The following is a 55,337-nucleotide window of genomic DNA, read 5'->3' as shown; positions in this document are numbered from 1 at the left end:
TGTTTTGGATGAACTCCCTTCCTTTCCAGCTTGTTCTGGTGGGGTTCATCTTAATCGGCTGTGCACCTTGGACGTCGATGGTGTGTGTTACACCTTTGACATCTCCGTATGGTTTCTTTGAGGTTGGGAAGACGGTCCGGTACTCCCATGCAACTGCCTTGAGTTGGGCAAGTTGCTCGTCGGTTAAGTTTTTACCGAAGTTCATGGAGTCGATGATTCTTCGTCGCTCTTCCTGGGATTCCGCGTCTTCTTCCTCTACCTGGGCTGACCGTATTCTTGCTTCTTCAACTCTCTGGTCGTCCGTCATCATTTGGAACGGTTCGACTCGACCCGTAAGGGCACCTTTCGTAAGGTGACCTCACGGTGAGTGTGGTTGGCTACCATGATGGTAAATCGTCTCCCATCATGTTTAGTTGCCATCCATCATTTCGACTCCGTCTCGTTGGGGGTCGGATCCACCAAGGTACATGAGTTTCTGTCCGGTGGCTACTGCAACGTCCATTATAACGTGTACTTGGGTTATCGCCCGAGGTGGGAGTTTCACTTTCCGTTGAGCTCTAACTCCTGTCGCCTCGAAAATCTCAAACTTCGGAGATGGCCGTATTTCCGGTTTGGGTGGCCATGTCTTGGCGATTCCATGTGGGAGGTCCCACTCGACGTGTTCGTTGTCGATGTCCGGTTCGTACATGTCGCCGTACTGCATGTGGCCAAGTTTTATGCCTTTCTTCAATATCTTCGGTTGATGTGTTAAGTTCTGGATGTTTATCCAGGCCGTGTCTATCTGAGGTCGGATCTCGATCTTAGCTTCTATCGGTCGGATAGGTCGGTGCTTCCGCCGTAAAGTGTAGAAGTAGATGGGTCTCATCGGGTCCATTGGTTTGGCTGTCCGTACCTTGATAGAACACGTTGACCTTGATAGAGCACGTTGAGTAAGGTGGGAGAGAGACTCGCTCGCTGTTAAAGACCACCTGTCGGTCTAGCGGCTTCGAGTCGATGAACGGGTCCAGTGCTAGATGATGGACTTGTGGGTGCTTGTTGCCCAAGTTCAACTCCGTAATCGAGTTAACTTTTGCAATCCGGACCTTCTGTGGGCGCGGTTGGTTCGACTTCGTTGGTCAGTTGCTAACCGAGGTCGGTTGTTCGGTTGACAGCTGCTGGGTTACTATGGTTGGAGGTCGGAGGTCGTTCCTCCGGTTGGCCTCCAAATTCCCGTAAAATTTGAAGTTGTTCGAGTTCCGCTTGTTGTTCGACATCGACTGGCTTTTCCTGTCCGGTTTGTTCCGGGAGGGTCGACTATGAATTCAGTGTGGATGATGGACCGCAAGGCTTTTGTCAGCCGGACGTCATAGGTCGGTTCTTCGTCCTCCTCGGATGAGTCGTCCGAGTCGTCATTCCGCGGTTTATCCGACCTGCAGTTTCGTACTGACGGGTCGAATTTCATCATCATCCTCTTCCTCGGATTCTTCCGAAGGTTGGTTATCGGAGTCTGTGTCCGGTGAATCGCTCGAACTTTGTACGTCCGAGACGTCCGAATCGTAGTCTTCGAACTCTATGGCTGATCCACTTTCAAGGTCGGATGTTTACCATATCCGACTTCTGTGGTCGGTGGCACCTGCCTTTTGCAAGTTCTGAGGTCGGTAGGTCGGCCGTATCCGTCGGTTGGGTCGGTCGACTTTCTCCTTCCTGTTTCTCCAGGTCGGATGGCTGTGAGCTTATGTTGCTCAGCCAATGGTTAACTACTGATTTAGTTTTCCGGCTTAGGTTCACCTTCCGATCTGGTTGCGGAGGGGCCGGTGACGACGGTCTGCCGTCAACCCAAGTCAGGTCATGATGGGTCTTCAGCGTCCGGATGACTCCATCAATATTGTCGTTGCAGATTATGCAACGTTCTGGTCGGTCAGTTTCGCCAATTTGCGTGTGCTCAGTTGGCTTCTTCAGGTCATTGACGAATTTGACTTCCTTCGGAAAGTGTTCCGTGATTGGCGGTAACGGGTCGGGGATCGTCCTTGTTATTGAGGTGTCCTCGCCGTACCGTTTCCAAAACGCAGTTGTAGTCGATTCTCCGTACAACTGTACTTGTCGCATGTAACTGAAGAGTGCTCCGCCTAGTTCTTGGCAGGGTATCTCCAGAGGGCGTGGTACTGGAAGTCCGTATTCCATGTACTGCCGATGGATTGGGACTCGTTCGTCTTCCCATTCCCAAGCTTCATCGTCGATGTCTTCGGCGAGAGCTACAGGTTCGCATGTCCGTTGTGCTTCCTGTATCTGGTCCGTGGTCACCGCTCCGTTCTGTTGGAGAGTGGCCATCATCTCCAACGTCCGTCGGTCGAGAAAGTGTTGTATTCCCGTAAACCAAGTCCGGTACTTTTGTTGGACTTCTAAGATGGCATCCGCTTCCGTTGCGGATGCCTCTGGTATCGGGATAGACTTTACTGCCGTCTTCAGTATGCGTTTCTTCGGACGTAGTTTTCCAGTTCGTATCCTTTCTTCGTACGCTTCGATGGCGTTGTGCAGTTGCATCTCCTCGATCAGAGTCCGGTTGGTATCCCGGCAGTCACGGCAAATGTTGGGCGGGGGGTTTGACGGGTGATCGAGCCGACTTATCCTCGCTTCAGTTATTACCGTGCCCGATGCCTCTGGTATCGGGATAGACTGCACTACCGTCATTCCTCCAGGTCGTTCCGGGTTAGGAATGGGCGTTAGCACGAAGGTGAACTTGGAATGAAGGTAATCACATCCAAGTAACACTGGGATATCCGCGTTGTTCGGTTGAACGTGGAAGTGATGGCTCGTAAATCCCTGCAGCGTTACCGGTACGGTGCAACAGTGAGTTACGGTGAAGGCAACTTGTCCGCCTACGCCAAGTATCCGAGTGTAATGGCCAAGAGGTTGCATTGGCAGGTCGTTTTGTTCGCAGAATCGTTGTTCGATCAGCGAAGTCTCTGCTCCTGTGTCGAGCATCGCCATGGTGGGCGTCGGTCCGATCTGGATTGCGTGTGTCCAGGCTCTGACCGTCTTCGGTTTCTTGTGAGTCCCTTTTTCGAAGGTCACTTCCCGTACAGTCGGTGTGACGGGAATTAAGGAGACTGATCCGCCTTCTGTTGGCGTCAGCGTACCTTGGATTGGTTCCACTTCGGTTACGACCACTTCATGTGCCTGAGGTCGGTTAGCTACTCCGTCCTCCAGCACGTCGGTGGGAGTTTCGAACCGTCGTGTTTGTTCTCGTATCCGTTCTTCTATCGAGGTTTCTGTTGGCCTCACTTGCGACCATATGTAGTCAAGGTTGACGAACGTCCGAGATCCGGCTACTGTTCTAGCCGGTTGAGGTTGTTGCTGGGAGAGGTCCGACTCCTGCTGCAGCCAGTGAGCGGGTGCCTGTGCTTCCAGAGGACTGTTTCCCATATTTCGACTTCTCCTTCCGATTCTTCGGTGAGGTCGATAGCTGCCATTGTTGCAGCGTATCTATCCGTTGCGCGTCCGGATGATACATTGGGAAGTTTCTGCCCCTTTGCGTGAATCGGCGTCCCGGTCCTCCGCGTCTTGGCCCTTGTCTGGGCTGCTCGGTTGGGTTTCTTCTCACCGGCAGTCCGGTCCAACTTCCGTGGCCGGTCCGTCCTGCGTCACTTTCTGTGGCGGGCGGCGCAGTCACATTGTTCGTGCTGCGTAGGTCGGGCATTTCTTGCGTTCCGACCTCCGACGTACCAAAGCCAAGTTGAGGCGTTGGGTCGGCCGTTCCGGGCAATCCCTGCGTTCCGGCCTCTGACGTTCCAGCGCCAAGTTGATGCGTTGGGTCGGGTAGGTCGGGCATTCGTTGCGTTCCGGTCCGGACTTCGATTTTGCCGTCGTTGACAAAAATTCCGAGTCGTTCTGCCATTGTTCTGGCCCTTGTGGCTCATCTGTTGAAGCCATCAATGCGTGCATGAATTCTTCTGCCGTACTGTTATGGTCCAGACCTAGTTGTCTGACCAAGGCATCCAACCGTTGGATGACTTCACCCTCTGTTGTGGGTATGGGCGATTCTCTCCGGTTAAAGTGAAGTTGGTTAGTAGGGTTATCCTTGTCCGGTGGTTCGGTGGGATGTCGCAGGTCGAATGAGTCACCGGGGCTCATCGACCTTAGGCGTTTCCCGAGGAGTTTCCCGAGCCGGCCCATTGTTGGGTGACGGCGAGCCAAAGGGCTGATGTGGCGGTAGCATTTGCCGCTGTTCCGGAGATCCCTGTTGACCTCCACCGCTATTCCCGCGGTTTCCGCCCGACCCATTTCCTGAGCCGGCCTGCTGGTTTCCGTTACCAGCACCGCCCGAGCCTCCTCCTTGTTGGCGTTGGCGCGGGGGTGGCACGATCTGTGCCGAATTCGGGTTGGCCGAACCCAACGGTCCTCCCGTCAGGTATCGCGTATGCCAATCCTCATACCAGCGGCGATTCGGGTTGTCCTGCACCCGAGTGCCGATGAACGCGCAGCGTGCCTGGGGGTGGTTCCCGAACTTGCAGAAGTGGCAAGTAAAGCTGTCCGCCAGCGTCCACTGAAGGAACAGTTGTTCCATCTTATCCGCATAAGTCGTAAACTGCCGAGCACCTTGTTGTGCTTGGGAAGGTCGGTTACCCTGTTGGTTTCCGCCTCCGCCGCGGTTAAAGTTACCGCGGCCGCGATTTCCGCCGCCACGTCCTTTTCCGCGACCGTAGCCTCCGCCGCCGAATCCTTGTGTTGGACTCTGACCGTATGCGGAGTATCCCTGGTTTGGGTTTTGGTTGTATCCAGAACTTCCGTTGTTCTGGTTACTTCCAGAGCCAGGACTTTGGCCTCCGTAGTTGTTTACTGGGGCTCCGGCTGCTGGTTGGGGTGCTGCCAAGTTGACAGCTGCCACTCCTGCCCAGGTCGGTTGCTGGACCGGCATCATTTGCGCTGGTGGCGTTATCGGTGTGGTCGGTTGCACGTATGTTGCCGAGGGACTTTGATATCCCGGCATCATGTATGGCTGGTACACTGTTTGTACTGGTGCCTGCGGTAAAGGAGCTGGTGTCGGCGTTGTTGCTCGGACCCGGGCATAGTCGGTATCCCGTGATCCCTTCGCCACGTCGTACATCTCCTTTCCGTTTACGAACTGGCGTATGTAGTCACGCAGTTCTACCGGAGTCGCCGGCATACGAATTTCCAAGGCTTCTCGTAGCTTGGGTTCGTGAATGTTATCTTTCAGATGGAAGAGTGCCATCTGGTCCGTGATGGTGTCACATCGGGACTTTATGTTCATCATGGCGTCATAGTACTGCTCCGGCGTCTCTTGTCCAAAGCGGTACTTTCGTTTGGCCATGGCGGTTACGGCATTGATTTCCTTGTTCTTGTCTCCGAACCGCTCTTCGAACTTAGTCAACCAAGTGTTGACTGGCCATCCTCCGGCTGGTTCGCTACCGGCGGTGTCCCTGTGCCATTGTGCGGCCTGGCCTTCAAGTCTTGAAATGAGGTCGGTCATGAATGTTAAGTCTGATTCATGCCACTCTTGTGCTTCCGCGTAGAATCGACGGATTTGTTTTAACCATCCTTCAAGTTTGTTATGGTCACCGTCGAATTCTGGCAGTTTCTGCTTGCGTCCGCGGGCACATACACGGATCATAGTTTCCTGAAATGCCCGGTTAGCCGCTTGTTGGGTGTCCGCGCCATAAGGTGGTGGGGGAGGGTTTGCTTCCCAACCTTGTTCCGCATGGTATCCCCGACCTTGTTGGTCTGGGTAATACTGGTTCTGTTGCTCCGGATATCCATAATTCTGTTGTTGTGGATATCCTCGACCTTGTTGGTCTGGGTATGCCCGACCTTGTTGGTCTGGGTATCCAGCCGGGTACGGTTCCGGCTGAGGAGCTGGTGCTCGTGGTGGCCGTTGTGGCTGTTGGTAGAATCCCGGTGGAAGGTCGTTCACCCTTCCATGCTGACTTCTGAACGGCCTTCTCGGTGGTGCCCGACCTTCTGTTGGTCGGAACCGAGGCACGTTCTGCGAGTCTTGTGGGTAGTCGGCGGGAGGGCGTTCCGGATTCGGTTGTCCGCTTCGTCCTCCTTGAGGAAGGTCATTATTGTATGACCTAGCTCGTGTCCGCTGATAATCGGAGTCGCTTATCGTTAAGCGTCCGAAGTCGTCCATGTTGGGATGTGAGCTTGTTCGCTCTCCCAGTCGCCGTCCTGCGCCCCATTGACTAGGCGCTGGTCCATTCGGGTGGGACGTGGTGGGCGCTGGCGCATGCATCGATGTGTGTGTTGCATACGTGGTACTAGTGTAGGTACCTGACGTGGCCGTCGTCGTTGTCGGCACGTTTGACGTTGGCACATGTGGTGCCGCAGTCGACGTATTCCGTTCCGGTTCTGGACGGTGGGGCAGAGGCTGTTGCTGCGGAGGAGTTCCGATGAGCGGGTTAGTTGTCACCACGCCCACGAAGAAGTTCTGTTCCTTCTTCTCCTCTTTAGGTTTAATGTCCCACAGGATATCTCGGACTGTTTGCGACGGTTCAAAGTGGAAGTCCGTTGCCATCGAAGTCCTGTAGGATGGAGGCTCCGTCCTGGATTGTTCCAGGTGTTTCGTTTCCTCCTGGAGACAGCGTACCTCCGTATCCAAGTCGTCGGTATACGTGGTCATCTCGTCGATATATCGATTTAAGTCATCGATATATTTATCCGCGTCCAGACCATAGTTATACAGGTCGTTCTCGCGGGTTTCCAAGTGTGTGATGCGATTCTGTTGCGCTTCATACACTTTCTGGGCTTCCGCCAGGCTGTGTTCCAGCTGTGCTCGGAGTCTCTGTTCCTCTTTCAGCACATCGTTAAGTCCGTAGACCTGGTCGACCAGTTGGGCGTTTGCTTGTTCCAGGTCGGTGATGGCTCTACTTCGGTCAGGTAAGGCAGTTTGCTGGCTATAGTGAGCCATTAACTGTCGTCCTGCCCTGGCCAAGAGAATTTCCATCTCTGTGTCGAGTTGTTCGATACGGTGTCTTTGCCGGTCGACCTCGTCGTCGGCCTGCTTGAGTTCGACAATGTATCTGTCGACCTCGTTCCGGTACACTTCAGCCTCTTCGTTGGCTTGATTAAGCTGTTGGTGGAATGTCCCTGCTGCCAGTTCCGATTCGACCAAGGCTGTTTGTGTGTCAGCCAGGTCTTTTTCCGCGGTGGCAAGCCGTCTTTTCAGTTCGAAGACTGATTCCACCGACGTCGCAAGTGTACTTCTGAGTCGCTCGACCTCTTCAGGGTCGTACCGACATGGGTTGTCGGACCTCTTGAGGTGACTTTCCAGATGTTCTATCCGGCGCTGTTGAGCGGCTATGCCATTGTTGGCTTCAGCGAGTTCTTTTTCCCATCGCCTTCGTTCAAGCTTATGGGTATTCTCCGATCGTGACATCTGACTTTCCGTGGAGTTAACGATTTGGTCGGCCAGGACGATTTGAGTTATCAAATCCTGGCATCGTTTCCTGAGTCGATCGACGTCTTCGATCTTTTCTGGAGGTGTGGATGCAATCCACTTCCGTGCCGTGTACTCAAGCGTGCTTGCTTGGTACCTATGGTTACCCAAGTGGGGTGCCACCGGCGTTCGGAAGAATCCATCCCTGCTGCTGGGACGTGACACTTGTGTCGTGTCAAATACGTCGTCCATGGGTGGTGGTGTTCCACTACCCGAGTCGCCAAGTTCGAACATGAGTGGCGACCTCTTCTTTAGGTCGACAGGTCGACTTGTTGGCGACTTCACCTTCGGTTGAGTTTCTGTTGCTCGGGTCGACCTGCCTTCTGTTGGCGAAGGTCGACTTAGCGGTGAGATAGCCTTCTCGTTAGGCATCGGTATATTGGTCGGTGATCCAGCCGGGTGAGGTCCACTTCGTGGCGGGGCCTCGGTTTCTCCCGTTTTGGCCGGTAGTTTAGGCCACTGGATATCCATATCCGACCTTGTATCGACTGGCTTCTTTTCCAGGGAGGTCGGTTGTACTTGACCGACTTGCTGTTGTCCGACCTTTGAGGTCGGTGGAAGTTGCCCGACCTCAGTTCCGACTTGTGTTGTCGGGTGAGGTCCGACCTCAGTAGGCGGCTTCTGTTGACCAACCTCCTTGGTCGGTGGACTTCCATCCTTCTTGGTCGGCGAAATCCTCCCGACTTCTGTTGTCAGTTGGACTTGGCCAACTTCCTTGGTTGGTGATTGCTGTATTCTTCCGACCTCAATTGCGACTTGTGTTGTCAGATGAGGTCCGACCTCCGGTTGAGGATAACCGACCTCCGAGGTCGGTTTCCGTTGACCGTCCTTAGAGGTTGGTGAAGCCCTACCGACTTCTGTGGTCGGTTGGACTTGACCGATTTCCGTTATCGGTTGCTTCTCTCCGACCTTCGAGGTCGGTGAAGTCGCTCTACCCAGGTTGGGCGATGTCGACCTCTTCACGTCATCCGTCTGGTTGGGTGATGTGTGTCCGGCGTCGGTGACTTTCGTAGTCGTTACCGACTCCTGAGCTTTCTGTGAGCTCAGTTGAAGTCCTTCTGTTGAGTCCGTAGAGGTCGGTACACCATGTGGGTGTTCCGCCTCGGCATGAGACAATGTGGTCTCAGCCTGCAGATTCTCCATTTCCCCCCCGGTCGGGTGGGACGGGGCTGCTAAGCCAGCTCGGGGCTCGAGGAACGTCTTGTCGTGGGCGTCCTCGAAGCTGTCATCGGACGTTGGGTTGGAATCGGCGAGGAGGATCCGCTCGTTGCGCTTCTCCCTTGCCTCGGCCGACTTCGTTGAGTCCGTTGATGACGGCTGACTTTTATCCTGACCGGAGTGCCGTAGTGCATACGGCGCGTTGGAGGTCAGACGCCGCGAATAGTCCGTGTTGAACTTTCGGGCGTATTCATTTTCCTTCGGGTTCGACATTGTTGTCGGGTCAGGTCGGTTCAAGTGGAACCAACGAGAGACTTGTACTGTTGTACAGTAAATTGAACTATCCCTTATGTGGGGATGTTCAATTGAATCAGGAACGTCTTTCGGTTCAGGAACTTCCGTGGGTCAGGATGGTCCGACTTGATGTTGTTGTTGTTGTGTTGATGTGTCTGTGTGTGACTCAGTACACAACGTTACAATACAGTACTATGGTACAGTACAGTATGATAAGGTACTACAGTAGAGTACGTCCTATACTACTGTGCTGACCAGTATGACGTCACAGGGCTAAGTGGTCTTGCACTTCACTGCCTACGTCACAGAATGCGAGCCGCGTGCAAAATTTAAAAAACGATGATTCACGCCTATGTTAAGCTTATGGGAAGTTTCCCCTGCACGCTGATTGGCTAGCCTCAAAGTACTGAAAATCGAGCGTTCTGACGTCACGAGGAAATTCGGGAATTTTCACGCTTATTTTCGCGGGAAAACAAAATTATTTTTAGGTCGATCGGAGATGTTTTCTGGTCGAAATTTTAATTTAAGCCGTTAGAAGTAATTTCTAGATTCTCAGAAATTTTTCTGACGGTGGAAAATCCGTCAAAATGAAAAGCAAAGTGAATGACCGACCTCTGGTCAGTTACACAGAGTGGTCCGTTAGGTCGGTAAAGTAACTTTTTAGGTCGGTTTCTCCGACGAAAAATAAGTTTTTACCATCGAAAAATTATTTCTAGTTCTCAGAAATAAATTTCAGCCGTTAAGAATTAAGAATTATAGCTAGATTCGACCTGTGTCGACCTGTAACCGGGACTTTACCGTATGTTACTGTAGAGTCCGTGGAGGTCGGTGATCCGCCGTTGGGAGGTCGAATTCCGCCGTTAAAGTTGCGGGTCTCCGTTCAAGGAGAAGGTCCCCGATTGTTGAGAGGATCCTTGCGCTGCAGGCTTCCTTCTGAGCCTGGTCCGTCAGTTGCGGTGGGGGAGTTCCCGTTTGTCCGTCTGGGGCAGTCAGCCGAAGTGCTCTCCTTGTGTGGAAGAGCCAAAAGATAGGGCAAGCGAAGGTGGCAGGGATCGCTTTTGCGATCAACCTGTTGCTACCACAGTCGCTAGACAGCAAAGACCAGGTCGAAACAGAGGCTGCGTTCGCAGTCAATCTGATTTCAACCGTGGGTTCTTCGAGTTCTCCGCAAGTTATGCCTTTACCGTCTCCTCAAAGGATCCGATAAACCGAAAAACCAGACGATCTGCTTACCATGTGACAGGCAAGCACAGAGAGCTCACAGGTGACTTTATTGTACAAATAAAGTGGAGCAAATGCCGCGTGAATGCGGGGAAAAACACCACAAAGGCCAGTGTCTGGCAGAAATCAGCAAGTCAAGTTGCTGCGAGCTAGTTCTAGAGCGTAATGAAATGTAGAGAAAGAAATGTGCTGGCGGCAACGGCGTCACGCTGTCCAGACACATGGAATGTGAGTGCGCAGACTGGACTCGTATCCAACGCGAGCGAATATACGCTGAGTCATACAGCGAGAGAGAGGAGCGAGAGAGCAAGTATGCTCAGTGAGTGCGCCCGCGGTGTATCCGCATAGGCGGAGAGTGCAGCGCAGCCACTCACGTACGTACAAGAGAGGGCGAATCAGCATGTGTGCAGTGATACGCATACGCAAAGTGGCGTATCTATCACGCAGGCTGTCGTGCCTCTAACAGTTATCTTCTGAACTTCTACTTTTATTAAGTATTAAGCACAGAAAACGGTTCTTCAGCAACAGCACATCTGGCAGGTATTCTGCGTTTGTATGCACTATGCAGCATTATTCCGTGGTTATAATAATTATGGTCGTCGGCTTCGACTTACGTTCGAAAATCAGAGTAATCACGGCGTTCACAAAAGAAGCGACCACGTTGACCCCTCCAAAGATTAACAATCCCTTGGATAAGATAAAAGCCCAAGAGAATCTGACGCTTTGGAAGCCATCACTGCCAAGCAAAAGCGAGTCTTCACAGTCCCGTAAACTGCTGTTGAGTAGTAAAGAAATGACAGATCTACAATGTTGCTCTAATTCAAATGCGTGTGTTGGGATGCGCATTGACATTCATATTACAATGCTGCGCCACCATATGCATGCGAGTATCGATTATCGGGAAACCGTCACGAACGTCGTCGGTACGTGCACATGTATAAAAAATAAAATTAACCTCAAAGGCGCTCGTTAACTGGTCTGTATGAGCACAGTGCTGCTAAATTTGTCTGTGCTCTTAAAAATACTAGGGTAGTATGCAAAAATGTTTCCGCATCAGCTGATGTCATTATTTTGCTCTCCAAAGTCCAAACCCCATATTATTTTTGCTTATGTGATAGGCAGTTTAGCCAGGCCATAGTCTCCTAGTTAAATGAGACGGGATAAGCATGGAATAATTTAATTTTAGTATAGGTACTATTGGTTTGGTAATATATTTAATTTTATTTGCATGCGAGTTATGACTGAGAAACTTTCAGCAGTTTGCCGTCTGCGCATTTGAAAATTTTTGTGCAAGTAGATACATTAAAAACAGTTAACATAAAATAGCAGCCTTTGAGATTCGCAAAATGTGTACAAAACGCAAGTTACGCAGAGCGTTTGGTCGATTGATTAACCGTTCTAGCACTACAGGAATCGTTTTGAAACATATAATAGTTCTAAAATCCTGAAAACTTGTTGCAAAAAGGTTTTGTTTGGTCAAACCTAATTGTTTGACCTTAGCAATTTTAGCCTCTATCTTTTCCATCTAAGGTCTAACGAAATCTGACCCGTGGCAATAGCTGTGGGGTATGGGGGCATTGTAACCCCATTTTGCCCAGCCGAAACTGTCAGTGCTTACCAACCCGTGCACAATAAAATAAATGATAAATACGTTTAACGCAGCAGTTAACTAGCCTTCTGGACTTCTGTCTTCGTAATTTCTACAATCTGAATCATGAAGGATGACTTTAAATAATCGCGCAAAAAACGAGCCATCGAGCTGATGAATTCAACCATTCTTAAAGGAAGAGATAGCTTCACCGATTTCCTGGCATTACGAATCCTTGTTTTGGAGTAGAGGTAAACTGTAAATGTGACTAAAATGCGAAAATCATAAAAATTTAAAATTGAGAAAGCCGTGCACTTAGTCAACACCCGTGCGGACCCAAAAGGTGACCCGTGCAGACAGCCAAAACCCGTGTCCGAACTCCGTGCACGCAGCCGACACTCGTGCATACACCCGTGACCCATGCACGCAGCCAGCACACGTGTTTCCCCGTGCCCGCAGCATCGACCTATCTCTTATCCAAATAAGACGCAGTTTGGAGGACCAAGAAATAACACGCCGATAATATAGAAGGATTTCCCTCTCGAGAGCGCACACTATCTGCAAGTGCAACTAAGTGTCAAGTGCCAGAAACCGGTCGAAAAACCTCTTGTGGTTGAATAAGACAACGCGGCTTGATGCAAGTGGGAATGGTATCGGTTGCATGCTTCATAAGCGGCCACCAAGTGTGTTCGCAATTTCGCACCAGACCCGGCTCACAAGTGGCCGTTTCAGGATCCATCCCGAAAAGGAACGCATTATTATAGCCATGGCTATATTACCGAAATTCTCACTTGGCTATATTACACGGAAATGACATTACCTTATTACAAAAATTTTCATGGAAAAACATGTTACAGACATTCTCACGTCTTCCACTCTTCTTACTGTGACTTTCAAATTTCAAGTACTGTACACACGCGAAACATTCTGCAGTTCCGCAACACCAGTACTCAAACTCAAATAACTCAATCGCTATATTGTGGCGTGCTGCTATAATCTTTGCCCAGCTGGTCACGCTGTCCCGTCGCAGGGGTTGCGGGGGGTCGACTTTGTATCAATCATTTTGGCAAAAAAGATGCAGATTGTATTCTTCAAACGGAATGCAACGGTCGTTAAATATTGAAAGAGGCTTATCTGATCTACTTCGGAGAATAGTCGGCGTCCTTACTGGGTCCGTATACCGGTATACGTAAAGAGTAAAAGCTTGCTTCAATCGTTCAGAATCAGAGTGCACTCAGCGCAGAATGCACTGTAACATACACATAATTACATATTTAGGTTGTACCCCGTTTTCTGGGCTTCGTATTCTGACCACGCTTTGTGAGGATGATATCAGTTTCACTCGTATAATATGACTGCAGGTAAACCACACGATTGCCTTGATGCACCTGATAACCAAGCTAATACTTAACTCTCCGGCAGTATTTCTGCCATCGTCTCGACACGTCATTTAATTTAAACAACGTGTGTGTTCTCCGTGAATTCTATTAACTGTCATGACTCCGTCATGACTCATGCACGATCACACGCGACCGCCTCGTGCCCGTCAAGGTCAGCCGTCAAGGACGTTGACATCATGCTTATATCATTATTAATCATTATTAATCATAATGATATCACACATATGAGTCACGGCCATATTCCAACCGGTCCCGGATCATATATAAAGGAGGCCCTAATCAGCCGGAAATCATTCGAGTCTTTTCTAATGTACTGATCAGCTAAATAATAATTACACTGTAGTGGGCAATGGTCAAAGATTATTAAAAGGTCGTGCACACCTGGTTGTTTGGTTCGTTTGTAATATACATAGGTAATTGGTCATCGTTGACCTTTCATTAGGGCTCATATACACACAACACCGTAGGTACACACACAGGTTAAAGAACTCGTCACCATTGTTGTGACATTACCGAATGAGGACTATCCCCTGCACCCATCGTACAGCTAGCCGGATTATTCTAGTGACCTTTCGCCCACAAATTCTTATAAACTGTAAGTTTTAATTGCTTGGCGAACAACTATGTTTGTGTATGTTGGTCATAGCGGCTCACTTTATAAAATTGTAGTTTTTTTAGGAAGGCAGAGTAACTAATAAACGGTTGCCATCACATATTTTTCCGATAAGGAATGCAGAAATAGATTGCTTTGTTGTTGTAAAATGCGATGCGATGATTGTTTTTCCACACAAGTTTTAGCAATTATGTATATATCTTGTTACCGTATTAATTCCGCGCTTTAAGTCTTGAAAGATGATTACTTTATCAAATTTCCGGTACACTAGCAATTTTTTGAAAGTTCACTTAAATCTTAAGTTAAAAAATCAAAGAAATGGCATGACAGCGTGTTGCACAACAGCATCTACTGTACAAACAGTGGCTGTCGAATAACAGAAGAAAACAGGAGCAGTTTCATCTAAATTCGTCGCCGGTGGTGCCGGGGAAAATCATGTTATGTATATACAGTAGTATTCGCTTTGCGTATACAGTAAGACGCTCTGATGTATTTTTCTGTATTTTATCTGTACTAAATAAACCGTTTAACCAGCCGTTTACCAGTAACTAAATCGTTTAACCAGCCGTTCTAGGAAAATATCTGTCGACGACAGAAATTAAAATTTATGCTCAAACCACCCAACAAATTCTTGAAATTACAAAAAAAACCTTTAAAATTGTAGTGATTTTACTTATTTTTACTTCTCTCAACAGCGAATCAGTTTGACTGTACATTTTTAACAATGGATCATCTATATTTTTCACTATTGTAAAAAATTGTCAGAAATAGTTACATAGTCACCATTTAAGATTATGTTGTACGGTACCTACTCGCCACTCGGTCTTGAAACAAAAAAGGAATTTTTCTTATGGGGAAGCCTCTGACCGGGCCCTGGTAAGTAACATTTTTCCACGGAAATGTCGTTACTTTGATAACTTAACATACTGCTACTTAAGGCAGCCACTTTAGCACTTGTATCAATAAATAAAAGGCTTCTATACGCTCAGGCAATATGAATTCGCCCTGGAGACTGATGCCGCAATATCGACCGTTGTTGACGGATACCAACTGGATGAGCTACCAGAATACGGTGGTTATTCACAACTCTGATAACACGTGGTGGCTGGGCTATATGCAGGACTTGGACGGCGACCGCGCCTTCATCCACTTTGACTCCGCAAAGGTCACACCGCGGTGGATCCACTTGGGCAGCGTCTGGCTCCTGCCGTTTTACTATAAGGAACCGGGGACAGGCGGTTGCAAGAACGCCCCGGCGTACGTGGCCTTGCGAGATGAAGACGATGGCCCGCTGCGCTTCCGAGCCACTGTCCTCTTGGGTTTCCTTTTGGTTTACCAGAAACCTCAGATGCTCTACATTAAATCCTTTACGCTCACCGCCAACGGTCCAGTCGCAGCCCCCGCTGAGCTGGTGGCTATCGGGCAAGTGGTCGCTCATCTGCCGCCCCGGGATCCGCCTTTGCTAGAGCGTCACAGTGGTGCGCTCTACATGAAGCACTTGATTTCCTTTGCCGGGGCTCAGAGCATCCTGAGCGATGCCTCCGATAAATTCCGCCTCATTAAGCACTTGCGCGAGGCCTTTTCACACGACAGGGAGCTGCTACGTCTGTGGGACAGCGCTCGCTTTCACCTGCGCATTGAGCAGGATGGCTGTATGTTTATTACCATCAATATTGCCAACGCGCATACTGCGCGGATCACGACGACGGCGCTGTCGCAAGTGCTGGCCGCGCATCTGGCTGACCGGACCAATCTACCGGCCATCGGGTTGCCCCGATTTCGAGCAGGTGATGCTTTACGCTCTGGAACCGGTTGGATAAGTTGATAAGTTAACTGGCCGTCGTAACCCTAGTGAGACGGACAGACTCCTGTATTTTACTGGTAGAAATACAGTTCACTTTCCTTAAGGATCATTACTCCTTTGACGAGATGGAAACATTCTTTGAATATGATTAGAGCACAAAACATGATTTTTATGATGAGAGATTAGAGCACATGTCTTCGTTTAAAAGAAAGTCGACCTGGTTTTTCGGATAAGAACTTTGTTGACGTCTAAAACAATTTCTTTCAGTTGCAAAGATCGAAGGAAATTACAGTCATACCATAATTACGCAATAGTGCTAAGTGCTAACACTCGGATCATAATAGTTTCCAGCAGTTTCGGTAGCGCGGGTTTGATAGATGAACCTCAAAGTAAGACGTCAGAAGTTAAAGCTGAGATAATTCGATGAGCGTCTTTTGTCGGTTTTTAGCGCACCCCGACAATTGGGAGTGTGTAATTTCGCCGCGCTCAAACTCGACGCCCGACTTTTCGCCGTGAAGACATTTCGACACAGGACATGCGGACGCTGGGATATTTCGGTTAGGGACATTTAGCTTTGACTTTTGAGACTTCTTGCTTTGAGACATTTTGCCGCAAGCCAACTGGCCGCGAACATTTCGTCGCACTTGGTGCTATGTAAAAGCTTTTTTGTTTTTTCAGCTTTTTCGTTTTTCGTTTTTTCGTTTTTTTAACTTTCTAAAGTTTCTCAAGCTTCTTGGATTTCATTGATGCCCAATATTTTCATGTTTTCTTATGTTTTTCCTATGTTTCTCATGTTTTATTAGGCTTGATTTATGTTTTCTATGTTTTCTTACGTTTTCTTACATTATCTTTTATTTTCTTATGTTTCCTATGTTTTGTTATGTTTTCTGACTGTTTGTTAAGCTGTATAAGCTATTTATCTGATCAACGAAATGCTGGGCGTCGAAACGGCCTTTTGTCGAAATGTCTCGCGGCTAAAATACCAGTCGGCGTAAAGTCCGGCGGCAAGTTGTCGCAAAACGACAAATTGCCTTGCGAATTGTCTTCGTCGAAATGTCCTGAGACCAGTTGTCCGCGGCGAGATGTCGCGGTGCCGTTTCTTTAGCCTGCTATTTAGACTAATAACATTTACTGTTTTAATTTCCATTGACAACAAAACTGCACTCCGTCGAGAATGCCTTAAATTTCGAAGCAGTTAATTTTTGAATTTAGGTTGCAAAATACAGACACTGTTTTGAAATCATTAAACGACCTTCTAAGAAACCGATAACTTTAGCTTAAGCTCGAAATTTGTATTAGTTTGTTTGAATTAAGGATGGCTCAACAGGAATCCAGCGAGCCATGGATGTAACGTCTGGAAATGTGCCTTGACGTACCAGTATTGTTACAGCTCTGTCAGCAGATAATTATACGCTGGCCGGTCCTGTTGCTACTGAAATACCTACTTTCAAGGGCGAAAGCGCTAACAGCTTTGCTTACTGCTACAGACAGTAATTCGCAGGGACCAGGAATGACGAATTGATTTGCCATCGTATTGGCAAAAAATGGAAGCGTAACGCACATTGAATATAAATTTTTCTAGCTGTCTATGCGAGTACTCGCTATGTTGTCGTTGCGCAGATTTGGAAAGCGATACACTGCAGCTTGAGCCGGGCATCCGCATTGGTCACCTGACGTCTTGGCTCCTGAGCGAACTTTTGGCAAACCTGGACTTGCAGTCACAGATGACAGCCAAACGGTAAGCTCTAGAAAATGGCACGACTGGCCGAGTCGGGTAAGGGTGTTTGCAAGCCATAGACGATCGCGGTCCTTGTACGTATACATGTTTCCTTATATAAAATAATTATTTCCTTAGCATATTCGTGTAAATACGTGAAGCATGTCGATGTCTACAGAAAATTATCTGCATGATCCATTTAATGTTGAACTTTCTTCAGTGCCGTTGTGTTCAGTATCACGCGATACCGCGCGATGGACGACACTTTTGAAGTACTGTACACAGACACTACTGGACGATTTGCAATACTAAGTTTACACGTTTATTAAACGAGCTCACTATTTACGCCCTGGTCAAGTTATAAAAGGCCGTAGCAACTACCGTATCATGATGTAAAGCGTGATTACCCAGTTGCGATGCAGAATCTGCGTAGCAGTCATTTCATTGTACCGGTGCAAAGGTTGTCTGCGACTGCCACACTTGTGCAGAATTCATAATGTGTATTTAATGCATCACCAAAATATCTATAATGATAGTGCACTTTAGTACGCAATTGTTGTGCATCGAATCGTGTGGGTTTATTTAGAAATTTGCGGTGTTTCTATTACAAGAAATTATAGTGAAATAATGCCCCTGATTTCTGTGTAAAAGAATTGTAATAGATGAAGACCTGTGCATTGCTGCAGATAGATAAACTATTCGAGGAAGTTTATAAATAGATCTTTAGGCCGGATTTAGTGAATTAATCCTGTGCAAGCTGTTTCCTATCATGACAATGCGTGGAGTTCCGTTAATGCACATTCTGGGTATATAACAAAAAAGCAATCGAAATATCGATCTATGTAGCTTCGCAGAACAGCGAGAGAACGAATGCAGAGCAGAGCCAGAGTAAACAGCATTCTCACGGGCGCTAAAAGCAGAATAAATTGAGTGGTGTGTGGATATGACAACATCACTCGCGCTTTAAACTTGCCTGCAGAAAATCTTTTGTTGGAACATTAGATTAGTGACACGACTGGCTGGCTTATTTTATTTGGACTTCCCTTTACATGCAAGGTAAATGTACAGTATGTTGTAGGTATAAGAATCCTTCACATTATCGACTTTTCTGTAATGACATCGCCTGTATGATTAGCTTGTTTAACCACACCGAACGGAAAAGTTGCTGTAAGTTGTACAGTATACGATGCAGATGCAGCGATATCTCTCTGAATCTCTTACGTCAGCAGTATTTTTATTACGGTTTGACGTTGATTCCAGCCTAAACATATTTGATAAAAGTAGTCAGTAATGCAGTTTCAGGTTATATGATTAAAGATTCAAGTTTCCATATGGAAAATAAAAGTCTGCAAGCGCAGTATTGATTGACTAGCTGTGATTTGTATCAAGCTCAAGGTGACCTTGTCGATCTCGTCGGCCCAGCATGTGATTTCGAGCAGAGCACAAAATTAATTATATTGCTGTAATCGTCATATCATGTAATGCAACCGCTTTCCCATAGTCTAAATGTGCAGTTAAATAAGGTGATACAGGAAATATTATATTTATTGAGCGCATGCTAGTGACAGTATGAGCCGATGTGTACTAATATTAATAATCATATTTTATAGTAATTATTATTGTGTTTTTATAACAGTCACTTCATATTTATAAGGAAAAGCTTTTTTAATAATTATGATAAGCAGGTGAGTCCTTGCATTTTCTGTCGGCTTTGGTATGTAATCATTATCGCCGAGTTGTACATTCCTTGCAGTCGGATCGTGATCATTGTCAGTCGCACAAACTGAAGATGCTGAGCGCAAAAGAGCGAAATTTGTTGGTCAACTGGGTGGGATCGACTGGATTCCTGGTGCTCGCCGTTATTACGAGCGTCGCTGCTCTGGTCGCGGCACTCTCCAGTGATTTTTTCTGCACGATGACGCTGACTTGTAAGTCTGTTCACAGTGATTTCGCTTAAGGTCAGAGCAAAAAAATCAAAATTTCAGGTTAAGTTTATGTCACTTAACTAATAACGTGAAGACTTAATTCGTTATTAAACTGGGATGTTTCTGTCCTGCTGATATAGGGAACAGATTTATAATGTAAAGTGAATTTTAATGGCTTATCTATCTGTACATGGGCTTTGGCTAAGCACGAAATCACGCCTTACATTACTTAAGCATGCAGTACACCGGGTTATGTTACCATACAGAACATTTCCTGAATTCAAGCTGCATTATTTCGCATTAAAACAACAAAATTATTATATGCATAATCGTACAATGAAGTATCGTACGTGTTGTCATACAGGTAACGCAGTGTACCGCATTGTCTACGCCGGATCACCGGCCAGCGGATACATGTCCGCTTCCCTCCTGGTTTCCGTGTTGTACTTCCTTGGTCCACTGAACGGATTCTTCAGTCGCCACTGCAGCAAGCATGCAACCATCATGAACGTGACCGTTGCCCGCTGCATGTTCGGACTTCTAGCCAGTTTTTGCGGAATGCTTATTTTGCGGACACTGGAGTACGCGTTCGGTGACCATAAGGGATCCTTGTATGACGGATCACTAATTTTGGAAGCTGGTATGAAGCTACGGGCTAACACCACGGGATCTGCGGCACGTTTTAATGAATCTGCGGACAGTTCTCCGATTGCCTATTCGTCTCATGATCAAGATCTGCTGCGAGAGAATCTAATCACGATGAGAAAACTGGCCGAGTCCATGCCGCCTCGTCTGCATCAGTTGGTTCTTTCCCTGTATATGTTGGTCGCGTCCATTTTCCTGGTCGAATCCATCCTTGCTAGTATGTTCTGGAAGCGCCTGGCGCCATATGGTAAAGAGACCGCGGTTGTCGAGGATAAGGCGGCCCTGAACGCGTTTGAAACCGGCGGCGAGAAGAGCGAGACCGCTACCGTAAAATTCATAGACACGCGCAGCGGTTCGTGCTGGGAGTGTTTCTCTTGGACGCACTTGCCGCCAGCCGGGGGACAGTGTGTGGAATGCAACATGGGCTGCACGGGCATTGTGCTGGGCTACCTGTTTAAAGCAATCGTGGCATGCCATCTGCTGATGGACATTTATCATCTGGTGAAAATGTTCTGATCAGGTGCGGATGCGCAGAGTGCATAAAATCGCATGCGTTGCTGGCTGAAAATGGTGCTTTCTGCTTTAACGCTAGGCTTCCTTGCTTCCTTAAACTTGTGTACGTGCCTGAATTGTATCCTGTTGCAGCATTGAGATTAGCTAAATATTAACTTCCGAAACACAGCATTGCTAACTCCCAGGTGCTATAATGCCATGCTTTTAACGCAGAAAGGTAAGCCTGCTTTTAGCACAAAAGGTGAGAGATAACTGGCCTTGGCACCGGAGCAACATCGTCGATGGCCGCATTCTGCATCCGTCAGCATACATGCTGTGCACAGCCACTTGTCGATCGGATGCTTCGGACTCGACTACATCGAATACTCATCACAGTAGTTTCCTTTTGATGCCCTTTTCATGGCGACTGGGCTCTGGTGGGGCATATTTGTTATGCGTCTCATGTTTGACCTTTTCATAATCTAAGATTTATTAAGATATCAGTTATACGTATAGGGCGTTTTTGCGTTGTTTTTCTGGGCTTGCCTCTGAGACTGATGAAATCTATAACGTTTCACCTAGTTCTGCTTATCTAACACTGCTTCTCAACATGTTACTAGGTGTGAAAATTACAATATTAAAATTAATCTCTTACCTTTTCTTATCTGAAATTTCTTCTAATGACACATTGCTTTGTACAAAGTCTGACGCGAATTAAAAGGCACGCACTGCATTCACGACTGGTGAAAAGTACTGAGGACTGAACTTGCCATTTCTGTTTTCAAAGAGATTGTCCAGCCACCGAAACTAAGACTTGCTTTTCTTGGCCTGTTTAGCAACGCGACTATAAACAGTGCCTCTGAATGGGTGATGATAGTCGGATGAGAGTTTCAAGAGGAAACAAACTATTGGTTAAATTCAATCGGACAAAATTAATGTACTTAACTACGACTAGTGACTGATTATTACCATTGTCCGCAGTCCCAACAGCTGATTTTACCCTACTGTAGTGAAATTAAGACCCCTTATAGTTCATACCTGTATAGGTATATGTAAAGGGCAGCACAGTAATATGAGTACCACAAAATAAATCAGTTAGTAAATGTGCTTAATGCTTGAAGACCCATTAACTGGAAAGGTAGTATCTGTTACAAGCTGTTCCTCAAGATCGATTCAGAATTATGACAGAGAATAATTTCGACACATTTCCATAAATTACCACAAACAGACCAGGTGGTACTGATTTCATTTACAATAAAACGCCCAAAACCAGGTGCTACCAGAAAGTAAGCCGCTGTTTGTTTACTGCTGCACATTTCCGCTTATTTACTGTTTTCCTGCTATATAGACTGGCGAGATTTTATCCATCCAGATATGCTGGTAAGCAATGATGGTTCGGCTCGCTACGACAGCGATCTACTAGAAGGCGACATTGTCGGATTGCAAACTTTGGAGGTTAGTAGCAAGGCAGGCATCACCATTGATAATTTTGCGTAATCCATCTGATATTAGAGTAGGTTACCGCATTGTCGGCTGCTCTTAGGTAGGCGGTGAGTCTTAAGCAGAAAAGCTGGAGACTTAATTAAGAAAATCTATTTGGTCGGTAAGGCATTTTATAACTGATTTGTGAAATCAAAATTTAGCTTCTCCACGGAGCAGCCAATGCCATTGACGACGCTAGCTCCCTGTGGCCCAATAACACGATACCATACGAATTTTCCAAAAAACAATTCGCAACAATGAGTAAGAAATAAGTTAACATAACGGTAATATAAACTGCTCAAGTGCAGCTTTTCAATAGTTTTCTCGTTCTCAGGCGCAAGGGAAGTGCAAATAATTCTGGAATCCATGGATATTATTAGCCTTCTCACCGGGAACTGCGTCAAATTTGTTCAGCGAACTTCGGAGGCCGATTACATCTCTTTCCAAAAAGGCCTACAGTCCGTCATAATCGCACAAGCGTTTTTCAGAAAGACTTAAGATTTAACAGCTGCTTGATTTTTACAGGTGTATGTCCAGTATAGGCAGGATAGGTGGGAAACAGTTTGTGACCTACGCATCCGCTTGTCTGAAGGAACACGGAGACGTGCAGCATGAACTAATGCATGTTATGGGATTTTTTCATGAGCATTCTCGCCAAGACAGAGATCAGCACATTCTCATCATCTGGGATAATATCGCCATTGGTAAGCCTGTGGAATGTTCAACGATTTACGCTTCGCGCTCTGTGACGCATTCTGAGCGTTCATGATGACCGTGTTAACAGCTGACCGTGACCAGTTTACACAGCATGCTGGAAAAACGTATGACCTTCCCTACGACTACGAGTCAATCATGCACTACAAATTTAATGCTTTCGCCAAAGATCCTGCCATTCCAACGATAGCTCCTCTAAGAAAACGTTCTAGGATTGGCCAGAATGATAACCTTAGCCCCTTGGACGTCGCTAGGATTCACCGACGATTTGGCTGCTTACCAGCAGCCGCTGCCAACTTTGCAGGTAGCACTTAGCTATTCAAAGGTCACTTTGTGCATCTGAATCGAGGCCTTGGATTCCGAGCATAAGCTTTTCTGAAAGTTGCGAGCATGACAGCAGCAGTCTGTATTCGAGCACCAGTGAAATAACCACCAGTTATCACCAGTGAAATAACAGAAGTTAAAATGGAAAAGCGACCATTACATTCGCTTAAAAAATTGAGATATAGTATATTGATTTTTTTGTCCTCATTCAGACAGAATTGGCTGGCTTTGCAAAAATCCAGTTTAAACTACTTCAGCATCACTTTATCACCATAAACGTTAATGATACTTCATACGTTATTATATTTTGTTTCGTAAAAGGTAAGCCACGAAAGGAGAAAAGAGAAAGAAAGAGAATTCTAAACAATTTTGAAATGGAGTCCTACTCACACTGTCACATTAAAAAGGTCAAACCACATCATGCGCCAAAAGTCCATAAACCCATTGCATTCTATTTTCTCTTCAGTGTTGTAGTTTTAGTTCCTTTGGTCCAGAGTGTGCGCTGAGCGCTATTAGCGTCGGAGCGTTATACTATTTAGCGTCGGAGAATATTGAACAGCGTAAATTGTTCTGCCCTCAGAGACCACCACCACTTTATCATTATTCTGTTCTAGGGCTGACACATCCCAGACTGAACGACTCTAACAATTGTAAGCCAGGAAAACCGCCACCCCCGGGTGAGTTTGTATTAAACGCCATTAAATTAAACGCAGTTAACAGATGCGTGAATTTATGGGGCTGAATTTACGGTTAACCTATGGTAGGTACAGGTGCGTTTTCCTGAACATTAGTTTATGATCGTACGATAACTTTCGAATCTTACCTTTTTGCTGCAAAATGTTTCAAAAGTTCGTGGAAATGTTGGACTTGCATAAATTTCAAGCAATAGCTGTACAAAGGTAGCATGTTAGTGTGACCTAAGAGAAAAAAGCCTTCAAAAATCTCAGTAGAACATGTCCAGAGTATCAGAATGAAATGACGTAGAAAGTCACTTCATCAAACGACAAAGTCAAAACTCTTCTATAGATTTCCAAGCAGCAGGACGACCGAAATTGTAGGACTTGTCTTTGCATTATACAGGAGCCGATGCTAATCCGGAAATGGCAGCTGTAATGGAGCCGTTTCCGCAGCTTTCTCCCGAGCCCATGACTTTAACAGAGTGTGCACTGCAATTTACCTCAAACTGCCGTCCGGTCCGATTCTCGCTCTCAGACTGCAGCTTATCACAGGGTATGCAGATCAACTGCAACGGGCAAGAGACCTCGGAGGAACTACACCAAACGACCTTGGCCATGACAAATTATTCGTTGAGAGCCGTGAGCGTGACTGTTTTTGACGGAGAGCAAATTAAGTCCCACAGCTTTGGTCCGATTCGGAAGCAGATTGTTCGATTTGACCTTAAAAACTGCTCAGCGGGACATGTGACGCAAAAGCTTTTCAACTTGCGTTTTACAAGCTTGCTATCCTTCAGCCTGGCACACTGCTATGGTTTGGAGATCAATAGAGGAGATTTCATTCAGCCAGTCGATTAAACTTCGAATGATCACTTTCTCCAATTCAACGATTAGGCGCTTGGAGAGGAGCACCTTTACAGATCTTCCGGCGCTACAACTGCTATCTTTGGAGAATAACCTGAACGAGATGGATGTATTTAGTTTACCCCTGCGCAAGTATTTGAAGGAACTGCATTGCGGCTGCGAATTTGTATGGTTTCGACAGTGGTGGAGCAATAGCTGGCAGCTGCAACGACAGGCTTCTGAAAACGAGGTTTATAGGCTGCCCAGTGCTTGGGGAAACGATGCCTTGAAGAAGGAAAATGTGTATCTGCCGATTGATTGTGCTGCGGCTGAGTTGCCAACTGGTTCCGCATCCGTTAACTATCGACAGTATGAATTCTCGATCAACGTGCCAGAGTGCAAGTTGCGTTGAAATTGTGCAGCTGCGCATGAAAAATAGCCATTGAGAAATATATATACGTAATACGAAACGAAGCAATGTTGGACTTTTATTTTGATGTAAATTAAAAGGGGCTCTGTGTAAAGCATCCTAAAAATAATAACCGCATTTCTCTCTTATATCATTTGTTCAAGAGCAGCAGTTCATAGTGCGGTTAGTGACGGCTCCTATGAATAGGGAAAGTAAATGTGATAATAATACAAAACGAATTCTGGAAACATTAGATGTATTAGACTGGAGTAAAAAGGCAAGCTACAAACGATGGTGGTACGAAATACTGATATGATGCATTCTTGAATCCTGACCATCATTTTGATGTAAATCTGCGGAAGCATACTTGTACTTATGTGCACAGACTGTTGCCAGTACATGACTAGTTCTTTTACAGTAATAATATTTATACGGAACACCCACTGCAAAAGCTGGTACTAAAGCATTTCTTTGACAGCATAGTACGAGTATCGTACATCTTGTATCTGAAACTGCAACAATAATAATATGCATTTTGCGGTTGAGCTGCGATCCTGTTTTCCCAGTCGGCTGATTCATTGTGCGACCTGTTCTTTGGTTTGGACGTACATTATGGCTTTTACAATTTGCATAAATTAGCTGGTTGTGGGACCAGCAAAATGTATCACCGCCCTAACGAATGCGCGCAAACTGGTTTGGCACGTTAGCCAATGGCACCAACAAATTAAATTCCTCCATGACAGGCAGAAGCAAGGGAAACTAGGGAGCGTAGCTACATGTTGCCTGGTGCTTACAGAATACGGTGTGTTGCCGACGGTAAATTAACTGCTATTGCACAGCGCAAGTTTACTGCAGCAGTGTAGCTAGCAGCACACTGCCACAGTATTGTATAAAAAAATTTTGTGAGGTGACCTGGTGACGTACAACCATGACGCCCAAGGTCCGGTCTCCACGAATTTCCTGCTTATTGTTTGCACCTTTTGCTGCGTTCTGTTCTGCATGGGCAACACAACTGCCAGAAAGTAAGTCACTAGGCTTTCCTATAACAATATGTTCACGACAGTCTGTTTTAATTGCCCTGTTGCGGTTTAACAGACTGGCGCGACTTTATCCATCCGGACATGCTGGCAAATAGCGATGACGCGGTACGATACGACAGTGATCTGCTAGAAGGCGACATTGTCGGGCTGCAAACTTTGGAGGCAAGTGCAGATGTACGAAAACAAATTTTAACAGCATTTAGACGGCACTGTACCGGAAACTCTGCACATTCTGGGCTAATTTTTTTCAAAAACACTTGCTCGAAGCAGTAAACATTGTTGGTGACAGATATGTGAATCAAATACGGATGTTTTCGTAATCTGCATTTGCTGATTCAGATTGATATTTCGCAACAGAAGTCCTCAGCGGAAATGTTCATGACAAAAAATACACAACTAAATACTTACCCTTTACAGATATACTTACCCTTTACAGATACTGTTATCTTATATTGCACAGTGCGACAATAATTATCTACAAAACCGTAAGGGATATCGTACTTACCGCGATCGTATGCGCGATACATTATAATTATACGATCGTATACGCGTTGGTATAAGCCGTAAGCGATACGTTATGTATCTCCCAATTACAGCTTCTCCACGGAGCAGCCAATGCCATTGACGACAATACTTCCCTTTGGCCTAACAATACGATACCATACGAGTTCTCAAGAAAGCAGTTCGCAACTATGAGTAAGGAGGAAGTTAAGTAATGTCATTTGCCTACAGCTGTTAGCTGTGCATTGTATCGTATTTATTTGATACCTGTTTTGCACTATTGCCCGCGTTAGTGTCGGCAGTTACATGGGTCCTTATGCAACTTGTCGATTTTGTTGTGTCCATAAGAGTAAAAAAGTGTCCAGTAACTCCAGTAAGCACAGAGTAATACTATAGAGTATACGGATGACAAAAACATGCCGACAAACATATCTTAGGTTCAAGTGAAGTGCAAATAATTCTGGAGTCAATGGACATTATCAGTCACCTCACCGGATACTGCATCAAGTTCATTCGACGGACATCCGAGAGTGATTACATCTCTTTCCAGAAAGGCCTACAGTCAGTGGATGAGTGGAAGCCGTACAACAGCTACTCGAGTAGCTTTTGTTACACTGCATTTTTTACTGCAGATGCATGTCCAACATCGGCAGAATGGGTGGAAAGCAGTTTGTCACCTACGCACCTGGTTGCTTAAAGAAACATGGAGACGTACAGCACGAGCTGATGCACGTTATGGGATTCTTTCATGAGCATTCTCGCCAAGATAGAGATCACCACATTAAAATCATCTGGGATAACATCGCCAGCGGTACGGCATATACAAGAACAATTTGATTACTCTTGTCGAGAATTTCATAGCGTCTGTTTTACCCGGCCCTTAATTTATAACTTAAGTTATAGGAGACCGTGAACAATTTACTCAGCATGCTGGAAATACTTACGATCTTCCATACGACTACGAATCGATTCTGCACTATAAATACAATGCTTTTGCAAAGGATGCGGAGATTCCAACGATTGTTCCTTCAAGGAAGCGAGCTAAGATTGGTCAGAATGACAACCTCAGTCCACTGGACATAGCTAGAATTCACCGGCGATTTGGATGCTCACCAGCGGCTGCCGTTAACTTTGCAGGTATTAATAAGAGATCATTCAAAGGTCACAATCACAGTCACTTTTAAAGCCGCGGACGAGCACGACCTTGAACCTTTAGGGTAAAACTAAATTCTGTAAAAAACAACTTGTTTCAGGTTTGACACAATTTAAATTGAGCGACGACAAGCCGACAAATTGTAACGGTAAGCGGTGTTACGTGGAGCCTTATGGGCGCCCACGTACCTTCGACGGCGAAACAGCGGCGAACCCGGATTGAGGCTTTTTGCCGAAATCTAACTCGCGCACCGTGGCGCAGCAAACACCAGACTAATGAGATCGGATCCTACAGCCAGCACAGCTGTGCTGTAGATCCGTCAAAACACCGCAGAAATGTGTGGGATGAAATCCCCAGAACAGCGAAACACAACAGCGAATGGCCAATCAAGAAAGCGGAGCTATCGGCCTTCACAACGGTGTTCGTAAACAAATTCTGGTAATAAAACCCGCACTACTTCGGTCGGAAATATTTCTGAAACATTTCGAAGCAAAGTAGCGAACAACGACAGACGAAACTTAATAGCGCATTTTGAAATTCCTTCGGTAAATGTATTAAGTGAGCTGTTGGCAAAAACAGATAGCAGCAGCCGCTGTTTTGCCGCGTTATGATCTATTGACCAGTGCGCAAAGCCAGTTCATCTAAAGCAAAAATGAAACTGTGGCTGTCGTTGAATTATTAGAGATCGACATGCCGAAACTGGAGGCCACAATGGAACCGCTTCCACAATTTTCCCAAGAGCCTATGACTCTAGAAGAATGTGCTTTACAGTTTTACCGCAAACTGCTTTGCAGTCGGATATTCGCCTTCAAACTGCACTTTTACACAAGGCGTTGATATCAACTGCGGCAAGGCAGAAACCTCGGTGCAGCTTCATGAAATGTCCAACTCGATGTCGGCATTTCCGCTTAGAGCAGTTCGAATCAGTATGTTTGATGGAGAACAAATTCAGTACCACAGTTTCGCTCCGATTCGAAAACGGGTCGTCCTATTTAAACTGTACAACTGCACACCCAACGCCACACAGGAAGCTGCCTCAAATGCATTTTGTAAATTTGTTATCATTTTCACTTATTAACTGCTATGATTTGGAAATCCGGCAAGCTGACTTCAGCTCGTCATACAGCCTAAAGGTTATTCTCTTCAGCAATACAACGGTTAAAAATTTGGAAAAACACACATTTGCAGATCTTCCTGCGCTGACACTTTTGTCATTGGAGTTTAATCTGAACGACCTAAATACGTTTAGTGTTTCTTTGCGCGAATATCTGAAAAGACTTCATTGTGATTGCGAATTCGCATGGTTTCGACAATGGTGGAGTCGAAACTGGCGGTTGCTGCGACGGGCTTCTGACAGTGAAATCTACAGAATTCCATATTCTTGGAGGAACGGTGACATGCAAACGGAAGATGTATACCTGCCGATCGATTGTGCAGCAGCGCAGTTTCCGACTGGTCCAGCATTTGTTGATCACAGCCAAATATGAGTTTTCCATCAACGCGCCAGAAGGTAAGTTTCGTATAAACTCGCTCACGCCATGTATGTAGGTTGTTTTGTTTCAAAACCATTCCGCGTTGTGAAAAGCATTTATATTTCCCCCAAAAGTTGGCTTACAGCCGACACAGGAACACAAACATAAAAATTTTTTATAAAAAGCGCCAGTGTTTCTTCGAGTACTAATCCAATCATCATTTGCATTTTTTAAAGATTCTGTGAAAAGAGAATCTTGCGGAGAAGATGATGCGGCATCCAGTGAATCTTTCATTTTCAGCATGGAACCAATGACATTTGACCAGTGCAGATTGCAGTTTACCGCAAATTGCTGGCCACCTACCGCGACGAAAACAAACTGCACAATGTACAAATCTTTGGATATTTCTTGCCTTAACCAGGCACGGTCAGAAGAAATTATGCAAATAACGACCGCAATGGCCAAAACACCGCCGCGTGCAACTAGGTTAGATATCTGTGGAGGGCATCAGATATCATTCGACAATATGGCTCCGGTGCGGAGACAAATAGTCGCCTGCAATATATGGAATTGCGCATTCACTAACGTTCAGCCCACTCGGAAACTGGGCGAGTTGCGCTTTCCTAGCCTTCTTGTGTTTCAGCTAGCTAATTTTACAACATGGATATCAAAAGGACGACTTCAAATACTCACGAAAGTTGAGGATAATCGATCTTATAAATTGCACAATCCGTAGCCTGGGAGAGGGCACCTTCACAAATTTACCGTCACTGCGTATTCTTGCGCTGGAGGATGGAATCGCAAAAATGTGGACTTTCAATCAAGACGTCAAAAATTACTTAAATCGCCTGCATTGCAGTTGTGACTTTGCCTCTTTTCGACAATGGAGGAGCAGTAATAAAGCCTTAATGAATCACAGTGAGAGCGGTCAAGTTTTCAATACCAACGGTGCCTGGAAAAGTAGTGCATACACACGAAATGAAGTTTATTTACCCATCAACTGCGCTACAAAACCGTTTCCATCTGGAATGGCTGACATCAACAATTTCCAGATCGAATTCTCGCTCAACGATGAGAAGGACTGCTAAACTTCTTTAAAATTTCCGGTGGCACGAACAATTCTGATACCATCGGGAAATTTTAACCGTTACGTGAATCTTTGCTTTTCGTACGACGCAGTGTTAATGGAGTAAATCCATGATTATTATTTTTATTTTCAGTAATTCTAGTTGCTGTATTATCGACGTATCATTGTATTATCCTGTCTCGGCTCAAATGGCACCGATAGTAGGGAATGCCGGAAAGATTCTTCGGATTAGCAAAATTAACGGTTACAGGTGCGTTGCTGCTGCCTATCACGATAACCTATGGTTTGCTCTAAGTTTCCTAAAGGCAGAAGACGAAGATTTACACAATCAGGTAGCCTGTTATCCGGTAACGTAGTGGCCGTGCGCTTTGTTTGCTATCATGTCCGGAAAATCACCGACCAGACTTGGTGTGTCTGCTCTTATGTCGTCATAATAATAAAGCTCGTACAAACGTAATCTTAGCTCTCAACTTCCAACGAGTTTGCACCCTGTCTTTTGGCAACACCATCATTGGCTCGTCGGTTGCTCTTACATTACTTCCATGAAATAGTTACTTCGCTTTATTCTAACCTTTTGTATGGTCTTAGTTGTTTACAAATTTCCCAAATTTTTTAACACAGTCACAACAATTCGGCTCATCGACACTATGTCGACTAACACTGCGTCCACCGTCACAGGGTCGGCTTCCAGACGTCGACCGTCAGGAAGGCAAAAGCTGAAGAAACTTACGATAACTAAAGAATCTTAAGAAAACTCAGACGGCTGAGCAAAACGCTAGCTCGACTTTGTAACGGGCCGACATCCATATCTGTTTGGCTTCGTGGCCGTCGACGAAATGGCGTGCCACCAGCTAATTCGCGGTTTATTGGCGGAACTTAGCGCATTTCTATATTATATGCTCAACGTCAAATTAATTATATAATTGTCGTGAGTGTATTGTTGCTAGAATGATAAGATGCTACCGACAACATGTAAAAAACATCGGCAAACAGTACCGCCTGCACATATCATGTGAACAAACCATACCGGTACGAGTACCCTTGACAGCCGCGCAGTAGATGAGATCACTGTGATTGCAACTTTAATAGCAGGCTGTGGCTTGTGAACGCCGCAAAATTGATATAGATGTGCAAACTCCGGGATCCGCGGAGATCCCGTGGATGGTCTTCGCAGGATCAAATTCTTTATTCTTAAGTATCACTGGCACTAGCTGAGCAATCGCTAGCTTTGCGACTTATTTCTTTTTCCACACTCGGCTTAATTGACAAGAAATTTGTCCCTTTGCGACGTCCCGCTTTTGTATTCATTTTTGTCACGACTTATTTGTAGTTTTGCTTCCCGTGAATGTTTTGAATGTGCAGTTAGCTTGGAATTGGGATATTTGGTATATTGCCTTTATTACGAGTATTCTTCTTCGCTTAGTTCACTTTAAGTGTACGGAAATTGATGCCGTGAATTTGTTTTAATAATGCTGATTTTCGATAGCAACGACTAAATTGTTAATGAGCGTACAGACTGTGTACTCATAGATGCAAGTACCCTCCTGCAAAAGATGGGAACTAACTAATTAAATTTTGTGGATTCTTTCTTTGAAGAAAACATTTCTCTGATGTGCTAATTGCAGTTTTTATTTGAAAAATTTGTTCGGTAATTATAAATGGATTTGTCGATTACCGACTTTAGCACAAGTGGCTTCCATTAAGACTCTACAATACACTCACTTTCACAATTATCACCCACACCGCCCGCGGCCAAACCAGGCCCCGTCAATCACGCCGCAAAAGACAAAAAAGATGCATTTTCCACACTTTCTGCACATTCTTTCTTCTTTTTCTACCTCGCACCAATCATGACACCTGTTGTGCCAGCTTACATGCAATAAATTTCCTGGTGAAAAACGCGCACATTGAAAGAAAAACTCACACTACCACAATCTGTTAAACCGTTGTGTGTATTGCAGCGACATGTGTTACCTAACCAGTCAACAGTAAGTAGCAATAGCTCCCCGCTTAATGCCATACAGCGTGATCGATGTGCAGTCTGCAAATAATTTTGCAACACACACCATGTACCGCGTGATTTATGGAGCACTTCTTCATTCTGCAATTAATCACAAAATCCGCTATAATTAATTATCACCATTAATTTCTCTAAATGGAGGTGGAGACGGCGACCAATGAGCGGCCGCGGTGGCGACAGTTTCTCTGGCGCTGCCTGGATGGGTTCATTTGCATTTTTATCCTGGCGCCACTGGTGGTGCTGTATTGGCGGGGGAGTTTTCAGTTGCTGGATTATTATGTGTATCCCCGTTATCCACACCCTTATTACCCAGTCGTTCCGGATTCGACGGGATTAAAAATCAGCGGGGCCATTACACTGGTGATCGGGATTTGTGGGACGATTGTCGCCAATGTCCTGCAGACGATATTGCATCAGCGCATCCACGAGAAGCGGCGGGGCGTTTTACAGTTATTTCTCAAACGGATTTATACGTACACTTTTGGGTGGATTATTGTCTGCCACTGGCGAGGTGAGCAACGACACAAATAAACAGATAAACTGCCCATATTAAATCAGTAAAGGGCGAATTTATTTCTATTTAATTTCGCGCATTTTGCACAATTTTCGGCAGCGTGTTTACTTTGTTATCGTCTGGTGCATGCTTTCAACCAGATAATCCGAACTGCTGTGCCGGCCTTTATCGCCGGCGTTATTTGGTTTTATTGACATTTTTATCTGTTGTGTCCTTGTACATAATCGATGGACTATGATAAGGAAACAGCGATGCAAATGCAAATGATTGCTAACTTGCTTTATTTCGTAGGTGTTTTCCGCGTATGGGATGGATTCACCGGTACAGATGTGTTCAGCGGTATCTACTGTTTTTCTTCGGGCGTTATTCTGCTGATCCTGCTAAAAAGCTTTCGGAATGTCGTCGCACCGCCCTTGGTTACCGTATCCGATTTCGATAAGAACTATTTCTTCATTAAGACGCGTTTTCGAAGAAAGGTACGTTACAATACCGGAATGTAGCACCGCATAAAGTATTTTAGTAGCAAAATATCAGGTAAGTATTTTTGTCAGAAAATTAAAAAAAACTTATTGCGGTTCTTTACAGGGTTAATTTTAAATAAGGCTCACAGGAAAATTTAAATTATCGTACATACCGGTATTTTCCGATATTAGTGACTTTGGATGCACTCGTAGTAAAAACTCCAACGCATGCGTCAATAACGTCTGTTTATGCCCATTCATATGGACGATTTACTCATCTATCAACTCAGCGTGTAATGACACTGCGCTTTAAATTTAAACAATAAGCCGCACTCTTTGAAAAGTCGAACAAAAGGCACGCTTGCCTGAGAACGCGAAATTAAAATCTTAATTTTTCGAGAAAGGTATCAATGGTTGTGATTGACTGAGCATGTACAATCACGCTGACTCACTCCTCTATTGATTATGTAGCCGTGGGGCGCCGCGTACTTCCTGGACACCATCTTCTCCATTGTGGTGCCGGGCTCACTGGTGGCCTTTGTGTGGCGCGGTCAGTGGTCCATTCTCGATCATGTCTTCAAGCGCGACAGCATGGTGGAGTCGTTCGTCATCTCGGCGGCACTGGGTTTCGGGATCGTCGTCATGCTGTTTGCCCTGCAAGATCAAGCCGGGAAGGTGTCGGCTGCAATGGAGCGCCGCGGCTGGACATGGGCCAAGATCGCTTTCGAGGATTTATTCTTTTATATAGCGGCGCTGGGAGCGGTGAATATATGGCGATCTATTTGGGGATTATGCGACGAATTGCTTTTGAAAGGTCAATGGGCGCTGAGCAACTGGGTGTGCCATATTGTCGGTGGTTTTGGAACTATGTTGTTGTAAGAACAACCGCCTTTTTTTACGATCCTAAATATGTTGGAAATTTAACGGTAAAACTTTTTTAGGTTGCATGGAAATTCTGTGTTAGTGCGGGATGTACAAATCGACGGAGAGTATCCCAACGGAGAAGGCTGTCGATTTTTCTCCAAGAGTCTAACGTTCTTTGAAAACGTACGTACTTGTCCATAATGTAAAATCAGATTTTACTACAACAAATTTTTTCTTAAACCTTTATTTTTCGGCTTTCTCGGGGCATTTACCTGTAGTCCGTACACTGTAGTTTTATTTTCCTTGATTTTGATATTTCACTCCAAACCAAGCAGATTTTTTGTTCAAACTCAGCCTTGTTGTTTGCAGAGAGCCGATAAGCAGAAACGCAAACAGCAACAGACCAACGGTATTCCCGCCGAAATACCGGATATATCGACGGCAGCAGTTGATGAGAAGCCGGTTAAAATCTACCGAAAACTTCCTGCTGCGAAACCGGCTGATGTGGGCGTTCAAAGTGACCAGCTGGAGCACCTGTTATCGGGAAACAGAGTTCGAGACATTCCGACCATTGAAATCACGCAGTATGAAGACAGAAGACCCAGTATACGAAGGCTGAGTGTTTAAAGGAATTTACACACAAACTGGACTCAGAAACTGGATACAAATCGTAGTTATGTTATGTATTATGTTAGTGTACGGTGAATTCTGGCATGATGTGTGGTCAATTACTTTACATGATTACGTCGTCGCAGATCTGTGTCTTATGGAAAGCCTAGAGTACAGAAATAAATTTGCAACAATCAGACTTTTGTGTAATCAGGTTATCACGCCAATAATACAAAATTAATATTTGTTGGCAAATATTGTATATCTATATTATGCGTACCACTGCTACCAAGAAGAGAGATTCAGTTTTGACCAAAAACGTCTTTGGACAGAAGCACCCGGAAGATAAAATTGATCCATGATGTCTGGAACAGTGTCGCATAAGTGTGTCGTATAAAAGGTCTGCTCCGCTGCTGTTTCACAGATTTCACAGTGCAGTTAGAATTCCCATCACAAGGCGGCCCTGAAAAAGCTGCGGTTGAATAGAACAAAATTATAAAATTCAACTATGTACAATACTCTGTATTTTACAAAGTGCATAGGTATAGTACCGTTTATGTACAGTACATTGTAAATAATTGTTGCGTGGATGACAAAGTATTTAGGCAAATGAAGCTGCTTGCAGTGTATTGGTTGCTGTTTGTTGTTTGTTGTTTAATCAGCTTAATGTCTACAACAATCAGGAAACCCTGCACAAGGTGGTAGACTAACACAGAAGAATAGACTTTCATATGAAAGCCTTACATAGAAAGAAACTGTACTGCCTTTAATAAGTATCGTGTCAGAAGTACAAACGTAGTACTAAAAAAAACATTTATAACAGAAACACTTCCTCAATGCTATCCTGCTCGGGAATTGTACCCATTACACAAATCGCATTCCCCCGTTGTATCTGTATAGAAAGTCGCTGTTTAAAAAACTCTTTCGCACGTTTCTGGCCTGTGGCGGTTGCGATACCGCATCCAACCTTTTCCACAAGCCTTTTTGTTCCATCTCCCCACGGTCCGTAAATTTCTAATGCTGCCGCCATGAAATTATACCGTGGTTGCAGTCAGCTGTGTTTCGTCAGCTTCGCTCTTTCGGTGTGTTCAGCTGCGGCCCCGGCGTTCATTGAGGTGCGATCGATATATGATGCAGCGAGCGTGTCCACGCAAGTGACGAAAGAAACTACAACAACAATGCAGCAGAGAACTACAATAAACAACGATGATCAGCATGCACAATACGTTTTGTCCAGTTTAATTCCGTCCATTTAACACGCTCCAAGCTACAGTCAAAGCAGCTAATGCTCGAGTAGGATTCTTTCGGAAGTTTTATCTCGTTCCACAGTTGCGTCATGAGGAACGCGAAGCTCCTTTCACTTAGGAATGTCTCTCCATCGAAGTTGTCGTTGCAGTTGCTTCCAACGCGTACGGATGCTCGTCCAGCGTTGTCACTTAACGTGTTCTACCTGCAACAAAATCAGAAGCAGCAGCACGTTTCTCGCGTAACCTGAAGAACGTCTCACCATACGCAAACAGCCAAACACCATTTTATACGTTAGCAGCAACGATTTACGAACTCGGCAGTGTAACAGTGATTTATAACCTGTTAGCCGTAGCGTCTCAGGGTATTCAAAACTGCAAGGTGCTGAGCGAATCGTTTTGAGAAATCGATATTGGCAATCTTCCAGAAGGTCAACTAACAGCTTCTGTTGGCAGAAAGCAACAGTGCTGCCGTAATCAGCGATTGGTTTTACCAGCCCATCGTACAGCCTTCTGCGCGCAGCAGTGTTCTGGTAGGGAAACAGTGCCTTCAGGTAACGGGTACGTTTCTTAATACGGCCGGCTAGGTTTTCACTATGACACTTCCAGGTTAGTTGGCGGTCGAGATAGATGCCTAGGTATTTCGTCTCTTCAGCGATTGGTATGCCTTCTCCGTTTATGAAGTACATATCACTTTGCAATTTGGCGCGCTTTTTCGAAAAACGGATATGAGCTGACTTTTTGGGATTAAATTTCAAACGATGATCTGCGGCATATTTCGAAACAATATCTAAGGCCGACTGAAAACTTTGTTCGCCGTGTACTGATTGTACCTTTGTAAGGACACATACATCGTCGCGAAAACAAATACTTCACAGTCACTTGGTAACCCCTCAATATCATTCATGATGCAGAGGAACATCGGCGGGCTAACCATCGATCCCTGAGGAACACCGCTAGTCACACTCTTCATTGAAGAAATCTTTCCGTTTACGATCACTGCTTGAGTGCGGCCTTGTAAATAATTTTCCAGCAGCTCAGTTACGTTTTCGTGCACATTTAAGTTACGCAGTTTCATTACTACAGTCTGGTTGCAAAACTAACTAGTATAGAAGGTCGTAACCGCCCTTAGAGCAAGCGAGCGAGCGTGTAAGATTTTTATTTGTGAAAAATCCTTTGGGTAAAAAAAAACAGCAGTAAGCATTACTGGGTCTGTCTAATCGCTTCCAGCTGTTGCATATGCTGTGAACATGACAGTAATCAGTTCACATCAAACATACTGCGTATGTCGGTCATGGCACAGCTTTCAGAACAAGCCTGCGGTAGTTGTTTGTGCACTTTTTCATCGAGTATTTGTTGTCTAGTCTGAATAAGTAAGAAGTTTGCTGCTAATTTTGGTAAGAACATACAGCGAAAGGTTACACCTGATCACAAATTTTGGTAGGCAGTGGACAATCGTCTGTTTGTGATGGGCTAAAACTACTAATATGTCTTCGGTTGAGTTAACTTCATTACGCTTTCAAAAAGCTCTATTCCTTGCGTTACAATGATCTTTCTTCTTTCTAATTTGAGCTGTGACAGAAAGCGCAAATCATGCCAACATTAAATCAATGATGACTGTCACATGCGTTCCCGATAACCACTCCACAAAAATATTTGTACTTAGTCGTAAGGCGGGTGAGCACACGCTGTTTGGAAGGTAAAACATTCGTCGTTCAGTGAAATCCGTAACGCGGGAAATGCCACAATTACCAGTGACAATATCCGACATCCGCCTGTAGAAACGTGGCCAACTGCGCTGCCATTTATTCAGCAGCAAAATCGGCTGTTGCTAAACAGATGTGACACCAAATGCTTGCCTAGCCATTCAAGCCGGGGGTGAGTCTTAGCCAGCCCAAAGCCTGCTGAAAGGCAATATCGGCTTATGGCTTGTGGATGATTGACGTTTGTAGTGGAAAAGCAGTTCAGAATAAATATTTTGCACTTTCAGACTGGAAAGTTTTCCATCTAACGTAAACAGCAGTCGTTCAAAAGAGGATTTTTAAATAAAATCCTGTCAAACCAATGCCTTAGTAGAGAAAACCGCTGTCGGCTGCTTGACTGTGGATGGTGCGGAGCGGTGGTAGTATGTCGTATCCCGTTGATCTGGCAGAACTCGTTGAACTTGTCGACGGTGAACTGTGACCCGTTGTGGGATAAGATGTCTTCGCACAGCCCGTATCGACAGAACAGGTGTTACAGCGCATCGATGACCTGCTCCACCGTGGTGCAGCGCACGTGGATCACTTCAAACGACTTTGAATAGGCGTCCACCACCAGGAAGTACATTTTCCCATTCACTGGGCCAGCGAAGTCGATGTGGAAGCGTTTCCACGAATGCTCGCTGGCCGTCCACTGCTGTAGTGGTACTTTGGGGGGGGGGGGTTCTTCGCGTTTATCGAGCACATGCGACAGTTCGAAGCCAGCTCTTCGATTTTGCTGTCGATGTTTGGCCACCACATGTGTCCCCGTGCTTCTGCATTCTTTGCCCGATTCCTGCATGCGTCTCATGCAGGTACTGCATGAGGTACATGCAGTAGGTGCAGTAGGTTTATGCAGGTACATGCAGTAGCTGGCTGCGCAGTGGCGGTGGGATGACGGTGCGAAATCCGACAAGGATGCAGCCGTTTACGACGCTTATCTCCAACCTGCGCCTGTGGTATGGAGGATGCTGCTCGTCCACTTAGTTGGGCCATCCGATCTACACAAACCTTGCCACTTTGTCAATAATTAGCCTATTTCAGATTGCATACGGTAAAGGCTCCGTACATAGAATCGCACGGTGTCTGATAAGCAGTACGGTGGCAGGATGAAAACTGCTTCAGATCTTTGTGCGGTTCCAATTTGGTCAAGTACAGCAACGAAAAAATTAATCGAGTCGAGTGCGCGCGAGGACGTGACCACCCTGCTAACGGTCGGCGGTCTGAGTGCTCAAAAAAGATCCACGGGCAGCATACGCTGGCCTGTCATTCACTCATGTGTCTGAGCCGTTGCAAGCATCCGCTTAAGGCAGATAGTTTTTACGCGTCACCGCACGACGCTAGGTTACAGCTGCTAACGTCGCGAACGGACGTAAAACTACCCGGAACCAAAGGTTCCACATGGAACCGGAGCCGAAACTAACATAAACCGTGCAATCTGAAATAGGCTATTGCTTCCTATTTTGCTGGACTCGATATAACGACCGTCCTTTCCAATAATGAAGCCCAGGTATTTGACCGACTCGACATCAACTAACACTTTGACATCTTGACAGTAAACCCGTTCGCATCCAGCCGTTCTAAAACACCATTCAGGTTGCGGTTGTGTTCCGTTTCGTTCTTCCCTTTCACAATTATGTCGTCAAAGAAGACTGCGTAACCTGAAGATTCCTGAAAAACAATTTCCATCTTCTGTTGAAAAATGGACGGCGCTGATGCGACCCCGAAAGGCAGGCGATTGTAATGAAAAAGTCCCTTGTGCATATTGATTACCACAAGGTGGCGGCTCTCTTGATCCATCGGGATCTGCGTGTAAGCGTCTTTTAGGTCAATCTTGAAAAAGCGCGTGCCGCCGTTTTGCGCAGCGAAAAGCTCGTCTGGATGCGGCAGTGGATAACGGTGAAGGTCCAATGCGTCACTGAGACCGGTGCTAAGGTCAGCGCATGTGCACACCTCGCCGCTAACCTTCTTCAGCACGGACACGATAGGAGCTGCCCATACGTCTTAGTCGACCGGACTAATGACGCTTAAGGACTGTAGCCGCTCCAACTCCTTCTCGACGGCTTCCCGCCCGGGAAAACGGGACTGTCTGCGCTTTGCAGAAACGCGGTCGAGCGTCCGGGTTAAGGTACAAGTGCGCCTCAAAGTCTTTGTAACAATCGAGTTCATCGCGAAATACATTCGCGCGTAGCTCCAGTATAGCCGCCACTTTCGGTGATGCCGCCGGCACAGTGACAGCGTTGACCTGCAACATTCGAAGTGTTTCGAGAGACATCTGGTGCATGCCGAGGTTGTAGATCCAGTCCTTACAAACAAAGGATCCAGTCCCTACAGTTGTAGATCCAGAAAAACAAAGTACTGCAGCCGCGGTCGGAAACCAGTGCACACAGTCTTCTCGCGGGTCCGACCGCGCACCACCTTTCCACCAGCGTCGATCCACGCAGTCAAATGCTGTGGCCAGTGAAGCTGCGCACGGTTATGGGCGTAGCCTCCGACGGTGATGATCTGATGGCAGCTCATGTCTCCGTGCTAACAATGGTCACAGGTGAACCAGTGTCGAACTCCAACGAGGCACTGTGTCCTGCAATCAGTACCAGCATCCTAAACGACTTCGTTTTCTGTCCTGTTGACGTGTGCAGTACGTCTTAGGATTCCTCCACGTCGTTGGTGCGTCATGGCGGGTTGGCTGGCTTGGTATCACCGGCCGAACGGCAGACCTTTGCCAAGTAACCTTTCTTGCCGCTCTTCCAAAAAACGGTGTTCAGATGTGGGCATTCCGCGCGAAAGTGACCTCCATCACAACCTGCACATCCGCCATTCCGTGAAACGGGTTTACTGTTTAGCGGTCATCTTTCAGGAACAGTTTTCGGCATTGCTGGTATGGCATGGCGATTGTGGTCTGCTTCACGAACTTGTGCACCAAGTTATTGTTGCGCCTTGGTTCCTGTCGCCCCGTCTCGAGCTTCCCTGCCGTATTGAGCGTCTTGAGTCCAGCTCCTGAGACATCAGGTAACGGCGGTTAGTGTCGCATTCCACCCCCGCCAGGAACACGGAACTGAGTAGGTCACCAAGATGGTAACCGGGAAGTAACACGTGATTGTGCCGTCGCGCACGGCGTTTGCGACTTCCGCCAGCGACTGGCCGGTTTTCTGGCGGGACACCCAGAAGTTAGCCCACTCCGTTATTAAGTTTTATGTGTATAACGGGTGTATGCCACGTCGAGCTTTGCCAGGAGTTCGTCCTGCATCAGTTCTTGCGGCTCTTGCGGGCGACACATGGAGATCAGAATCTGAAAAGCCTTTGTCTCCAACGAGTCTTGAGCAACTCGCGATGTTTGACGCTGGGAACGTCCATTAGCTTGATGTAATTCTTGTATCTGACCTTCCAGCTTGTCCAGTCCATGATATCAAAGTCAAACTTCGTAATCCCATGTTGGGCGTTTTGGAGGGCAGCAGCCGCTGATGCCGTGGATATGGTCGTATCAGGCATTATGAGTTCTCAGTAATGCAACAATTCACTCGAATCTTCAGACTTCATCTTTTTCACTCCGTTTGGTTTGCCGGTGCGTATCCATCCCTGTGGTGGGTGATGACATTATGGACTTGTAGTTTCGTCAGAACAGTCCGCTTGGAACTTGCATTAAATCAAGTGTTTGGAGTTAATTGGGTGATCAGTATTGTCTTTTTGTGCTTTTTTTTTAACAATGTTAGGTGTTTCAGGTATCGGCATATACTGTTGCCACATGCTTGGGTTGTTATTAGATGATAGTTACAAGTTTCAAAGTGGCGACAGAACGAAGGTTAACCTGGAATGAAAGCAGTCCTATTCCAGGGCCGGTAACCCCGCTTTGTTTGGCTGGATATAAAAGAGTTGGGGGCGATCAAATTTCTGGAGCGTGAATGATACGGTACAACAATGGGTTACGATAGAGCCAACCCGCCCACCGTTCAGAATTTCGGTGTGATGTTTCAGCGTTTTGAACCTCAGGCTTTTTAGTCTGCAGAATGTTTCTTCGATAAGTGAGGTTTCAGTTCCAGTATCAAGCGTTGCAATTCTTAGCGTTAACCCGATGTGGATTTTGCGATTTTACGCTCGAATGGTTCACTTTCGCTGACTTTTTTGAAGGTAACCTCCCGGATCACTAATTTAACCGTAATTAAGGACACTAAGTTGCAAAGATCCGGTGCGGCAGTTGTGAATTCGCCTCAAGGTTAAAGAAGGTCTTACACATCCAAAAGCTTACCTACTCCGCAAAAAAATGTCAAGGTCTAGATTTTAAAAGGTAAGGAAACATTAATTTTCTGTTTCGTGGACTGCTGTGGGTCTCACCTGTGAGTTAAGCTTTCCCCGGGTTACATTACCTTCGTTTGCCAGTTGGAAAAGGATCTACATCCTGCGGTCTAGAGTAAGCAGATAGGATTGCTTCCGGGATTTTGGTGACCCACCTTTCCAAATTTGGTCCTCTCAATTCAGTTCTTTCAACGAGAAATTTCGCCTTTCCAGATGTGTTGACCGTTCTGGAAAACGTTTTGGTATCCTGAAATCTCGTAATGCGAAGACTCGTTTTATCACGAGCTCGGTGAATCCGCGTAAGGTTTCGCACCAAGCGGTTTGGATGGCATGGTGGCGGCAATGCCATCAGCCCCCATCCGGTCAGATTTTTTAGACCCGTGTAACCAGTTGCACTTCGGGCGCTAGATAAATTGGCCGCAGTTTAAGGCCGTATTGCTCAATCGAAATTCTCTTTAAGGAGCTGATTTCTGCCGGCGCTATCTTAAGCCACCAGTACGGACAGTTTTGCAAAAATTTCTTTAGTTTATTCAGCTGTTATGCTAGCGGTTGCAACGTAACCCGCGAAAAAAAATAGTTCGGGTTCGGAAAAACTGCCCTGGTGGGTCGCCGCTTGTCGGTTCCTCAAAAACGATCCACCCGGGGAGGGCGAAATTTCGGGATCGAGTCATAAAAAACGGACCTTTAATCTATTTGTATAGCGGGTTTGCGAAAGATGCTCCGGTGGTTCGCCGAATGTCGGTTCCTCAAAAACGATCCACCCGGGGCGGGCGAAATTTCGGGACCGAGTCTTAAGAAAAACGGACCTTCTATACATTTGTATGGCGGGTTCGCGAAAGATGCCCCGGTGGTTCGCCGCGTGTCGGTTTTTTATAAATTATCCACGTGGGCCGGTCAAAATTTACGGCACCTCCACACATTAGTACAGCGGGTTCGTCATTAATGCCCGGGCGGTTCCCCATGTGACGGTTCCCCCAAAACACGCCACCTGGGCCGGTCAAAATTTCCGGACCGGGTCAAAATTTACGGCCTCTCCATACATTAGTATGGCGGGTTCGTCAATAATGCCCGGGTGGTTCCCCGTGTGACGATTCCTCCTAAACACGCCACCTGGGCCAGTCAAAATTTCCGGACCGGGTCAAAATCTACGGCCCCTCCATACATTAGTATGGCGGGTTCGTCAATAATGCCCGGGTGGTTCCCCGTGTGACGGTTCTTCCAAAACACGCCACCTGGGCCGGTCAAAATTTCCGGACCGGGTCAAGATTTACGGCCCCGCCATACATTAGTACGGCGGGTTCGTCAAAAATGCCCGGGTGGTTCCCGTGTGACGGTTCTTCCAAAACACGCCACCTGGGCCGGTCAAAATTTCCAGACCGGGTCAAAATTTACGGCCCCGCCATACATTAGTAGGGCGGGTTTGTCAAAAACGCCCGGGTGGTTCCCCGTGTGACGGTTTTTCCAAAACACGCCACCTGGGCCGGTCAAAATTTCCGGCCTCTCCATACATTAGTATGGCGGGTTCGTCAAAAATGCCCGGGTGGTTCCCCATGTGACGGTTCCTCCAAAACACGCCACCTGGGCCGGTCAAAATTTCCGGACCGGGTCAAAATTTACGGCCCCGCCATACATTAGTACGGCGGGTTCGTCAAAAATGCCCGGGTAGTTCCCCGTGTGACGGTTCCTCCAAAACACACCACCTGGACTGGTAAGTACTGATGAATTTTGTGGTACCTTCTCAATTGCTTCAGCGGGGGGCGCAGCCCCCCGCACCCCCTGCTTATTGGGGCTCCGCCCCAAACCCCGGCCAGGGGCTTGGCCCCTGGACCCCGGGGACCCAGCTCTTTGCGTGACGCACTACAACTTAAAAACGCTCGCTTGATTAACCAAAACGCTCAAGAACGGAAGTATATACATTTAAAACGGCTTATCAGCGAAATACGTACGGTCTCTTCTTTTTTAAGGTGAGTCGTCAATTATTGTATGCGCCACCACCCTGCTTCGTGATGCAATGGTCACATGAAATGTTTTATTAGATGCCGCAGTTATATTCAATACCATTCTACAAATATGCGCAAATTATAAGTTACAGACCCCCAGGAAAAACTGGTTTCAACCACCTTGTGCAAAAACTGGTTCCTGAAAATGCGTTAGTTGCGGTGCTATTAGACCGCGCGGAGCTGAACCGTACTGAATAAGCCGTCTGATTTTGCAAAACCTTGCTCAATACACGCTGCTTGTTAAGCGCTAGGCCACACCTCCAAAGTGCATAGCGAACGCTGATTGGTCAGCGTAGACAAAGTATACGCTGACGTTATCAGCGTATATGAGCGGCACGAATGGCGTGGCCATAAGCGTGCGGGCGACAGAGCAAGCCACGAGAGGTGTCTACCGCCTCGAGTGAGCGGTTCTCTGACAGGATATATATAAAATTGGTGCTAGTAGTTAGTGCTAGTTACTGCTATTAGTTATATTTACTTCAGTCATGTCAGATTCATTGTGACTGTATAAAAGTTAAAGCCCTTGCTTGGCATAACGAGTAGCACATATAAGATTTCCGAAGCAATATTTCCAACTTGGTAAACACTCTCCTTCGTTTTCTGCCAAACCTGAAGGTAATTTTAAGGAAGCAGGGATCACAGCAGGAACTACATATGAAAACGGGAAGGCTGGACAGATGGTTCGGGCTTGGCTAGCCGAACCAGAATCCAAAGTGTACAAAGCAAAAATCATCGGTAGCAGCCTTTTGAAATAACATTCGCAACGGAACAAAATAATAGCCTCCTTGCTGGCATTCTGTCAGCACTGGACATTAAACCATGTTCAACTCGGGTTAGTTCGCGTGACCCATCTTCCTTGATAGGACTTGCTCTTCCATCAGCATCAGCTAGACGGAAGGTACCGCTCGTAGGAAACCGGTTGCTCCAGGGTCTGACTTTTTGACCAAAGCACTCCGCATCTCCATACACACGCCGCATGTATCCTTTCTTGAACCCATGTATAACACTTCTACCTGTGAGCTGAGCATCATACAATCCACCCTCGAATCGGTCGTCCACGTCAGCGATCACGTTCTGGCCACGCTGCACGATGTCTTTGGTGCGCACCACACTGCCCCGTGTCACGCGACATGTCTTCTCACCCCGACCCCACTTGATGACCAGGTACCACGGGTAAATCTCCGCAGTTGTCTCTGGCTTCCAACGGGGTGCCGGGTGATGGTGCGTGAAAACTTCTTCTCCCACTTTGAACGTGTCAGTTCGTTGTTCCGTATAAAAAGGACGCTTCGACGTCGCGCTGGCATTATGGCACATGGAGATGTCAAAGAGTCAGCCTCTATAGTACTCAGCAATCCGCTCTAATAGTATCGCCGGCATACCGTATCGCCGGCTACATTATCTCCGGCATTATGAAATTGAGATCATAAGATACTGAGTTCATTAGAATATTCGCGACAGAGCAAAATTGTTAGTACTTCATGGCCCTAGTTGCCTTAATCCAACGAAATTTAAGAGAGTTCCGATGCAATTATGAAGAGGGATTTTTTTTCGTGCTCCCGAAATGTGTGGCATCGTCTTGTGGAGAAATAAAGCATCCAAGAAGCCACTAGATTTTGACGCTGTGGTAGAAATATGTTGCAGCGGGTTGCTCGATGGGAGATGATGCCTTTTACAGAAGCCGAGGATAGATTTTCGGGTTATGCGTCAACGGTTTCTGGTCACCGGCCATAATTACCGGAGATCATCGTGTGGACATGGTCCCAAGTCTTAACTATGCCGCCATCCGAGAGGAATCATTTCCACACGAAACCGTCCGCGCTAAGCATACAGTATATCTTGTAGCCAGGTCTTTCCGTTTGCACTCACATTGCTACTATACTGTACAGAGCACTGAGAGCAGTATATGATTCAAAATGAGCTGGCCGGTATATCGTCCTCTACGTTTCCGTTAAGTTAGATAGCTAGCTATAGAGATATAACGATAGATAGACAACGGTCGGAGAAATAGTTCATGTTCAACACTCTGTCGGCTTGGCGGCAGAGCATAATGAATCATAACTGAGTTACAATTAATTATGGACAGAGTTTTGAACACTCTGTCTTCAAGCTGATCCTTTACTCAGAGCTGTTAAGACGGAAGTGCCGACAGCAACAAAAGAGAATATCATGTCGCAAGACAAACCGCCGGGGTAACAGCGTAAGCGTGAATCATTTAGGCCTGCGACCCTGTGCCGTTTCCAAAATTTTATTTGTTTAGTTGGCACACATAGTTATAAGCATCACATTCGGTAACATTACAAAACAAAATAAACAGCATTAAGATCGTCCGAACGTGGAACGGTCGACGTTACAGACAGCGCATTTCCCCGCTGTATTTCAATGCTAAGTCGCTGCATCAGAAACTCGAAAGAGCGTCGTTCTCCAGCAGCATCCATTATCCTCATGCCCAGTTCGCGTAGAAACTTCAAACATGCTGGGCCAACGACACCAAAAGTCTCAAAAGCTAACGCAACAAAATCGTACTCGTTAAATAAATACTCATATTTCCGGCGCTTCTCTTCTTCCGCTTTTTTGGCTGCTTCCCCCGCCTTTGTACTGCTGCTGATTACATTAGACAGGGCCAACGTGTCCACGCACGTCACATCCCAGGCAAGTCTCCTTCCGTTTCTCCAAGGCAGCTGTGATACACCATCCGGCCGCCGCTCATCGACGTCACTGGTCCCTCGCGGTTCAAGTACAGCCGGTGTATTGGCGGTGACTAAGCTTCTCCGAATCACTTCGTTCAAAGACGAATGTGCCGTTTTAAGTATGTGGTGTTAGTTACTATAAAATATAAAAGTCATAGCCGTAGGTTTACGGGTAGCTAAGCGGACGGAAACCAGGTACACTTTATGCTCACTCATATACTGTACTGTAATATTTGTTGTAACATACAGTTTGCTCGACATGCTAACAATTGTATGTTATAGTACAGTAGTACAGAATGCCGTAATTATTCGAATTTGTGGTTTCCATCGTAATAAGCGCACCTCCCCTTTGTTGTTTGGGAAATAAGGTCACCTCCCGAAATTGCAGTAAAGGGTGTCGTTAATAAATAGAAGTTTTCAGCAGAGACACCATAGCCATACCTTAACCATCTCTTACCACATAACATACGGTTATGGTAAAAAAATCGTAATCATGATTTTGCACGGCCTCACTTAACACAACGCTTATGCAAACCATTGACTTTTCATTCCTGTCAAGCTGCATATTACACTTACAACACCATTAACTGTCTTGTATTTTTGTAATTATTATTGTCTTGTGTTTTTGTCTCTGTAAATCTGGAACTGACACTTTTGAGATTCGTTTTTAGAAAGTGTTATTCTGATATTTAAATGTTGTGTTGATCACGTTTGTGGAAAATTGACACGCATGCCAGAGGATATGCTGGTGACTGAATTTCTGATTGCTTTCTGACCCGTTGCGAGTATTCTGGAAATCTTTCTGTATTCTGGAAATCTTTGCGCGTATTCTGGAAATCTTGAAAATGAAATTCGTTTATCTTTTTTTGCTCTACAAACGCAAATTGATCTCTAGGCGTAGGTTTCTTTTGCTCTTATGCATACTAAAAAAGCGGAAGCTACGCGATGACTGGATTCCCTTCGCTTTTGATCCCAGAGTTTTTACTGAACGAGAAAGCTGGCGGTATTTTCGCTTTACCATGCCCCAGATCGAAGATCTCCGAAAGCGCCTCTTGATCCCTGATGTCGTCATCACAACAACCCGTGACCGTGTGTCCGGGGTAGAAGCTCTGTGCATTTTGCTGCGTCGTTTTGTGTACCCTTCACGGTGGATTGATCTGCGTATGTTTTTTGGACGTTCCGAAAGCAGTTTATGCCAAATTTTTATGTGGGTGCTAAACCACATCGACAAGACATTTAGATGGCTTGTGGAAGAATGGAATCAGACCTGGCTTACCGTGGAGGATTTCATTATGTTTGCTGGCGCCATAGCCGCAAAAGGTGGTGTTTTACGCGGATGTTTTGGCTTCATCGACGGGACTGCACGTCCAATCAGCCGCCCTAAACACTATCAGCGCCAGTGTTTTAGTGGACACAAGCGTCACCATTGGTCCAAGTGGCAAGCTGTGTTACTGCCAAATGGGATGATCGGCAGTTTGTACGGCGGACACCGAGGCTCCATGCATGACAGCACCGTCCTAACCTCCAGCAAGGTTCTGGACGCGCTGCAGCAAAAATTTACGACGTTTGCTGGTCCTGACAGATTCTGTCTTTATGGTGACTCCGGATACGGAAGAGGAGAACTTGTGAAGAAGCCATTCTCAAAAGTAGAAGTACTGAATGATCGTCGAAAAAAAGCATTAAATAAAGCTATGTCTCGGGTAAGGGAGCCTGTCGAGTGGGGCTTTAAAGAGGTTGTTTCTAAATTTGCGTTTCTTGATTCTAAAAAACAGATGCGGATGTACATTAATCCCATCAACAAATTATATCGTATGGCTGTCATACTAATCAACTGTCATAATTGTCTACACCACAATCAGGCTAGCCGGTATTTTGATCTGGAGCCACCTAGTCTGGAAGAGTATTTGGTAACGTTCGATGAATAAAGTCGTGTGCTGCTGTGCTTATTTTATTACAACTTGGAGTTCAAATCAACATATCTAGTTATAACTCATTTTCTCTTTCAAAGCATTTTCACGCTCTCTGCAGGCGATCTCCCGTTCTTGCAAATCTAGTTCGCGCATGCGAATTGTGTACTTTCGCTGATCTTCTGCACTTCGAAGCTCCTTTTCTTGTTCCATTGCTTTCTCTCTTAGCTGTTTTTCTTGCTCCATCTTCCTTTCTTCAAATTCTCGCGCCTGCTTTTGAAATGTTACTCGTATAACATTTGGAATTTCCGTAGTTTAATGCAATTCAACACCAGACTGACTTGTACGCTCAGTACAAGTTGATTATATACACAGAGAAAATAAGGATGGAAAGGGATAGGAAATCAGATATAAAGTAAAAGTAACAAACCTTAATGACTTATAGAAAAGTTAACAAGAAACAAGAGCGGTTAGTCATATAAGTGAATCAGCTAACATGACAGTCTCTTTGTTAAAACAATGCCGTCCCGGCATTTCCCGTTAGGAGGATCGCGGTTTCCGGGAACGTAGATTGTATGCGGTACGTGGAGTCTCTTCGCTCTCATCAGGTTCGTGTTGAGGGCTGGCAGGAAGTATTTCCGGTGTTGCTGCAGGCCGTTGGACGGCTTCTTCCTCCACATCCGCTCGTCGACGGCGACATTCCATGTACCATCACTATCTGTTTCGAGGTCCTTTTCCGTAAACGGTTCTGTAAAAAGTTTGAGTCGCTTCACATGGACTGTGAGCGTATTTTTGCCTCGGTTTTTCTTTGTTACAGACTCAATGGTATAATTCAGTTTATTTGGTCTGCTAAGTATTCGGTATGGACCGTGGAAATGATAGACAAGCTTTAGTGATAAACCAACCGGTGTCACCGGTGTGCACAAAAGGACTAGTTCGCCGATTTTGAATTCTCGGGCTGTCCGCTTGTTTTTTGCTGATAGTAAATATCCATTCTGTGCTTGAAGAATATTCTGCCGGGCAAGTTCTTGTATATCAGTAATATTTTGCACGATGGATTGTGTGTACTCTTTCATGTTCGCAATATCTGCGGCTGGTAGTGCAGCCATTGCCACGTCAACTGGTGATCTGCACTCGCGTCCGTGCAACACGTAGAATGGGGAATATCCCGTAGATGATTGTTTAGCCGTGTTGTAGGCTGCAGTAATGTAAGGAAGACAATCATCCCAGTTTTTCTGCTTTTCATTAGTGTAAAACGTAAGCATCGTTGCAAGTACTTTGTATTTCTTGTGTCACAGCAGATAAGAGTGGTCCTCCTTGGTCGGAGACAAGGGTTTGTGGGGCCCCGTGCCGTAGAAATACCTGAATCATGAGAAATGACGCGACCGTCAGTGCGGTCTGAGCGGATATCGCTTTAGTTTCAACCCATTTGGACAAGTAATCTGTAGCGACTACAATGTACTGATTCCCTTTGGATGACTTTGGTAGTGGACCAAACACGTCCACGCCAACCATTGCGAATGGTGTTCCTACGGGAGCAGCTTGTATGATGCCACTCGGTTTTTGTTGCGGTAACTTTCGTGTCTGACAGGGTACGCAACCTTGTACGTACCGGCGTACATGTCGCAGCATGCGCGGCCACCAGTAGCGCGTGTGTACGCGGTGCCACGTTTTCCAGAATCCGAGATGGCCGGCAGTGGGCGCATCGTGGCAGGCTTGAAGTATAGCCATGCGTAAACCATCTGGTACGACAACCAGTAGTTTCTCACCGCCGTCCTCAATCGTTTTACGATAGAGTACATTATTTTCGTAGCGGTAATTTTTGCTTTTAGCGCTGTCGCCACGCTTGATCAGCTCGATCACTCGTTGAGAGTGCTTATCAGATTGCTGCTGATCGGTAATGCAGAAGTTCGTAATAGTATAAACTAGCACATTTTCAATTTCATCATGTGAGTCACAGTCGGCGCGTTCGACCGGATGGCGTGAAAGCGCATCAGCGTTTTGATGTTTCAGCCCGCTTCGATATACAATGTCAAAGTTGTATTGCTGTAGCAGTAAACTCCAACGGGATAGTCTGCTTGTTAATTCGCGCTTTGTCATGAGCCAGCAGAGGCCGCAATGATCAGTTACTACCTTAAAATACCGACCGTGTAGATATGGTCGAAATTTGTTTATTGCAAAAACCACAGCAAGACATTCAAGTTCGGTCGTGGTGTACAGAGTTTCAGCAGGCAGTAAAGTTCGGCTCGCATAAGCTATTACGCGTTCGACACCATCGGCCTTTGTGATCAGGCAAGCACCAAGGCCATACCCACAGGCATCTGTGTGGACTTCGATCACTGCCGTGTGATCGTAATCTGCCAGTAATGGAGCGTTTATTAATGAAAATTTCAATTTATTAAAAGCGTCCCATTGTGCATCGCTCCATATGAACTGATTTGACTTTTTAGTTAGCTGAGTAAGGGTTCAGCTATTTGTGCGAAATTTTTCACAAATCTTCGAAAATACGAGCATAGCCCGAGAAAGGATTTTACGTCAGTTACATTTGTCGGTGCTTCGTACAGTTGCACAGCCGTTAATTTAGCCGAGTCTGGTTGTATACCAGCGGCTGAGATAATGTGTCCCAAATAAGTGACCTCGTCGGTCGCGAACAGACACTTTGATGGCTTAATGACCACGCCGGCTGCGGACAATTTGGCAAATACTAAATTTAAGTGGTGCAAATGATCAGTAAAACTTTTTGAAAAAATTAGTACATCGTCTATGTACACAATACAAAAATCACAACGGAATTCCGAGAGAATTCTGTCCATTGTTCGCTGGAAAGTCGCACCAGCGTTGGACAATCCAAACGGCATTTTATTGAATTGATATAATCCATCAGGAGTGATGAACGCTGTTTTTTCGCAGTCAGTCGAGTGTACCGGGATTTGCCAATAGCCACTAAGCATGTCAATGGAAGAGAAGTAAAGGCTTCCGCTAAGGCGGTCTAGTGCGTCGTCAAGCCTTGGAATAGGATAGACATCCCGCTTGGTAATCGCGTTAAGCGAGCGAAAGTCAACGCAGAATCGTATTGTACCGTCTTTTTTTTGTGACCAGTACAATCGGGAAGCTCCAAGGGCTCGGAGATTGGGATATGATTCCCTTTTCAAGCATCTGTTGCACCTCGTTTTTGATCAGTATACGTTCCGCCCAGGAACGGCGGTAAGGTGCGCGGGAAATGGGCATGTTATCGCCGGTATTGATACGGTGTTCGGCTGACGCTATTGTGCCAATCGGATGTTCTTTTGTGGTAAAGCAGTCTGGGTATTTGCGGAGAATATTTTTGATTTGTAACTGCTGCGTAGCAGTAACTCCGCTACCGAACTGGATTTGCGCAAGTGAATTCTCCAGTTCTTCATTACAACTACTGTACTGGGTGTCAATTGTTTCAACGACGACAGGTTCAGCTGAGCCGATAGTGTACCCTTTCGGGATCACTTGGCTGCGGTTGCCGAAATTAGCTACCGAGACGAAACATGCGCTGCCATTCGTACGGGTAAGCGAATGTGATACGTACAATTATTTATGAAAACGCAAGCGATGCGACGGTGTAATCAGAAAATCGATTTGGTTTACCGGTATTCCGTGTGAAATGTTAGCGTTAGCGATTTCACACGGTATAAGCGCTGTATGTCCGCTTGGAATGTGCACTTTGCTCTGTGCAACTAACCGGGTTTGTTTGTGACTGGTAAATGGTGTGGTACCGCTATGTTGAAATGAATGTACTGACCGAGTTTAGTAATTAATAACTAAGTCTGTCACTAAGTAGTTGTTACCGAGTAGTAATTTCTTTTCATAATTTTCGATAATTATTAATGGTATCGTCTGTGACTGGCCGGCTACTTCAATTTCGGCGTGAACCGTGCCTACAGGTTGCAATAATTGCGTTGTAATACCACGCAAAGGAGGTCCAGTGTAAACCGAAATATTTTTATTTTTCAGATGAGCAAGTAAACTGTAATCAATAATGCTAACAGCAGCGCCAGAATCAATAACAGCAGAAGTTTTGTATTCGTCAAGTTTCACATTGCATATAATGGGTGAAGCAGAGTTATAATTAATTTCAGCGTGATTAATGTTCATAACGTCAGCGAATGGTAAATTGCCGAACTGATGCTCCGGCAGCAGGTGCCGGAGCAGGAGCCGGTGTCGAGCTGGTTGCCGGTGCTTCGGGCTCTGAAGCGGCCACTGTTAACACAGCAAGATTTGAAGCGGTTCCGCTCTCTGCTGTATGATCAAAATTAAATTTCTTAAATTTTTCAAGAAATTCTTCTGGTGTCTGCAGGCCTAACAGTGCCATATGATTGCGTAAGTGCGAGTCTAATCCCTGCAGTAAGTAATGCATTTTGACCTTGTTGTCCATTGTATTGTCATATTTTTGACAAAAATGGATGATATCGTAGTAATATACGACAAGTGTCCCGCTTTAAGGCTTAAACTTTCGCTTTGTTAATTTCTCAAAAATGCGCCACTTTTCGTCTTCAGGGACGAATTCTGCCAGAAACGCTTTCTTCAGTATTGTCCAAGTGGTGTGATTAATTTTTGTCAGCTCATACCACTGCTTGGCTGCGCCGGTAGCAAGATAAAATGCAAATCGTGCTATACGTGTGGCTTCGATCCAGTTCGAAAGACTGCATGCTTCCTCAAATTCTTTCAGCCATTCGGTGGCGCTGTGTTTCACGGGGTCGAATTTGTCAACGTTCAACAGGGGCCCACTCGCCGGTGCCTCTGTTAACACCATGCTGAGTTTCTGAAAACCTTCGGACATTTCTTTTGTTTTCTCGTCTGTAGTAGACATTTTTGCTGCTTTTTTTGCGCGATAAGGAGGTAACTCCCAAGAATCGTCTGCTGGACCACGGCTTCGTAATGTGTGTCCGATTTGCGTTGGTGAAGTTAATTCACTATCACTATTTCGCCTGTGCAATGTAGGCTGCTTCTTATCCGTTGCGTTTTTGCTCGGATTACTTTTTTGCTTGGCAGATTTGCCGTTTGTAGCCAGTTTCGCTTTTACCGGTAGAAAAGACAAAGGTCAGTACACTTACTTGTGGTAGCGGTAAGTCCGAGAAAATAATCAGCCACAGAGTCACAAAATTCGTTGCTATCCGAAAACATCCGTACGAGCATGGAAAAGAACTTATTAAGAAGTCGGCTAGTTTAAAGGTATCCACCCAGGAGCGCCATGAAATGTTACTCGTATAACATTTGGAATTTCCGTAGTTTAATGCAATTCATCACCAGACTGACTTGTACGCTCAGTACAAGTTGATTATATACACAGAGAAATAAGGATGGAAAGGGATAGGAAATCAGATATAAAGTAAAAGTAACAAACCTTAATGACTTATAGAAAAGTTAACAAGAAACAAGAGCGGTTAGTCATATAAGTGAATCAGTTAACATGACACTTTAACTCCTTTTCTTTGATGTTGCATTTCATTTTGTCGCCTTCTGCAATAGCTTTGACAGTTTCCATTTGGGCTGACGTTTTTGTTGGTTTGACTGCTGCTGGTCGCGTGCGCTTCTGTCGTTGTCGACGGGCAGCCTTTTCACGTTCAAATGTCGCAGGATCATAATCCGGTTTTTGCATAGCTGCTTCCTCTTCGGCAGCTGAATCTACCCATTTGTCGTCGTCAGAGCCCTCAGTAGCTCCTGAAGCGCTGGAAGATGGGAGACGATAGTCCGCGAGATCATCCACGCGCTTCTTTTTAGTGAACGTCGATTCTCCAGCCTTTTGAATGATGGCTGTTTCGGCGTTACGCTTCAGAGCATCAGCTGTTTACTGCTGCTTTTTCTGCACAGTCAGAGCGAGTGCGTCCCGTTTACTCTCCGATAAAGAAAGTAGCGCTGCTTCAATACGGCCATATATTTCCTCCGTGCCAGTTCGAACGAGATTTCGAAGATCTTGTTTGACGAATGCTTCTATCAGTTTTTCCACTCGAACCTGGCAGGCACGATCAGTCAACGGTATCTTAAATTTCTGCATTAGAACAAAAATAGAATAAGCTTGGTACAGGAACCCAGCGGGTATAAAAGCTAGTCAAAATTCACCTTAGTAGCAGTAAGATTTTCGGCGATCTTTTCCCAACATTCCCTAGGATTCCGGGCTGCGTAGGGGTTCTGTGCGCTCGATTCTTCCGCCACCAACAAATCAAGCTCCGCGGTGAAGCGATTTCTTCGGTTCTTTGTTCGGGAATGGGAATTATCATCGACATCCGCCATTTCGAAAGTATTAAAAAATCATAAGTTTCTTTCATAAAAAACTTTAAATGCGCTTCGTTCCTGAGAAAAACACTTGTTGCGGGCGTAGTGGCCGACCGCCATCTAGGTGGCAGCGCATTAACCACAGCATTTGCTGCGCGCAGCTCAGTTTTCACCGCCTTCCATTTTATTTTTCTCTCTTGCGCTACGGGAACTGGTAGCTTTTGCAGCTTCAAGATTTAAGATTAAAAATGTTTTTTTCTATTCGGAAAAAGCATTTCCAGTGACATTAGGTTGCACAGAAACAAAGAGGAGCCTCTGGAAGTGGGCTACCATACAACTAGTTTGTATGGTATCCGCACTTACCATACGCTCCCACTTAACCATACAGTATGGTTAGTGTATGGCTACGGTTAAGTGGAGGGACTGCAAAAAATGTCTAATGGCAAACGCAGTGAACTACCATAAAATTTTTTGGATAAAATGCTTCACGATTGTAAGGGCGGGACGCTCCGCCCTCCTGAGTCGCTATTCGCTGTTTCTGGGGATTTCCACCCCGCACATTGCTGCGCTGTTTTGACGGATCTGCAGCATAGTTGCACTGGCTGCAGAATCCTTCCATGTTAGTGACGGTTAGTATGGTGTTGCTGCGCCACGGTGCGCATTAGATGCGGCATTAAAGCCTCATCCGGGTTCACCGCTGTTCCGCTGTCGAGGATACGCGTGGTGCCCATACGGCCCCGCGTTATATGGTAGCGGATCTGGCTATCGATT

At 45.9% G+C, this 55,337-nt stretch overlaps 3 protein-coding genes across 5 annotated transcripts; all 3 read left to right on the top strand.

Moving 5' to 3' along the window:
• The first annotated feature begins 18,042 nt into the window (after positions 1-18,042).
• On the top strand, positions 18,043-21,004 carry LOC129600362 (uncharacterized). Of its 3 annotated transcripts, none has more exons than XM_055498847.1 (3): positions 18,043-18,283; positions 18,981-19,155; positions 19,517-21,004. In XM_055498847.1, exons 2-3 carry the CDS (start codon positions 19,017-19,019, stop codon positions 20,311-20,313), a joined length of 936 nt encoding a protein of 311 aa, XP_055354822.1. In that variant the 5' UTR covers positions 18,043-18,283; positions 18,981-19,016; the 3' UTR covers positions 20,314-21,004. The 3 variants fall into 3 exon arrangements, with proteins under 3 accessions (XP_055354822.1, XP_055354824.1, XP_055354825.1); XM_055498849.1 differs by having other exon boundaries at positions 18,278-18,394; XM_055498850.1 differs by lacking the exon at positions 18,043-18,283 and adding an exon at positions 18,432-18,622.
• Positions 21,005-26,377: 5,373 nt separating this feature from the next.
• On the top strand, positions 26,378-30,362 carry LOC129600368 (zinc metalloproteinase nas-6-like). Its single transcript, XM_055498859.1, has 7 exons — positions 26,378-26,471; positions 26,714-26,837; positions 26,909-27,087; positions 27,180-27,413; positions 27,530-27,577; positions 28,112-28,939; positions 29,138-30,362. Exons 1-6 carry the CDS (start codon positions 26,468-26,470, stop codon positions 28,264-28,266), a joined length of 744 nt encoding a protein of 247 aa, XP_055354834.1. The 5' UTR covers positions 26,378-26,467; the 3' UTR covers positions 28,267-28,939; positions 29,138-30,362.
• Positions 30,363-31,853: 1,491 nt separating this feature from the next.
• On the top strand, positions 31,854-34,617 carry LOC129600361 (uncharacterized). The gene is made up of 5 exons (XM_055498846.1): positions 31,854-32,519; positions 32,814-32,998; positions 33,455-33,858; positions 33,925-34,030; positions 34,217-34,617. The coding sequence occupies exons 1-5, from the start codon at positions 32,144-32,146 to the stop codon at positions 34,472-34,474; spliced, it is 1,329 nt and encodes a 442-aa protein (XP_055354821.1). The 5' UTR covers positions 31,854-32,143; the 3' UTR covers positions 34,475-34,617.
• Positions 34,618-55,337: the final 20,720 nt, after the last annotated feature.

Source organism: Paramacrobiotus metropolitanus, unplaced genomic scaffold (assembly GCF_019649055.1).
Source record: "Paramacrobiotus metropolitanus isolate TYO unplaced genomic scaffold, Prichtersi_v1.0 Parri_scaffold0000173, whole genome shotgun sequence".
Taxonomy (NCBI): Eukaryota; Metazoa; Tardigrada; class Eutardigrada; order Parachela; family Macrobiotidae; genus Paramacrobiotus; species Paramacrobiotus metropolitanus.
This window is presented reverse-complemented; position numbering and strand designations above follow the sequence as displayed.

Excerpts from the sequence above, each read along its gene's own strand:
- LOC129600362 (XM_055498847.1), top strand. The coding sequence starts at position 19,017 with ATGCTGAGCGCAAAAGAGCGAAATTTGTTGGTCAACTGGGTGGGATCG. Across the intron at positions 19,156-19,516 it reads CTGCACGATGACGCTGACTT|GTAACGCAGTGTACCGCATT; the intron begins GTAAGTCTGTTC and ends GTTGTCATACAG.
- LOC129600368 (XM_055498859.1), top strand. Across the intron at positions 26,838-26,908 it reads TCTTTCCAGAAAGGCCTACA|ATGCATGTCCAACATCGGCA; the intron begins GTCAGTGGATGA and ends TTTTTACTGCAG. Across the intron at positions 27,578-28,111 it reads CAAGCCGACAAATTGTAACG|AGATCGACATGCCGAAACTG; the intron begins GTAAGCGGTGTT and ends TTGAATTATTAG.
- LOC129600361 (XM_055498846.1), top strand. The coding sequence starts at position 32,144 with ATGGAGGTGGAGACGGCGACCAATGAGCGGCCGCGGTGGCGACAGTTT. Across the intron at positions 32,520-32,813 it reads TATTGTCTGCCACTGGCGAG|GTGTTTTCCGCGTATGGGAT; the intron begins GTGAGCAACGAC and ends TTTATTTCGTAG. Across the intron at positions 33,859-33,924 it reads GGTTTTGGAACTATGTTGTT|GTTGCATGGAAATTCTGTGT; the intron begins GTAAGAACAACC and ends AAACTTTTTTAG.